The sequence below is a fragment of the Arabidopsis lyrata genome (genome assembly GCF_000004255.2).
Source record: "Arabidopsis lyrata subsp. lyrata unplaced genomic scaffold ARALYscaffold_2, whole genome shotgun sequence".
Lineage (NCBI taxonomy): Eukaryota > Viridiplantae > Streptophyta > Magnoliopsida > Brassicales > Brassicaceae > Arabidopsis > Arabidopsis lyrata.
The window spans coordinates 7,810,364-7,871,850 of NW_003302554.1; the positions used below are offsets into that span (position 1 = coordinate 7,810,364).

A 61,487-nucleotide genomic window follows, 5' to 3' on the forward strand; every position below is an offset into this window, starting at 1 on the left:
GACTGGAGGGTACCCATCAAAAATTTCATTCGTAATGGAGAACTACCATCTAACAAATGGCAAGCTCGCAAATTAAAAATCATCAGCGCTAAGTATTGTATAATTAAAGAGTCATTGTACAAGCGAGGCGTCAGTGATCCTTATCTTTTATGTATTTTCGGACCCGAAGTTGAAATAGTGACAAGCGAGGTCCACGAAGGGCTTTGTGGTAGTCATTCTTCAGGACGAGCAATGGCTTTCAAAATCAAACGGTTAGGATATTTCTGGCCAACTATGATTTCAGACTGCATTGATTACGACAAACGGTGTAAAAAGTGTCAGATGCACGCTCCTCTTATTCACCAGCCATCTGAAATGCTATCACATATATCCGCTCCATACCCTTTCATGAGGTGGTCAATCGATATAATCGGTCCGATGCATCGTTCAACACGAGACGTCCAATACTTATTAGTTCTAACAGACTATTTTTCCAAATAGATTGAAGCTGAAGCTTATATAAGCATACAAGATTCCGTAGTAAAGACATTCTTGTGGAAACACATTATTTGTCGCTATGGAACTCCTTACGAAATAGTAACGGACAATGGTCCTCAATTCATTTCAAATGATTTTGAAGATTTTTGTGCCGCTTGGGGAATAAAACTTAGCTACTCAACGCCGAGGTATCCTCAAGGGAATGGACAAGCGGAAGCCTCCAATAAAACCATTCTCAGCAATCTTAAAAAACGCCTGAGTGCTCGAAAAGGTGGATGGTATGACGAGCTGCAACCTGTGTTGTGGGCTTATCGAACAACCCCAAGACGAGCAACGGGTGAAACTCCATTCTCATTAGTTTATGGGATGGAAGCGGTCACTACAGGAAATGTGGGTATTAATAGCGGCCGAAAAACGCAATTATTCATCTACCATAGCGTTTCCTTAAGCGCTCTAACATCGCCCGTTATAGAAAGTCGGACACTTTTGATAGCGGTTTTTCGTTGTGCTATAGTTAATTGAACTACGATAGCGATTATGACACTACTATTATTAATATTTATAATAACGTGTAATAATTGTTAAGATTGGGTTGTACCTATTTTCATGATTTGATTTTTCTACAATATTTATTTGATTAATTATTTCAATAATTTATATTTTTTATAATATTTATATTTTTGTTAATTATTTTAATTGTATTTAAATCATCTTTACTGTGATTTTTGGATTAAAATTACATATCAAAAATAAAAAATACAATATTTTATTATCATTATTACATGAAATAATATACAAAAACTTTTATAAAAATACTACATCAATTAAAAATACAAGACCAATACATCTCCTCTACATAGAATGCCTATTCATCTGCCCTTGTCTCCTATCTTCATCTTCCTCCTCTGGCACTAGATAGCTCAATCAGAAGAAGAGTCACTTGTGTAGGTGCAATATCTTGCACATCGGCTGGTGGATAGGCTTCATAAACATGGTGGAAAACGACTCGGGCGATTCCATCCCAATCTCTTGATAATCTGAATACACAGAGTCCAACTCTCTAACAGCAATATAAAGCAACAAACCACACAACAACAATCCCCAAAGAGATAGCTCAGGAAAATAAAAGAGTTCCAACACAATAGTGCATAGAAACGTAACTAGAAACTCCCTCTCTGAGTCCATCTTCACCACTACCAGAGAACAAGAAACTCCAAATAGCAAGTGGGAACAACAAGACAAAACACACAAAAAAACGTGATAAGTTGTACAAGCTTCAATGGCAACAATCCAAAAACTCCAAGCTGATCAAGTTAAATTTGGGTTAAAGAGATTCAGGAATTACCTCATGCTTTCAAGAGCAGCCTTCTGCAACTCGGGATTGGGATCCTGAACCCTCTCGACATAGAGCTCAAGGTTCTGCTTTAGTTCCAAGTCCTCTTCAGACTACAATAACAGCCAATGGAAGCCGAGTCATTAAGTGACCATATACTTATCTACAAGTTAACATGCTAATCGAATGACGGACATGACATTCACTTTAACAAACGAATAGCATAAAAAAACCCTAATTCTATAACATACGAATTCAATTCGATCGATTTCAATTCAAAATCTGACTGCAAATCTGACGGAACCTTGAGGGAAGCTTCATCCTGCTTCGTCTTCTTCTTATTATAAGTACCTTCATCTTGGGATTGGGATTCTAATTGCTCAAGATTCGCAGAGCACCCACCACCATCTCTCTGACCAATAGAAGATTTGAGACGCTTATAGCAGTCATGCACTCTTCGAATCTCTTCTCTGTTCCTTCTTCTGGTTTGAATTTCCTCCTGAGATGGAGGCGATGGCGTCACCGGAGCTAGGAACGAGCTAACCACCGTAGAAGGGGATTGGGATTCTAATTGCGGTGGCGGAGGCTGAGATTCAGGAAGAAAAGGGCTAAGAGTGCGAGATAAACCTCTGGAAGCGGAGATGAGGGAGCGATACGCTTGCTCAAGATTCGCAGAGTTTGATTTTGGGACCTTTGATTTTCTCATACGAAGAGAAGAGGCAAAAGGAAAAGAAGTTTTAACCAAAAAAAAAAGAAAAGAAGGAGAAAATCTTAACCGTTGGATTTAATTCATCAATGGTGGAGGTTAATGCTCATTGGCTAAGAAAAAGAACGGCTCAGATCAAAGTTATCAAGACAGATCAATGGTGTACATTAATCACATTAACAATAAGAATGGACGGCTGAGATCAAAGTCGGTGTGGAAGTCAAAACTAACACAATCAAGATTTGTCTAGGGTTTTATTTTAGGGATACGATAATCGTGAATTCTCAAAGAACAACAGAACGATTGTAACCAAAGATGGTGTTCTTGATATTATTAAGAAAAAGATGACTTTGATCGTACAAGAGTTTGATCGTAAAAGGAAAAAGATGTTTGTGCTGTGAGAGCTTTGCGTAGTGTAAATTCTAGAGCGATATTGCCTCCCCTTTGCTTGAGCCTTGAGTCTCTTTATATATAGGTGATAAACCGCCTCCCCAGCGATATTCTCGGAAGATTTCCATTTATCTTGAAGTCGGCTCAGAATATCGCGGATTAGGATAGTTTCCTTATTTTTCGGAGTCTTTGGGAGATTTCCTGATTTGAGTCGATCCTTCTAGATTCTCTCTAATCATTTCCGGGTATATCGGAAATGATCCTTTTTGTTCGGAAATGATACCTTGCTTGGAAATGGTACTTTGAAAGCGAATATTTACCAAGTCTTTACCTCGGGCGATGATGAAGACTTCACCTCGGAGAAACTTGTGCAATCGGCTCGGGTACACAGGAAGGACTGGCTCGGGCACTCTAGGATGGCTTGTTCGGGTGCCCCCGAGGCGGTGGGCTCAGAAACTCCCGAGGCAATTGGGCTCGGGTGCTTGAGACGTCTTGTTCAAGTATCCCCGAGGCAATTGGTCTCGGGTGCTTGAGACGTCTTGTTCAAGTATCCCCGAGGCGATGGGTCTCGGGTGCTTGAGACGTCTTGTTCAAGTATCCCCGAGGCGATGGGCTCGGGTGCTTGAAACTACTTGTTAAAGGTATCCCCGAGGCGATGGGCTCGGGTGCTTGAAACGTCTTGTTAAAGTATCCTCGAGGCGATGGGCTCGGGTATACTAAATCGATTAGATGGATATCCCGAGGTGAATGATGCGATGCCCCGAGGTGATCACTAAAAGACTCCCAAAGTGTTCTAAGTCTGGCTCGGCGCCAAAGGATGGAATCCGACCCCAACAGTTAGCCCCCCAGCTCGTTAGTTTGGAGAATCAAGCGTGACGAGCTTTATGACAATTAGGCCGAGCCGTTTACTTTGAACAGTTCGGTCCCTTTAAAGTTTTTGGCGATTTGAATTCCTCTGTCGTTTCATCTTCTCTTGGCGTGTGACGGTTGGGATTCCTTTTCGAGAAGTGGAAAGGTCCTTTCGCTGATTCCCGAGATTCGTGCGTGCCCGACGCGCCTTAGACACGGACGCGATGTTTTTTATTTGGCTTGTTCGTACCCGACGCGCCTTAAGTCCCTATAAATGTTAAGTCTCCGACTCATTCTCTCATTTTGCAACTGCAAAGGAAAATTTTCAAGGTTCGTTCTCTTCTTTCTCTGATCTTGAGTTCTTGCATATTCTCTACTTTTTCCGTTATACTTCCGTCGTAGCGCCACCGTCATTAGATCTAGGTCGATTTCTCCGATCTGTCGAGCTTTGTTCCTCCGATCAACTTCTTCAATCTCCTGAGCCAGAAAATGTCTCTATCTGACTCCAGTGATTCGCCCCGAGGCGACACTCATCTCCCTGTCTACAAAAGAAAGATGGTCTGGAGTTCTTCGAGCGACCCCGAGGCGGATACCACGGACCGTCAGATCGAGTTGTACCGTGGAAGTGACGTAGAGTCGGCCTCATGGGAGGAAGACCCGAGCCGTTTTGTTGCTCGGGAAGACACGATTGCGAATGTGGCTCGGGATCAGGATTTGCCTGATGACCCCGAGGCGATTTTGAGTAGAAGGAGGATCCATCCACCGGCGACTGGTGAAGCTGGAGTCTCGTGCTGGAGAAATGCCCCCGAGGCGCCTCTACTTATTAAGGCCGAGGAGGTTTACTACGATTCTGACGAGGCGGCTAGGTTGCTCCAAGCTAAAGTCCAAGCAGCCAAGGGTCAACAGAAGAGAAAACGAGCCAAGAAAGCTAGGAAACCCGATCCCCCGGGTTCCACCTTATGCACGGAGGACTCCCTTCGGGATCTCAAGGCCCGGTTCGGTTTTAGCGAGGGAATTGAGCTAAGACTTCCAACTCCGAACGAGCAAGCAGATGATCCGCCCGAGGGGTTTTTCACCCTTTACGAGGGGTTCTTCTACCATTGCTACCTTTGGCTTCCGATCCCGAGGCCGATTTTAGCGTTCCTATGGTCGTACAAGATCGCTTTGTCTCAGATTACAACCCGAGGCTTGCGCCATCTTATAGGGATTCTAGTCCGGAGTATTGAGACGGTTAACCTTGTCGACCTTAGCCACTTAAGGAATCTCCTAGAGATCCAGCGCATACCAGGCCCTGTTGAGAGATTTTACATATCCCCGAGGCCAAATAGGAGGGTTATCGGTGGTTTTCCGAGCAAGGATGAGAAATACACCGACCATTTCTTCTTCGTAGCCTTGAATGAGTATAGTGTCCACGAGGACTACTTAGGGAGAGTTGTTGGAAAATGGAGAAAAATTGGTACTACGCCCGAAGCCGTATTTGCCGTTTTGTTTTGCTTTAAACTTTTCACTGAGTGTTTTCTTGTCTATGCAGATCGGAACCCGTCATTTCTCGAAGACGTTCCCGAAGGCTTTCTAGACCTGCACGACGAACTAATAGCTCGGAAGTGCGATTGGACGAAACACTTCTCCCAGGAAAGAATTGAGAGAGCCTTGCGTTTGTTGCACGGAGCTCCCTGCCAGTCTTCTTCAGAATCATCCGACCACCGTCTAGATCACCTCATTGAAATGCAAGGGGCTGCGCAATCTTTGAGGGCGAAGAAAGCTGCCGAAAGAAAGGCGGCCGAGGAAAAAAGGGTTTTAGAGGCGACTTTCGGACCGTCAACTCCGCCTGAGGTTAACATTGATCCGGAGGTTGCCGATGGTGCCGAGGCGACTGAAGAGGTTCGGGTCGCTGCAGATTTGTCCAGACCCGAGGCCTCTGGTGATGTTCGGCCGGATGTGGAAGTTCCCGACGCAGTAGGGGCTGTGGCGATTGTAGCTCTGGGTGCCGAGGCGAAGGCTAAGGCGAAAGGGAAGAGGCCCCGAGGTGATAGCTCGGGAGGACGCAGAAAGGAGAAGAGGAGCCGTAGTGAGGTTCCCATCTACAAGGATAAGATAGATTCGGCTAATCTTATCGCTTCTTGTTCGGGTCCACAGCTTTCCGCTCTCGAGGCCTTGCTGGAGGCACAAAACTACCGTGAAACCGCTGCTGGATTTCTGAAGGTATAGATTCATTCCTTGCGTGTTTTTCTGTCGTTTCCATACGTGTTTGCTAACGATTCTCGTTCCATTGCAGGCCTTCAAATTGATGAATTCCATGGTTCGAGCCTACGATTCTGGAGCTCGGAAATCCGAGCTTGCTCGTGAAAAGTCGGAGATCTCCCGAGCCGAAGTAGAGGCTAGGATTTCTGAGGCGATTGCGGCTAAACAGGAGGCCGAGGCATCGGCCAAGGCCGAGAAGGTGGAGCGGTTGAAGGCTTCGGAGGATAGCCTGCGAACTCAGAGAAAGCTCGAGGCCGAGATTGCACGCCTTCATCGGTTATTTACCGAAGAGAAGGCTCTCCGGGAGAAGGAGATTATCAGAGAGCGGAGGGCAGCCAAAAGGGAGTTTGCCGAGAAGGTCAAGGCTATCGAGGCGAAGATGGACCAGTACGGGAAGGTGTCTACGCGCTATATGTACTTGGTGCAAGCGCGGGCCAATGCCGAGCTGATAGCCGAGCTGGAGGACGGGAAAAAGGTAGAGGATGAGAAGGCCGAGGTCCTTCAATGGACGACTGAATATGGAGACGCCGAGGATGAGTACGTCCGTCTCGGGACCGAGCTGCGAGAGGACTTGAAGCTTCCTCCGGTTTCCCCGGACTCTGTCGACGATAGCTTTGGGAATCGTTCGATCGAGGGTGTCGCGGCTGCGATAGGCGTTGCCGACCAGTCGGGTTCGAACCGAGGTACCGAGGTAGCTCAAGTTTCGCCGGTTAACCAAGATTCGATCTGATCCCGAGATGTCTTTTTATTTTCTTTTTTGTAAGACGTGCCTGGACGGCTTTATCCCTTGAATATTACGTCAAGTATTTTTCTTAAAAAATTTTCCGAACTGAATCCAAAACTAATGTCAAATAGCTGGATTTATCTTTCGAGCCGAGAGCGAAAAGAATCATGCACCGATGTTATGTTAACCGGGTTTAAGATTTGCTCGTTGAGAAGTTAAATCCAAACGTCTTAACTTTCGAGCCGAGAGTGAAATGAATCGTGCACCAGTGTTAGGATAACTGGGTTTTGGTTAAGTAGGACTAATCTTTATCGGTTGCGACCCGAGCTGATATAGTCGAAGCCAGTGCTTAGAAGCGAACTGGGGTACCAGTGTCGAAGTCAACTGGGTTTTCTGAAGACAATTTCTTTATGGCAAGATATCTCCGACCGAATCGTCTCGACTGTTTATATAGCGCGCTGTAACCGAGGCGGTGAAAAGAGCTTTTTCTATCCGAGGACGTGGCCATCGTCCGAACGAACTTTTAGCTTTATAGGTCGATAAGATGACCGTTAAAATATCCGAGGTAGATAAGATTGATAATCCGAAGGGTAAAAACTTAGAGAATTTGAGAAATTTAGTGGGAGTATATATGTATACGGACCCACTCCCCCCCTTTTTTAATTAGGGGGGGTAGCTGAACTCGTCCGAGGACGAGCTGCCTACGTACCATTTTCAGGGATCAAGCCACCCCGTAGTTCAAGTACATGCGTACCTTAGGTTTTTAGCGGTAATATTTCCTTAGATGCATTGCGTTCCAGGATCTAGGTACCGCTTTGCCGTTCATGTTGATGAGTTCGTAGACGCCGGGACAGATTACCTTTGCGATCGTGTAAGGTCCCTCCCAATTCGTACCGAGCTTACCTGCGTTCTGCTCGGCGGTATTCTAGAAAACTTTGCGCAGTACGAGCTCTCCTTCGTGGAAGCGGCGACGCTTCACGTGAGAATTGTAGTACCGAGCCGTTGCATTCTGATAGTTCTGCATACGGATCAAAGCTGAATCTCTTCTCTCGTCAATTAAGTCCAGCTCGTCCAGCATCATCTGAGTGTTGGAATTTTCCTGCTCGGGGAGAAAACGTCTTCTCAGTCCCGGGATCTCGGCTTCGGTGGGAATCACACACTCCGTGTCGTAGACAAGGGCGAAAGGTGTTTCTCCCGTGGCCCGCCGCGGCGTGGTTCTGTGCGACCATAATACTCCTTCCAATTCGTCGGCCCAGCGGCCTTTCTTCGCGTCGAGGCGCTTTTTTATTCCGTCGAGAATCGTCTTGTTTGCCGCCTCGGCCTGTCCATTTCCCTGAGGGTACCGAGGCGTAGACTTGCTGAGGCGAATTCCCCATTTCTCGCAGAATCCTTCGAACCGAGCCGAAATAAACTGCGATCCGTTGTCTGTGACGATCTCGTAAGGTATCCCATGGCGGCATATGATGTTCTTCCAGACGAAGTTCTCGACCTGCGCGTCTTTGATGCTGGCGTAGGAGTCCGCCTCGATCCATTTGGAGAAGTAGTCTGTCAGTACGAGGATAAGTTTCTTCTGCTTGGAGTTGTGTAGAGGTCCGATGATGTCCATGGACCATCGCATGAATGGATAAGGCGAAGTGATGGAAGAGAGGAGCTCGGCGGGTTGATGAATGGTTGGTGCGTGCCTCTGGCATTTATCACATCGTTGAGAAAACTTCTCGCAGTCTTTGACCATCGTCGGCCAAAAATATGGGCGGTTTATCACCATTTAAAGAGCTCTCCGTCGATCAGAGTATACCGAGCCGCTTTGGCCTTAAGCTTCCGAGCTGCCCACTTTTCAGTAGGAACTTCTCCATCGGCGATGTAGCTTCGGATGGCTCCGATCCATTTGGCGTCGCTTCCGTATTCGGGCTCGGTTGTGTCCGTAGTTTGCTGGTCTAGCTGTTCGATGTCCATTTCTTCTGGTTCTTCTGTCTCCCGAGCTGTTAGAACTTGATCCTTGCTATTATCTTCAATGCTCGGCTTTTCGATGAACTCAACCGGTATGATCCTCTTCAGATTTGGGTCGGAGGTTGAAGCTAGAGCCGCTAAGGCATCGGCCGATGTGTTCTCACCTCGTGGGATTCTGGTTAACTCAAACTCTCCGAACTGTTTCGCCAAGTCTTGCGTGAGAGCAAGATACGCTTCCATTCGTTCGTCGCGAGCCGCGTATTCTCCATTGAATTGATTAGCCACGAGCTGGGAGTCGCAAAAGGCTCGCAGCTTGTTGATCTTAAGTCCCCGAGCCAGCTTAAGTCCTGCTATCAGCGCTTCGTACTCAGCCACGTTGTTAGTCGCGTCGAAATTTAGCCGAAAGGATTGTTCAAGGATTTCACCCTCTGGTGATGCGAGGCGGATTCCGACGCCAGAACCTTGTTTTGAGGATGAGCCGTCGACGTGGAGGATCCAAACAGCGTTGGGTGACTCTTCTCGGACGTTCTCTGTTGGCAGCTCGATGATGAAATCGGCCAGGACTTGAGATTTCGCGCATGTTTTGTTTCTGTATTCGATGTCATACTCGCTGAGTTCTACTGCCCACTTGGCCAAGCGTCCCGATTGGCTCAGACTGTGCAGGATGGTTCGGAGTGATACGGGCGCCATGACGACAATTGAGTGAGATTGGAAATATGGCCGTAGCTTCCGAGCTGACATTACTACGGCGAGAGCGAGCTTTTCAGTTTGCGGGTAGCGTGTTTCCGCGTCGGTGAGAGTTTGCGAGACATAAAATATCGGCTTCTGCTCCCCTCTGTCTTCCCTGACTATGACTCCACTTATAGCCGTATCAAAGACTGCGATGTACAGGAATAATGGCTCGCCCGGGACTGGTTTCGCTAACACTGGTGGATTAGCCAAATACTTCTTCAGTTCCTGGAAAGCTTCTTCGCAGCGATCGGTCCATTCGAATTTCTTGTTCCCGCGCAGAGTATCGTAGAAAGCAAGGCATTTGTCAGTGGACCGCGAGATGAATCGATTCAAGGCTGCGACTCTCCCGGTGAGACGTTGGACTTCGCGCTTGTTCTGTGGTGAGGGCATGTTCAGTAGAGCATCGATTTGCTTTGGGTTTACCTCGATGCCTCGGTGAGTTACGAGATATCCGAAGAACTCACCCGACTTTACCGCGAAACGACATTTTGCCGAGTTGAGCTTCATGTTGTGCTTGTTGAGCTGGCGAAAACAGTCGCGTAGATGGGCTATGTGATCGTTTTCTTCAAGGGATTTGACTAGCATGTCGTCAATGTAAACTTCCATCGTTTTCCCGAGCTGCTCGGAGAACATCCTGTTGACGAGCCGTTGATATGTTGCGCCAGCGTTCTTGAGTCCGAAGGGCATGACCTTGTAACAGTAGATACCTCGGTCTGTGATGAATGCTGTCTTCTCACGATCGTCGGGGTGCATGAGAATCTGATTGTATCCTGCGAAAGCATCCATGAATGATAGCAACTTATTTCCCGCGGTTGCTTCTACTAAACGATCGATATGTGGGAGCGGAAAACTGTCTTTAGGGCAAGCTTTGTTCAGATCGGTGAAATCGACGCAGACTCTCCACTTGCCGTTTTTCTTTTTAACCACGACAGGATTTGCTAACCAGTCCGGATATCTTGCTTCGGAGATTGAGCCGATCTTCAGGAGCTTTTCTACTTCGGCGTTCACTGCATCTGCGCGATCCCGACCCAATTTTCTTCGCTTCTGCTTGATGGGCTTGAAGGATGGGTCAACATTCAGCTCGTGGCAGATTACGTCGATGCTTACCCCAGGTAGATCTTCAGCCGACCAGGCGAAGGTGTCGATGTTCTCTTTGAGGAATGAGATGAGCTCGGTCTTGATTTCTTCGGTTAAGTTGCTGCCAATTTCCACGCATCGTTCAGGCCGTTCGTCGCCGAGGTAGGCTTCTTCTCCTCGCGCGCCTCCTCGATCTGTAATTGCTATAACTGTTTAGATATAGCCTTCTCTTCACTCCGGCCAAGTTTTGATTTCTTGTGATCCGTTTCAGCCTTCGCTTCAGTGACAGGGTTTCGGAGTTTGTGTGCTGCCATGAAACACATCCGAGAATTTTTCTGACTGCCCCAGATCGTTTTCATGCCATTGGGGGTCAGGAATTTGACACACAGATGATATGTTGATGCGACAGCTCGCATTAGGTTTAACCACGGAGTTCCCATTATGACGTTGTAGATGGTAGGTCGATCGGTGACTAAGAAGTTGACTATCTTTGTTACCCCGCCGGCTCGGACCAGTAGTTGGATGGTTCCAAGCGTCATCAAAGTTTCCCCTGAAAATCCGAGGACAGGCCTCGGGGTCAAAATCACCTGTGACATGTCGATGTTCATTTGTCGGAGCGTTTCGCGAAAGATTACGTCGATGGTGCTACCGGTGTCAATTAATACTCGGTAAATATCATGGTCTCCTATCGCTAAAGTGACGACGATCGGATCGTTATGAGGCATGTCGAGCCCGTTCGTCTCGCTTTCTTCGAATGTGATCACGTCGTTAGGTCGATCGAAGCGTCTTGTCCAGTTGCTAGGCGTCTCGGCTCGGCGTTGATAAGCTTTAATTGCCGCTACGGTGTCAGGACAGTATGGCGATCCACCCATTATGGTAAGAACCTTCTGCCGCGTACCATCTCGGTCTTCGTCTTCCGACCCCCGGGTTCTTTTCTGAGACTCCTGGTTCCTTGGTTCGGGATCTCTTCCCGGGTTGGTCTGCTCGGGCTCTGGTTCTGGCTCGAGGTCCTTAAGAGTAACATTCGTCCCGAGCTCTCCAGCTAGGAATTTGGTTGCTAACTTGGCTCCGAGGCTTCGGCATCTCGAGGTATGATGGCAAAAAATTTTGTGGTGTTCGCAGTATTCTTGATCATTGCTCTGTGGCTGATCCCTTGTCCAAGTGAAGGACTCTCTTCCTCGCCCACGACCTCGGCCTCTGCCGCGGCCGCGGCCTCGGGGCGTATCAATCTGGTAGCTATGGTATCCTGAGAAATTACGCCCCTCGTGATGCGTACACGTACCGCTCTCGCGTGTTTTTTTCTGGACCGGAGGCGTCGCTTGGGCTTTTTCGGCTTTCTCGGCTCGGGGCGCCTGTTTCGTTGGCTCGTGCCTCTTCGCTAGTAGCGCCATCTCTTCTTCGTGGGCGACGAAATCCGAGGCTCGGTGCAGCGCGTCGCGAATTGTTGTCGGTTTAGACAGATTCAACTCTTTCCTGAACTCTGACTTATACCAGAGGGCTTTCTTTAAAGCCGAAAGAGCGGCTACATCTGTAATTCCTTCTACCTTGGCTAGCGTCGATTTGAAGGTTTTGAGGAAATCTCTTAACGGCTCGGTGGGCTGTTGAGACATGGACCACAGATCCGCGTCGGAGGTTCCGGGGTCGATGAGCACGGAGTATTGCTTGAGGAACAGTGTCGCCAGCTCGTCAAAACTGTCAATCGAGTTTCGTTCCAATCTTGAAAACCACTCTAATGCGGGTCCTTTGAGGTGTTCCACGAACAATATGCACAGACCTGCGTCCTTTTCCCCGGGTTTGAACCTGGCTCGGGCCACAGATATCACGAACGATTTAATGTGGCACTTTGGATCGGTTGATCCGTTGTAAGAGTCGATTTTGAACTTTCCCAGATTGGACATCGTCGTTTCGGAAATTCTTTTGGTGAAAGGCGTATTCCGAGATTCTTCCAAAATTCGGTCGATGTTCGGTGCGGAGGATGAAACGCTATGTATCTGGGTTTTGACGAGCTTCATATCAGCTTCCGCCTTGGCTAGGGAGGCTCGGATCTTGCTTAGCTCGTCTTCTCTTTCAGACTCTTCGGCCCACCTTATGTTTTCCTCAGTTTCTTCGTCGTCAGTGAGATCTGTTCGCTCGGCGGAGTTAGCTCCGGCTCGGGTACGCTCATCTTGCAGATCGTCTGGCTTGTCCGTTAAATCCACTGCGTCTGGCTCGGTGGGATCATCTTGGTTCTCGCATCTGGCAGGGTCGGCTCGGGTTGCGACTCTGCTGTTGCCGGTTGGTGTCGCGAACGTGAGTCTTGTTGGGTTGATGCCAGGTAAATCCCTCCGAGCTCGTGGCGGCCGAGTCTGGAAACGCGTTGTTTTTGGTTGCCCACGTGTTGCGATTTCGTCGACTCGCTGCGCCAAAGTTTTGTTAGCTTTCTCTTGGTCGTCAGCTTTCTTCTGGAATTTAACCATCAGGTCTTTCAGTTCGGCTAGAGTCGCTATGATCGTCGGATCGGCTTGAGGATTCTGAGGGTTCGGAGGGTTCGGGATCCCTCCTCCAGCTGGTGGTGTCTGACGACCGTCTTCGTTCATCGTCCTATTCGGTAATCGAGTTCTGCGTCTTAGGGTAAGAGAATTCTAAAGTATCCCCACAGACGGCGCCAAACTGTGGAAGTCGAAACTAACACAATCAAGATTTGTCTAGGGTTTTATTTTAGGGATACGATAATCGTGAATTCTCAAAGAACAACAGAACGATTGTAACCAAAGATGGTGTTCTTGATATTATTAAGAAAAAGATGACTTTGATCGTACAAGAGTTTGATCGTAAAAGGAAAAAGATGTTTGTGCTGTGAGAGCTTTGCGTAGTGTAAATTCTAGAGCGATATTGCCTCCCCTTTGCTTGAGCCTTGAGTCTCTTTATATATAGGTGATAAACCGCCTCCCCAGCGATATTCTCGGAAGATTTCCATTTATCTTGAAGTCGGCTCAGAATATCGCGGATTAGGATAGTTTCCTTATTTTTCGGAGTCTTTGGGAGATTTCCTGATTTGAGTCGATCCTTCTAGATTCTCTCTTATCATTTCCGTGTATATAGGAAATGATCCTTTTTGTTCAGAAATGATACCTTGCTTGGAAATGGTACTTTGAAAGCGAATATTTACCAAGTCTTTACCTCGGGCGATGATGAAGACTTCACCTCGGAGAAACTTGTGCAATCGGCTCGGGTACACAGGAAGGACTGGCTCGGGCACTCTAGGATGGCTTGTTCGGGTGCCCCCGAGGTGGTGGGCTCAGAAACTCCCGAGGCAATTGGGCTCGGGTGCTTGAGACGTCTTGTTCAAGTATCCCCGAGGCAATTGGTCTCGGGTGCTTGAGACGTCTTGTTCAAGTATCCCCGAGGCGATGGGTCTCGGGTGCTTGAGACGTCTTGTTCAAGTATCCCCGAGGCGATGGGCTCGGGTGCTTGAAACTACTTGTTAAAGGTATCCCCGAGGCGATGGGCTCGGGTGCTTGAAACGTCTTGTTAAAGTATCCTCGAGGCGATGGGCTCGGGTATACTAAATCGATTAGATGGATATCCCGAGGTGAATGATGCGATGCCCCGAGGTGATCACTGAAAGACTCCCGAAGTGTTCTAAGTCTGGCTCGGCGCCAAAGGATGGAATCCGACCCCAACAGTCGGCGCTATCTAACGGTGTAGGATTAGTCCCACAATCTGGGAGGTTACTTCCCATTGGCTATTAATGAAAAAATCAGAAAATTATCATATAAAATAGTTTATTAATGAAAAAAATATAAATTATTTCTTTAAAAATTTAATATAAGTATTTCAATTTTTAGAATATTTTTTCTTATAAGTATAAAATTTTAAAATTAAGAACAATTAATATAAGTTAGTATTCCAACTATCTAACTTATATGTTCATAAACACTAGGGCATAGTTTAGGGTTTAGGGTTTAAACTTTGGGGTTTAGATTTTTTTACTCAAGTATTATTACTTTAAAATAATTTCATTGCATTTTATTTTGTTAATTTATAAAAAGTGAAATATGTTTCAAGATTGAACTTCCAACCCTAAACCCTATACCCTAAAACTAAACCCTAAACCCTAAACTATTTTTAAAAATGAATTTTATTTATGTTATTATTTGTTATAATTAATATTATTACTATTTCAAACAAATATAATCCAAAACCCTATACCCTAAACTCTTTAAAATTATAACTTTGTTATTATTTATATAATTATTAATATTATAATTAAATATTTGTGTCTTTTTTAGATATTTGGTTATATTTTTTTTCTTTCTTTTTCCTTTATTTTTTTTTTACAAAATTCGAAAATCATAACCAAAATCTTAAAATCCTAAAAATCATTTAACTTGAAACCTAAAGTACATGCCATAAAATAATTAATTCAATTTTTTTCCAGTTAAGATGTTTTAAGTTTGTTTATTTGTGTTTGCATTCTCAGATATATTTTTACCAAGAGAAAACATATGCCATTAGTAACATAAGAAAACAAAGTCAAGTGCATGTAATAAAAGAAAACACAAAGTGTTCGACACTTAAACTAATTGTAATAGCCATCGTTGATCTCTGAGAGACCTCGCAGTTCCTGCAGACTTTCTTTTTGATATCAGAGAAGATCATTCCCCATTTGGGTTTCCATGTGATATGAGACAATACTTCAACCTCTTGAAAACCAGTCCTGTAAGTAGCTTTAATGGCTTCTATAGCTCCTAATGGAAGTCCATCAAAGGACATTGCTTCAGGTGGTGGATTTGGTAACGAAACCACAAGCAACAAGAGGTTTGCATTATTCACTGCCACCTATCAAACAAACTCATAAAATCAGAAAACTGAACAAGAGCATATGGATCTTATACAAATCTTAAGAGTGAAAAATTTCACCTGAACATGGTAACAAACATCATCAAATGCAATCCACTGATAATTTAGCTCCACAGCTTTATCAAGACTGAACAAAAATAATAATGAAGACCTAAAACTCTACAAAAAAGATTGAACTTTTCTTCCATTCTACAAAATCTACAGGATGTGGTCGGAGTTAGCCTCAGGTGTGTCTTTTTCACTCGGCAGTACAACTTGCCAAAACTTGGCTAAATACTAATCCCATTCCTGTACAATCATTGTTCCTTTGCTGCTTCCCGTAAAAACATGAAAGTCTATGTTAATCGCACTAATAAAAAAACAGTCCAAAACAAAAAATGCAGACTTTGCCAAAGAGAAGAACCTAAGAACATACTTAAAGTGCATCTACGATATAAAGCTTCCTATGAGATCAAAACAAAGTATCAATATTTAACCACCTTGCACATATGAAACAAGCGAGTATCTTTTTCTCCTACCCAAATAAGAAACTAAATTATCATGAAAAATCTGGTCATAAAATAACTTTGATATACCTCCTCATGTTCATCATCAAACCAAATAAAGGTTGTGATGAGCGGGCAATCACATCTCCACTTCCTGCAATAAAGATAAAAAAAAACAGCAACATGTAAATGTGGAAGCTATACAAACGAAGTACAAATGGAAGTACCACAACCGGTGTATTTTTACCTGGATGACACCACAAGATCACAGGCAAGCGACATCTTGCCAAAACATGTAACTCAGTTATTCTCATGAGCGTAACTCAGTTGCAAGAAGTCAAGAACAGTCACATAGAGATCAATTAGATATCAATTATTTACCAAAACATTAAAATTGATATATCAAAATGAAACTCATAAACCTTCAACAGAAGTTTCACCAAGCTCTTCCTGCAAAAGAAAAAAATTCATCGATGTAAATTAAAACTTTACATGAGACAAATACCCAAAACCCAAACACAATGTCACCATAAATGTCAAATTCGACTTACATGGATGAAGATCGATGTAAAGTGACAATGAAGGATTGAGACAGAGATCGAAGTACTAGACTGAGATTAAGAAAAAACAATAGAGACTGAATCGAACGAGATGCTGAATTGAACGAGAGATTGAGACTACACATAAGAGGATCGAGATTGACATTCAGAGAACGAGAAGAAGATAGATTTGCTACGATTGAATATGAACATACCTGTTGGAGATCGAGAGAAATCGAGAGATATCGACTGAGATTGAGTTGCAGATTGTGAGAATTCGAGTGAAATCAAGTGAGATGTGTTGTTGACTGTGAGAAATCGAGAGAAATCGAGAGAGAAGAAGTTTATTTTGCCTTAAGAAAAAAATGAAAAAGTGATGTTTCTTGTTTTAATTTATTTTGCCTTAGCCAAAATTTCACATTTTTCCCTCTTAACAGATTCAATAGCGGGAATTAAACTTTAGTAACCCGAAAATTGGCCGCGTCAATTTCAGCATGTCCCGCTTAAATCATCTATAGCGTTTACAATTCAAAAAACGCTATCTTTAAATCACGATCAAGTCAAATATAGCAGAGACATAAAAACCGCTATCTTTTAGTGCTATCAATACCCACATTTCCTGTAGTGCGTAGTCCTAGCCGAGCTGACAGGTTTGCGCTGAAGCGAAGCTCCACTTAACGAAGAATCGAATTCTAAATTATTAGAAGATGTTCTTGACACAATCGATGAAAGGCGAGACCAATCCCTTATTCGACTTCATAATTATCAACAGTTGACCGCTCGCTACTATAACTCAAAGTTGAAAAACAGACCTTTAAATGTAGGAGACTTTGTTTTAAGGCGAGTGTTCGATAACACAAAAGAAGAAGGAGCTGGAAAACTCGGTATTAACTGGGAAGGCCCTTATCAAATCACTGAAAAAATCCGAAACGGTGTATACCGTTTACAAGACCTTGGTGGAAATCCCGTTCAAAGGCCTTGGAACATAATCAACTTGAAAAAGTTCTATTGCTAAAGCAAACACATTCGAACTACGATTTGTCTTGATCCTATTCTGGGTACGTAGGCAGCTCGCTAGTCACGAGTCCAGCTATAACATAAAAATAAAAATATTATTCCATCCATGGAATCCTGTTTTTATAAATTCGATATTCGAGCATGAATATAAAGATACGTTGCGAACAATGTATAAATAAATATTTCTTGCAAAGCTAAGACTGGATCTAGAAGGGTCTTGAATTACGGAACAACTCCGCTCCTTGACCAGCGAAGTCAACGATGCTCATAATGCAACCTGGCATGTTTCCGTACTCTTGAAGTCCCAGTTCGATCGAATCGGAAGGATGGGCTTCGAGGCGATGATGCTCGCGAGAAATATCGAGGCGACGTTTCTCTAGCTCCATTATCCGTTTCCTAATCTTTTTTTTTCTCATCTTCGAGCTCGTCATGCCGAGTGATAAGCTGAAGAAACGCTACGTTTAGCAATAATAAAAAGAAGTTAATCACTAGGATGGAAAATACCTTATTGATAAACTCCTCAGCCGTAACACGATCTTGAGGCGACAATCTCTCGATTAAAACGATCGGAACCTGAATGCTAGTTCCCTTCTTCAATATTTGTGAATCTTTTGGTTCGCCAGACTCTCCTGCTTTTATAAGCTCGATGTCCGAAGTCCTCGAAGGATCAACACTCATCACTTTGAACAAGTCTGAAGGATTCTCTGATGAATTACCTCCCTTGAACATTTTTGTAGAATCGTTGTTGAAATTCAATGACAGACTACACCCACTTTATACTCGAAAAATTATTCGATTGCATTTAAGAGGATTAATTGACGATTTCCCAAATCTGAAATTACGATTTTCATGGAAAATGTAATCGAGTTAATTGCTAATTATATTCCCTAGATTAAACGCATTAAATGAGATTTGAATAAGTCGGCGAATTTATAGCGAAAGGGAAAATGTAATTAATGTTGCTGGGTTTCAAGACCAGTGACATTTTACAAACATAAATAGGAAAGTGTTCGATCAAAAGTCTTCGCCCGATAATGACTCCAGCGAGGTGGAAGATCCCGAACAGCTTTCCGAGGATAGCCCCTCGTCAGAAGATATCAAAAGGGCCGGAGAAGTCATCAACAATTTTTGTCTCCGGTTCCTCTTTTTCTTCAGTTCTTAACATCGGAAGTCTCCGGAACTCTGAGGAACATGAAACAAAAGAGGACCCATCACCGGTTGCCAAGGATAAACGATGAAATTTATCCAGCATGCGGAGGAATCATCGGAGGCAAGTAAGCATTATGGCCACGATGTCTAGACCATTCCTCTCCCATTCGTGCGGTTCAGATTCCAAGCGAAGAATCTCTCTTTCCATCCTCTTTATGCGCTCATCAAGAGCACGGCACCTCCTTCCGATTCTTTGTCTCTTATCACATAAAGCTTTGTGTCTCCCGACGATCTGTTTGAACGAACATTTTGTCAAATGACCAAAAGAAAGGAAGTTATAGTTTTCTGAGAAGACTAAGAGTTAGAAAAGGAACCTTTTCCAGGAAGTCATAACATTTGACCCTTTTCTTCCCTGTTCGGAAATGAAAAAACGTTGGGTGAATAACTCCCTTTGGAGAGAATCCGTCTTCGGACTCAAACAATGGGTTCCCACTTGAAGTTGTTATTCTTGAGCTTGATCTGAAAGAAAACAGCGACATTTTTCAAGTTTTTTCTTATAATGAACTATGGTGATCTTTCGGAATTCCTTTTAAAAGAGAAAGAGGTTCAGATTTCTAAAAATAATTATATATTGTTGGCCTGTTGGAGCAGGCTTCAGATCCAATTAAAACACGGCCCAGCGATTCCGAAGCCATCATGGGCAACGATCGAAATCATTGCCTGGTCGTATTTATGAAAAAATTCTCATGAATTATAAATCTTATCCCTCGATATAAAAATAAAACTTAAGCCGAGCTCCATCCTCGCCTTCGAGAGACCGAGGAAAAATACTTATTAAGATTTTTTCTTTAAAAAAGGCAAGTGAGCCTGATCAGCTCATCTCTCACAATTCATAAAACCTCTTTGGCGGGCTAGGACTTGCAAACCTAGAATCGTGTCCAAACCTATTCTCCTCTAGCTCAGCCTCCAAGCGAAGAGCATTAGACCTCGCAGAATCGCTTTCAGGATTCGCAATTCTGATGCGTTGCTCGTTAGCTGCTAGAGTTTTCTTCATATTTTCAAAAGATGACTCGAGTGCTTTTTCCCGCTCAAGTCGCTCGGATTGGTTGGCTAATCTGAGATCATCAACCTCCTTCTTAGCCTTTGCGGTCTCTCTCTTCGCTTGATGAAGAAGGTTCTCATAATGGAAGATCATTCCATTAGTCTCCATAAACGCCTTCGGAGTAAAAAAAAAACGTGTCGTTTAGACAAGAAGCTTTTACCTAAGGAAGGGAGATTGTCATAATCTAAAAGATCCAAACCTGGGATAGGTAGCAAGCTCGATTGGCGAACATCTGACGGATTTTCGGCCTCCAAACCGAAGAAGGAGGAAGGGACGCCCCTTCCCTGGTTTGGAAACTTCGGAAGATGTCTCCATTCTCTTCTCCGCCTGCGAAGCAGAGGAGAATAGCAGATTAATAAAATAGATGCAATATGTGGCAAGTTTTGCTAATGCTCGCTTTCTAAGTAAAAATTTACCTGAAATCGAAGCGGGTAAAGGATTTTGAGTCCTAACACTCAGTCCTTGAGATAGGGGAGCCTCCAATCTTGGCTCATCTATTTCCTCTGAAATTACTCTGTCTCCCGGAAGAGGGAGCTCGGAGTTTAAAGGTTCTGAAGAGGGAGAAACAGAACGTAGAGGGCTAGAGACTCGTGGGGGAGAACTTAATCTCATGGTTTTAAGTCTCTCGTTTGATAGATTATCGGAATCTGGAGCATTCCTCTTTGTACAAGGAGAGGAGGTTATTTCTCCATCACACCCTGGTTCGGAAGGGCAAATTGCGGTGGCAACTGGAGGGTTGTTAAGGATCTCGCCTCCATGAGTATCCACCGCGGCTGACAGGGCTGCTTCTAATGAACCGTCATCAACCAAGAGGGTCTTCCTGTGGAAGTTCCCAACCCTGGAGATTGCAGCTATCCGTTTCTTTCTCCCGATTTCGGATAGCTGATCCTTAAGAGCCTTGATTTCAGCCTGCATCTTTCTTTTATCTCGAGCATTCAGGCTCGAGACGTCTTTCTCCTCGGGAGGAGGATCGAGGGGGTGAGTCTGACCGTCTTTAATGGTGAGCCCCGCTTTATGAATGCGTTGAAGGGTGAAGGAATTCCAATTTGTTTCACCCTCGGAAACGATTCGAAAGAAGGACAAGAAATCAACGGTTGGGCCGGGGATCGTTTGGTTCCCTGAAACAAAGTATTGGGTAAAGAATTCTATCTCTTTTACTTAATACAGTGGAAAGTAGTAAAGGTTGGATTTTTAACCAAGTTTAGCCGACCAATTGGCGAGAAGAAGACCGGAAAGACCTTGAACGGAATGGGGATTGACTCGAAAAAAGAACTAGTATTTCCTCCAAGGCCCATCATTCGAGGGCATTCCGTCGATCAGGCTACGGTCAAGGATAAGGTTTATAGAAAAAATACCCGCTGCTGCGGATTCACGGGCTCGAAATAGCCCTAAGAGTTTGCTGGTGGAGAGGGAAAACCCTGCTTCTACCGAAACAGTCAGGGTACTCAGAACGTATCGAAGAAAGTTGGGGGCCATTTGGGGAAAGGCAATCCCTAGGTGGAGGAGGTATAAAAGAAGAACTTCCGGTACGGGAAAAAACAAACCACAACCTTTGAAATAGACTTCGTACGCACAACAGTAACCCTCACGCACCACTTCCGGAGACTCGTTGGGTCTAGGAAGAGAGAATTCAATTTCCTGGGGGATGTTACAAAGGCGGCGAAGAGCGCCAAGGGAAGCGGAGGTCGACTGAGACTTGAAATGCGGACTAAATTTGTCTCCCCTTTGGATGAAGACTTCATCCCCTCTGGGAACAGGGATTCCTTGACTGTCATCTTCGTTTTCCGAAACATAGACGGTTGGGGAAGACATCTTTTACTAAGAGGTTTCTCTTTTTCTGGTTTGGTAAAAGCTTTAGGGGTAAATGTACGCTGCTGTAAAAGCCGTCGTTCCATTTAACCTTATTTAGCGGAAAACCGCCTCGAGAATATTGGGAAGTGGGACAGTTTTCCCCGTAGTATTAATATAAAATTAAAAAATTAATGATGACGGTTGTCAGGGATATCAAATCATTTGATTATCCGAGATCGGCATAATAGCGTAAAACATGGAATAATTCCAGAATGCTAGAGATCCTGAGTCATTAATTACTGTTTACTTAAGTCTTCCAAGCCGAGCATTCAGCTCGCAAGACTTGGGGGGCTAAATGTTGGGGTCGGATCCCACACATCTTCGGTAGGATCCACTTGGATCTGTCCACGTCATTATTACATAATAATCCTCTTAGATTTCTAGATGTTTCATTGCGAGAATCGAGCTCGACCTGTCGGAAGTTCGATTCAGTTTATTAAAGAGCTCGATCTTTACCAGTACGGAGTTCGCTCTTATTCAACATACAGTTCGCATAAAGGAAGGCCGAAGCGAGGGGAATATTGTTTGAGGTTCGCGGCAGCGTCAAGACGCAGGAGTTCGGAGTCAACAAGAAAGAGTTTGGAAGATCCACGCGAAGCCCAAGATAGTTCAAATTCAAGCCGTTTCAGTCAAATTGTAACCTACATGATTAATGCGGATCAATGCGATTATGAGCGGTAAATGACCGTATTGATCATGTTTTCTCTATAAAAACAACCTCAAACGCATGTGTTTGAGGAGGGGAACAACTTTTTACCTCTTACGATCAAGCAATACAACATACTCTTTCTTTTACAATTTCGCAAGGCTTTTTACTATTTTATTTTTGCCAAGCTCTTTCGATTTATTTAGTTTCTTGGTTACTTTCCTTTTCAAATCCTTATTTTCATTTGTTGATTTTAGAGTTTTTCTCCACAAAAATACTTAAAGACAATCGAGTGTGGATCCTACATCCACACTCGCCCCGACTCCGGAGACTCGAAGGGCTCCGGAACTACCATCTCTACCTCAGGGGGGGGATGAGACATAATCTACGAAGATCGTTGAGAGAATCAATAGTTGATTCACTCTGGGGGTGAAGATCAAACCCATCTCCGGTTTGAATTTGAGGTCCGGATCCTTCACCCATGAGAGCTTCGAGATCGTCAGCCTCGTATTCGCAAAATTCGGAAGAAAGGTTCGACATTTTACGAAAAGGATTTTTTACCAAAAAGAAAACAATGATTTCTGTAATAAGAATGAAAGTTCTCTAGGTAAAGAAGATAAGATGGAAAAGTAATATTACCTCTTAGAACCCTAAAGTATGATGAAAGACCGCCTCGAGAATATTGGGAAGTGGGACGGTTTTCCCCGCAGTATTAATATAAAATTAGAAAATTAATGATGACGGTTATCAGGGATATCAAATCATTTGATTATCCGAGATCAGCGTAATAGTGTAAAACATGGAATAATTCCGGAATGTTAAAGATCTCGAGTCATTAATTACTGTTTACTTAAGTCTTCCAAGCCGAGCACTCAGCTCGGAAGACTTGGGGGGCTAAATGTTGGGGTCGGATCCCACACATTTTTGGTAGGATCCACTTGGATCTGTCCAAGTCATTGTTACATAATAATCCTCTTGGAATTAAAGATATTTTATTGTGAGAATCGAGTTTAACCAGTCGGGAGTTCGGTTCGATTTATTAAAAGAGTTCGATCTTTACCAGTACGGAGTTCGCTCTTATTTCAATATACAGTTCGCATAGAGAAAGGCCGAAGCGAGGAGAATATTGTTCGAGGCTCGCGGCAGCGTCAAGACGCAGGAGTTCGGAGTCAACAAGAAAGAGTTTGGAAGATCCACGCGAAGCCCAAGATAGTTCAAATTCAAGCCGTTTCGGTCAAAATGTAACTTACGTGATTAATGCGGATCAATGCGATTATGAGCAGTAAATGACCGCATTGATCATGTTTTCTCTATAAAAACAACCTCAAACGCATGTGTTTGAGGGACGAATCTGATTATTCATTACTTCTAAGCAATACAATACATTTTTCTCTCTTTACTATTTTTTGCAAGGCATTTTGCACTTCATCTTTCGATAAATTTCTTTACTCCTTTTCTTGGTTGTTTTCCATTTCGAATTCTCGTATTCATTTCCTGATTTTACAAGAGTTTTTCTCCACAAAAATACTTGAAGATAATCGAGTGTGAATCCTACATCCACAACAACGACGCATATATCAAAGCAATAAGATCAAGTTCGATTCTAGTCCTTACAGCCCTATAACTAAGTGGTGTGTGCTTGTTATAACACGATACAAATTCGTAAGCTAGGTCTAGCGTATTAAACAACCTTGTGAGCAATTTAAACACTTGGGATCACGAGTTAGGACATGAATCTAACTACATGCATTAAGAAACAACTTATTTAGAAAGAGTACAGTGTAAACGATCAAACAGAACCCTAGATATTGCCACCTAAACGATCGGTCATATTCCCCCCTTTAAACCCAACTAGAAAACTACTCTAGCATGGTTAAAGAGATCATCAAAGTTAGGTTTGATAAACTCATAAGAAAGAGAAGACTAAGAACTGAATAGGGTTTAGAGATTACTTCTTTGAATATAGAATACAAGAGGTAAGACTTCACCTTAATAGATCTTAGAGTAAACAAGAGAAAAGAGAGAGATAGATTCGGTGATTCTTCAAAGCTTCAAGGTGCGATGGCTGCAGCTCACGGCGAGGGCAGAGAAGACTTGATTGGCACGGTGGAGGCACTTTGAAGGCACAATAGGGTTAGGGCTTCCATCATGTATTTATAGGGTTTGGAGACCAAGGATTAGGTCTAGGGGTAAAAGCGTCGTTACCGTGATTAGGTTTAAGTGCAAACTCGAGTTTCTTGCAAGGGAGAAGTCTTAGTGACCGGTCTGGAGAGTGAGACGCAGCACGGGCTAGGCCCATGTGGCCTATGTGTGGCCCAGAAGCTCCAGATCGGTTGCATAGCTTCTGGCCGGTCTGGACATGTCTTCACTCTTCTGGTCATAACTTCCTAACGACTTGTTGCAAAGCTCTGATTCCACTTTGAAGCGAATCTTGACTCTTCTAGCTTTCTATAGCCACCGAGATCTCTTGATTTAGTAACCGGGAAGACCTCGAACGGATTCCATACTTCTGACGTACAGAAACTGTCTTGAAACGGGTTTTGATCGCCTTTTGGTCTTTAAAGCTCAAAAACTCTTAAAACCTTCTTGGCTCCATAAATACTTGAATAACTCCTTCTTAGCTCTGAAATCACTCCAAATTATCCCTAAAACATAAAAAAAACAATAACAAATATGGGCGAAAATCCCATGTTATCAACAATGAACTAACCTTCCCGAAGACATGCTAGGTGTCATACATGGTAATTAAGGTTGGAGAATCTTCTTCTCTCGACTTCATATCTTTCCTCACTTCATGCAAAATATTTTGTCTTATTTCTAAATTCCCAGACGCGTGGAAGAATTTTAAGCTCACTGAAGTATTTCCACCACCATGGAATAAGATTCCTAAGAAAATCAAATTCTTAGTTGAATGTGTAAAAAATGGGAATGTTCACGTTATTTTCTTGTGTGGTCTTATAGATTACTATTTCAAAAAGAAATTTCTACAGGGATTGCTCAGCTCTCTTATGCAGCTAAAGCTACTCATTCAGAAGCACTGTATGTTGACGGAATGATTCTATTCAGTGAAAGGCAAAAAGATGAAGGATCCAACTATATTACCCAACTTTGAAAAAATCAAGGATTTGAACCTGTTGGATAATGCCTAGAGAACAGTCGTGAGGTTATTTCTGGAGTTAAGCGTAAGGCAATACCGAGACTATGATATGCTACTAACTCAAATTGAGGTTGATGACGAGTGCGTTGCTGGAGATTTTGATCACGATTGTCATGGTTGTTTCATCTACAAAGAAATTTTCCACTTCATATACTATATCCACTATGTTTAAGTGAAGTTTGTTTTCTTTTGGTTTAGACACATATTTCCTTTAGAACACATTATGTAGACACAACGTATTCACATTTGAAATTTTTATTGATAATTTTTAAATTTTAAATTCATGCCTTCTATTAAATTTAAAACAGTTTTTGATTGTCGATAAAGTATCGGAAGAAAAAAAACAAAAATACAGTATTATATATAGAAACTAACCTTCATCGTGGTAGAGAATTCATTGTTTCGGTATAAGATGATCTCCATAAACAATACACCAAACGCAAACACATCTGGCTTCTCATCTACAATCACGTGCATAAAGTACTTTGGAGCTGGAACCTGTAAGAAAAAACAAAGAACTAACCAGGTTTTGGACTAAAAAACATCGAGAAGAAAGGTTCACATAAAGATATTGTAGTTGTGGAATTCAACGTCTGACCCGAATGTGCCTTCGATAGGGAAAACAATGTGATGAGGCGAATTCTCTGGGAACCACTTAGGTAGTCCAAAATCTGAAATCTGCAAACCCAATTCATATCAAATTCTCAGTACATATACAAAAATTTGATTGCATTTTGTTGCATCAATCAATACCCGAGCTTCGTAATCTAGACATAGCAAAATGTTGGAAGCTTTGATGTGACGATTGAATAATCATAAGATCAACAAATATCAACTTTAAGGATCAAACTTTGTCAGGAACAAACTTCACCAAAGACCTTGATAACTACATCAACCTTCCTTTCGAGATATCAATTTCAGATTTTGATGAAATACCCAAAATCAGCAGATCCTTGATCTTGTAGCTGTCTCAACAAATGAAGAAAGTGAAGAAATCTAATAACCCACCCCACCAACTATCCAAAGCTTCTACAACTTTATTAATCACCAAATCAAGCTCCCAAACACAACTTTGTTATAGAACCAGCTCTACTAAAGAGTTTTTTTTTCTTACTTTTTCCTAGGTCAGATCAAACACTCGATTATCAAGAAATATAACCAAAACCCATAAGCCTATTTAAAAAACTAGCACATTTGGGGTTATAACCCAGATTTAAAAAGACCAAGATGGACCATATATAAATTTAAAAAGCCCAAGATGATGATGTTATAAAATGATGTGGAATAGGGGAGGATTTCTCCTAGAAGAAAATAATGATGATCAAATTCTCAGGGGCTCCTCAAGCTCCGAAAATTTTCTCAAATACTCTTGTTATAACATTTAATTTAATTTTGATATTTTTTTAAAATCGAAAAAGGAGACAAAGACATACGGGACCTTGATATTTTGATTTTATTACGTACCTAACCAAGCTAAACAGATTAAAATAACCCAACTTCTCTTCAATCCAAGTCAAAACTCAAAAACCCTAGATTCCTCTTTTCCTTTGTCGACATATTCAGACCCGACAAAATAAAACTCACATCCTTCATCCTCTTTTATCCTCTCCACCGCAAAACCAAAGATCTCGACCAACATCTGGGATTCTTCTTCCTCCTTTCATTCCGACATCTTCGTCATCCTCTGTAAGTGAAATTAGTCTTTTGATTCGAATTTCTTTGGAATTCAAAAGAAATTTTGGATTAGAATCCGATAATCCAAGAAACCCAATTTCTTCTCTACAATTTTGTTTTTTCACAATCTAGAATCTGAGATGTTGTACGTGATTAGTTATGTCTGAATGTTGGGGTTTTGTTTTTAGAATCGTAAGATGTCCAATTCTAAACTGCCTTGGACCAAGAACGCTACGGTTCCAACCGAGCGTGAAGCAGAACCAGTACTAGGCGAAGAAGAAGAGTTGTCTAGAGAAGATCCCAATAAGGATCCAGAAGATTATGAAGAAGCGGAGCAAAATTCAATGGTATATGTTTGTGTAAAAATTCAGAAAAAAATTGATAAATTTGTTGCTTTTGTAAGTTTTGTAAGATGAGTATGTAACTTTATTTGGATTATAGGATTTAGGAGATGAAACTGAACCATTACGACCATTAAAGATGTACTTTAGCCCCTCCGATTATGTGAATCAATTCAAGCTATGATCAAAGTGTTATATTCATCAAGCGGTGAAGCTTTGATAAGTCTGTATTTTACTTGTTTTGAGCATTCATTTGTCATCGCTTTAGCATCGTTTCATCACTATTTCATACCATTCACCATCATTTATCTTCACTTTGCATATTTAGGATATTTTTGCATACATTTTGCATTTCTGAGTTTGTTGGGGTCGGATTTCATCCCTAGCACCGAGCCGGATTCGGACGCCTCGGGGAACTTCTGAGGATCACCTCGGGGAAGCGTACCAACCACTTCGGAGGAAACGAGCCATCACCTCTGTGCAAGGTGCCATTCACCTCGGGCCAGTACAACGATCGCCTCGGGAAGCGCCCGTAGCCTGCTCGGAATCTGCTAGCCAGCTTGTGAACCCGAGCCGGCTCTCTTAAAGTACCCGAGCTGGTTCATGCCAGGATGCCCGAGCTGGCTCCTTCTGTGCGCCCGAGCCGCTTTCCCTCGGAAGCCCGAGCTGCGCATCTCTTATCTCCGAGCCGATTAAACAAGTTACCCGAGGCTAAGTCCTCATCGTCACCCGAGGCAAAGACTTAGTAAATATTCGTCTTCAAAGTACCATTTCCAGGTAAGGCGTCATTTCCGAAAAAGAAGGATCATTTCCGATAAAACCGGAAATGATAAGGAAGAATCTCGAAGGATCAACTCAAATCAGGAAATCTCCCAAGAAACTCCGAAGAATAAGGAAACTATCCTAAATCCGCGATATTCTAAGCCGACTTTGAGATAAATGGAAATCTTCCGAGAATATCGCTGGAGAGGCGGTTTATTACCCCTATATAAAGAGACTCAAGGCTCAAGCAGAAGGGGAGGCAATATCGCTCCAGAATTTACTCTACGCAAAGCTCTCACAGCACAAACATTCTTTTTCTTTTACGATCAAACTCTTGTACGATCAAAGTCATCTTTTTCTTAATAATATCAAGAACACCATCTTTGGTATCAATTGATTATGTCGTTCTTTGAGAATTCTCGCGAATCGTATCCCTAAATTAAAACCCTAGACAAATCTCGATTGTGTTAGTTTCGACTTCCACAGTTTGGCGCCGTCTGTGGGGATTACTAGGGAATTCTCTTACCCTAAGACGCAGAACTCGATTACCGAAAAGGACGATGAACGAAGATGGTCGTCAGACACCACCAGCCGTAGGAGGGAACCCTAACCCTCCGAACCCTCAAAATCCTCAAGCCGATCCGACGATTATAGCGACCCTAGCCGAACTGAAAGACCTGATGGTTAAATTCCAGAAGAAAGCTGACGACCAAGAGAAAGCTAACAAAACCTTGGCGCAGCGAGTCGACGAAATCGCAACACGTGGGCAACCAAAAACCACGCATTTCCAGACTCGGCCGCCACGAGCTCGGAGGGACTTGCCTGGCATCAACCCAACAAGACTCACGTTCGCGACACCAACCGACAACACCAGAGTCGCAACCCGAGCCGACCCTACCAGACGCGAGAACCAAGATGATCCCACCGAGCCAGACGCAGTGGACTTGACGGACGAGCCAGATGATTTGCAAGACGAGCGCACCCGAGCCGGAGCTAACTCCGCCGAGCGAATGGATCTCACCGACGATGAAGAAACTGAGGAAAACATAAGATGGGCTGAAAAATCCGAAAGAGAGGACGAGCTTAGCAAGATCCGAGCCTCCCTAGCCAAGGCGGAAGCCGATATGAAGCTTGTCAAAACCCAGATACATAGCGTTTCATCCTCTGCACCTAACATCAACCGAATTTTGGAAGAATCTCGGAATACGCCTTTCACCAAAAGAATTTCCGAAACGACGATGTCCAATCTGGGGAAGTTCAAAATTGACTCTTACAACGGATCAACCGACCCGAAGTGTCACATTAAATCGTTCGTGATATCCGTGGCCCGAGCCAGGTTCAAGCCCGGGGAGAAGGATGCAGGTCTATGCTTACTATTCGTGGACACCTCAAAGGACCAGCATTAGAGTGGTTTTCAAGATTGGAACAAAACTCGATTGACAGTTTCGACGAGCTGTCGACACTGTTCCTCAAGCAATACTCCGTGCTCATCGACCCCGGAACTTCCGACGCGGACCTGTGGTCCCTATCTCAACAGCCCACCGAGCCATTAAGAGATTTCCTCACAACTTTCAAATCTACGCTAGCCAAGGTCGAAGGAATTATGGATGTAGCCGCTCTTTCGGCTTTGAAGAAAGTTCTTTGGTACAAGTCAGAATTCAGGAAAGAGTTGAACCTGTCTAAACCGACAACAATTCGCGACGCGCTGCATCGAGCCTCGGATTTCGTCGCCCACGAAGAAGAGATGGCACTGCTAGCAAAGAGGCATGAGCCAACAAAGCAGGTGCCCCGAGCCGAGAAAACCGAGAAAGCCCAAGCGACACCTCCGGTCTAGAAGAAGACGCGTGAGAGCGGTACGTATACGCATCACGAAGGGCGCAATTTCTCAGGATACCATAACTACCAGATTGACACGCGCCGAGGCCGAGGCTGAGGCCGTGGGCGAGGAAGAGAGTCTTTCACCTGGACAAGGGATCAGCCACCGAGCAATTATCAAGAATATTGCGAACACCACAAAATTTTCGGCCACCATACCTCGAGATGTCGAAGCCTCAGCGCTAAGTTAGCAACCAAATTCCTAGCTGGAGAGCTCGGGATGAACGTCACTCTTAAGGACCTCGAGCCAGAGCCAGAGCCTGAGCACACCAACCCGGGAAGAGACCCCGAACCAAGGAACCAGGAGTCTCAGAAAAGAACCCGGGGAACGGAAGACGTAGACCGAGATGGTACGCGGCAGAAGGTTCTCACCATAATGGGTGGATCGCCATACTGTCCTGACACCGTAGCGGCAATCAAAGCTTATCAACGCCGAGCCGAGATGCCTAACAAATGGACAAGATGCTTTGATCGACCTAACGACGTGATCACATTCGAAGAAAGCGAGACAAACGGGCTCGACATGCCTCATAACGATCCAATTGTCGTCACATTAGCGATAGGAGACCATGATATTTACCGAGTATTAATTGACACCGGCAGCACCATCAACGTGATCTTTCGCGAGACGCTCCGACAAATGAACATCGACATGTCACAGGTAACTCCGACCCCGAGGCCAGTCCTTGGGTTTTCAGGAGAAACTTTAATGACGCTTGGAACCATTCAATTACCAGTCCGAGCCGGCGGGGTGACAAAGATAGTCAACTTCTCGGTCACCGATCAACCTACCATCTACAACGTCATAATGGGAACGCCGTGGCTAAATCTAATGCGAGCTGTCGCCTCAACATATCATCTCTGTGTCAAATTCCCGATCCCCAATGGCGTGAAAACGATCTGGGGCAGTCAGAAGAATTCTTGGATGTGTTTCATGGCAGCACACAAACTCCAAAACCCTGTCACTGAAGCAAAGGCTGAGACCGACCACAAGAAATCGAAACTTGGCCGGAGTGAAGAAAAGGCTATATCTAAACAGTTATAGCAATTACAAATTGAGGAGGCGCGCGAGGAGAAGAAGCCTACCTCGGATCCTGTAATCTCCATTAGCCTCGACGAAGAACGGCCTGAACGGTGCGTGGAAATCGGTAGCGACTTAACCGAAGAGATAAAAACCGAGCTCATCTCATTCCTCAAAAAGAACATCAACACCTTCGCCTGGTTGGCTGAAGATCTACCCGGAGTAAGCATCGACGTAATCTGCCACGAGCTGAATGATGACCCATCTTTCAAGCCCATCAAGCAGAAGCGAAGAAAATTGGGTCGGGATCGTGCAGATGCCGTGAATACAGAAGTAGAAAAGCTCCTAAAGATCGGTTCAATCTCCGAAGCAAGATATCCAGACTGGTTAGCGAATCCCGTCGTGGTTAAAAAGAAGAACGACAAGTGGAGAGTTTGTGTCGACTTCACCGACCTGAACCAGGCTTGTCCTAAAGATAGTTTTCCCCTCCCACACATCGATCGCTTAGTGGAAGCAACTGCGGGGAACAAGTTGCTATCGTTCATGGATGCTTTCGCAGGATACAACTAGATTCTCATGCATCCCGACGATCGCGAGAAGACAGCTTGATCGCAAAGTCTCGTTGTGAAGACCACTATCCCGAACTTTCCTTATTTAACTTTTTTTTCGCTTATATAAGCAGCCTCTAAGGGTTTTCCCTAGGGCATCCAGTCTTTATTTTCAGTTTTTACCTAGACTCGTTTTGGTAGCCGCAAGGTGTTCTTCCTGCGACTTTGTATTTGCTTTCAAGTATTTTATAATTCAGTTTTTGTTTCAGTCTTTATCATTTCTTGTTATCATGTTTTCAATCGTTTCATTGCTATTGTTTTTTATTATGTCTGAGTAGTGAATTGTATTTCTGAGGATGGGATAGAGTAGTCGTGGTTGTTTTAGTCGATTTAGATGGTTGAGTTTAGATTGTTTGAATCCCTTCTGGATTAGTTGCGCTTATTGCTTGTTCCTTTCTGATTAACTGGAAAATGAATCCAGACATTCCCGCACCCAAAAGGTGTTTGATGGAATGTCTGATCCACTAATTCCAGAGATACTCGTCTCTATCCCAAGGTATTGGCCGTTTAGAGCGGGTATTGGCTTTAACAAGTTGATTCGATATTGGCTGCTTAGTTAGAGATCGCTAATGGTGATTAGGTCTGTGTCTAGCTCTTCTTGAGAATTTCTATCACGGTGGTGAATTGATTTGCTTTTGAACTTGTTGTCAAGGGATAGCTTCTGTGAAGTTTTGTCAACCGTCTAAATAGATTAAGGAGACCACGCTATTCGATTACCCTGTCCTTAGGAATCTCTCATCCATTTGATTGCCTGCTATCTTACCTGCTTTGTTATTCAACTGCCTGCTATTGCTAGTTTGCATTTCGGTTTCATTTCATTTCTGTTATTTCGCATTAGGATTGTTAGAAAACAACAACTCTCTGCTTGGCTTGACTTAGCAAATTCTGATCATATCTCATCTGTTTGCATCACACTAGATTGGATTGACACCCTAAAATACTACAACGACACGATAGTGTTTTAGGTTTAATTGAGTGAAAAATCTATTATCAGTTTTCGTTTTCCATTGATGTGGTGCTTGTTGAATGAATTATGAAGTTTCTTGAGAAAAGATTAAAGGCAAACAATCTCCTATTTATAATAGGAATAGGGTTTGTCTTGGAAACGAAAAATCATTAATGATGTCGTGCCCAAGTAACTTAAACCATTTTTGGAAATCGAGAAAAGGCAGTTATTGCATTGAAGACGAGCCGCTTTTCCTACTTTCAAGAAATAAGAAGGGAAAGAGCAACCGTCGCTTTTCCTACTTTCTAAGGCCCAAGCCCAATAAATTTACCGAGTTGACTAAACCCGAAATGGGGAACTCGCTTTAAGCCGAGCTCAGTTCTCGCATTCTAAAGAGAAAGGTCTGATCAGCCTAAAAATCTCGAAAGCATAACCACAAGGCCACAAAAGGTTAAAAGCGGACTTTGCAAACCCGCACATAATTTTAACCAAACCCTCTTGGGATCATAACCTAGAAAGGTTTAAAAGCCTCCTCAGGCGAATATTTTGTTTAAGAAAAAAGGTAATTATAAAGCCTCCTTAGGCAAAAACAAGTTCGAAATTAAGTTTTAAATTAAATGGGACAATCCCGAGTTTAAAGCGGACACAGCCACTACGGATTGACAGCCACCTCGGACTCCGGCTCGGCTGTCAAAATTTCATTCGGCTCCTTGAATGGTGCTTGATCAGATGAAGTTCCATGTCCGCCCTCCACGGTACAACCATCCTCCGGGGTGACCTCCGGCTCGCAGGAACTTCGGGTGGGACGACATCTTCCGTACCACTTGATCCTAGGAAGGACAGTTCCAGTCGATTAAAAAATATAAGGCAAGAAAAAGGTGGTAAGTGTCAGAAGCCAAAGATTACCTGCCCAGTCTAGACCCGATTCACTTATAGGAGGTGATTCTGTGAAGAATTCCTCGAAATTGTGAGGGTCGAAGGTCGAAGTAGGAATAGCTGCCAAGCGACTCCGCTTTTCAGATAGATTAGCCGACAGTTCGGTCCTTTCTTGCACTTCGGAGAAATCTTCATCATGGATTTGATCCAACAGAATCAGGTTGCTCTCGTGCTCCTTGATATCTGATTCCAGATCTGACCTAGCCTTCTCGGTTTAAATGAAGCATATAGCCCCTTGAATCAACTCCATTCCGCGTCCCTTGACCTCTTTTCTGGCCTTCGAAGCCGACCATACCAACTCGGAATCTCGCAGCTTGGTTATTGCCTTGTACTTCGCATCAAGTTCGGCAAGTTGTTTATGCAAGGTGTAAGCAGTTGATTCGGATTCACAGAGCCTACCTTGAACGCCGGTAAATTCATCCTGAAGTTGATTATTCCGGTCATATTGGTCTTGCAACTCGCCTTTCACTTTTGCGAGTTCGGATGTGAGATTGTCAACTCGGTCTTCCAGTTCTTGTCTAGAGCTGGAAGAGGAGTGAAGAACGGCCTCAAGAGCAGAAAGTATTTTCTTCCACGTAACAATCTCCTTTTCCCGGTCAATGACCAGCCCCTCGTAGTGTTCAATCATGTCGTTAAGCTCGCCGTTAGCCTGGCATGATGCATAAAACCGGGATGGCCAGTCAGTTCGAAGAATGGTAGCACAGTCATAAAAATAAAGCGGAACTAACCCGAGATGAATGATGAGCATGAAGCAAGTAGCGTTCATGAATCGCAGGGCGCCACTTGTCGAAATCTGGCAAGATCGCACCCGATCGGGTCTTGAAGCATCAGAAAACGCTGCCTTCTTTCTCCATAGCTGCGAAGGAAGAAGAGTTGTAGAAATTGGAATCTGAACAAAGACAAAAACTTTTAAGTGAATATAAACCACCAAACCTGAAAGCGATTTGACTTGGGGGACAAGAACAGGCTTCAACAACTTCGAGGAAGCATCTCGAAACTCAGAATCTCCCTTTTTAGGAGATGCGCTCTGGGCAGTCTTCTCGCTATCAGGCTGGGGAAAGGAAGACATATCAACAGGTCGGGGAGGACCCATTGGTTCAGTAGGAGGGGACGATCGAGGTGAACGGTCAGTCCGGGCCCTTGATTTCTCCCTTCGCGGAGAAGAGTCACCACGGGATGACTTGTCTCTCTTCCTGCGAACCAAGTTCTTAAGTGGTTCGTTGCTAAAATCATCTCGGGGAGGACGAGGAGAATCACGACGAGGAGATCGGTCTCTCCGAGGAGAACGTTCGTCACGACGTTCGCGACGAGGCGTTAACCTATAAGCAGCAACGGATCTGGCTCCCTCGGTGCTGTTGTCATCAACCAGCAGGGTCCTGCTGTAGTCTTTTTTGTCAATGGCGGCCGCAAGGAACGCCTTGTTTTCATCACAAGCCTCTGCTATCGGCTTGGAGAGTTTCTTACGCTGGGCAGTAAGGGCCCGAGCTGACATTCCCTGAGTTGAGGGAGGAGGCGGAAGACGATGAAGTAGATTGGGGGGACTCATCCTGAGTTTTCGGTTGGCTTCGACGAACCGATCGAGGGTGAAAGAATTCCAAAGGGTTTCCCCTTCAAGAATTGTTTTGAAGAACTTGACAAATTCTTCAGTCGGAAGAGTCGAAGCGATAAAAGCTGCGAAGTGAAACAACGAGTTTGATCAGTAAAAAATAAAACAACCAGGAAAGGAATATACGACCTAATTTCTATCAGGCTTCGCAGACCACTTCCATGGGAGTACATCGGAAAGATTTCCAATTGAAGCAGGAGTTTTCGTAATCCGGAACCAAGGATGGTGCCAGTTTTCATCTTTGTTCGGGAGGTGCGAAATGACGTTCCTGTTGGCGTTTGGATACGCCGAGAAGTACCCTGTTTTCTTTGATGAACTCCTTACGCTTAGGAGTTCATTCAGCTCGGGGACTCCAATAACGTAGCCAGCCTCTGCCGCAACGGTTATGATCCCGAGGATGGTTCGGAGGAGATTGGGGGTTAGTTGAGGTAAAGCAATCTCAAGAGCCGCCAAGAATCGAACTAGGGCTTTGGGAAAGGGGAAGGTCAATCCGCAGCCCTTGAAGTAGATTTCGTAAACACAAAAGTAGCCATCGCGGTGGTTCTCCGGGGATTCCGTAGGATCGGCTATCTGTGCTTCCGCTATGATTCCAGGAGGAATTTGACAAAGCCCCTTTAATCGCTCGAGGGATTGAAGAATACAGGTGGATTTGTAATGAGGACCGGCAATGTTGTTAGGACGAGTGCATTCGTCGTTGCTAGAACGTCTCTCATCGTAAGACGGAGATTCAGGTCTCTCAGAATCGGAAGTCATCGGAGAAAAATGAAAAATTCAAGATCCGGCGAAGAGGGGTTCGGCGAAGAAAAGTAGAGAGAAGTTTTGATTAAAGCGCAAAAGTAAAAGTAGAAAATAATGGTGAAAAGAAGTTACCTTACACAAGCTAAATGATGGAACCGCCTCGGAAGTTGTGTGGGAAGTGGGAAGGTTTTTCCCATTTTAATAGTAATTAATTAATATACGGTCATAATGATGATAGATGTCACTCGGTTAAAAATGGCTAGTGCCGAAATTAAAGGAGTGATGAGATTTTCGGCGGGAAATCAGAAAGATTCTCGAGCGCAATCTTTGGTCATTTAAGCATTTAAAGTCCTCCGAATTGGAATGGCATTTCGAAGAACTTGGGGGGCTAATTGTTAGTGTCGGATCCCGCACCAGAGGTCCAGGACCAACCAAAAATTACCATGTAGTCAGGGTAACGGCCCATAAAGGATAAAGCCCATTGGACCCACAAGTCAAAAGAACAGTCGAAGTGGTTATCACCATAAGGAGAATCCGAAGTGACTGCACTTCGACACCAGTCCAGAGACGAAGTCATGGTCAAATCGGTCCAAGGACATTTGGGCCAAAAGCCGAGGCCCATGAAGATCAGGATCAATTCAAATTCGAACGTTAAGCATTAAAATCAAAACGGACGCATTTAAGAGAATAATTGTACTTAATTAGCCATTTAAATGTCGTTTTTCTATGTATAAATATAAAGGCCAATGACCATGTAAAGGGGATCTTCCTCTCGAGTAAGAAATACTATAGCAATTTTTGTAGCAATTCATAAGTTTTTGCATATTTATTTTTGTCCCTCAAGAGTAATCTTTCCTACTTAATAAAAATACTTGAGTGTGTGAATCCGACATCCACACTGACCAGTTATGAGAAGAAGAAGTTCTTCAGAGATATCAACCACTACTACTGGGATGAACCTTATCTGTACAAGAAAGGATCGGATGGTCTCTTTAGAAGGTGCATTGCTGAGGAGGAAGTACAAGGAGTGCTGGAACATTGTCATTGTTCTGCATATGGAGGGCATTTTGCAACTTTCAAAACAGTTCAGAAGGTATTATATGCTGGACTTTGGTGGCCTTCCATGTCCAAAGACGCCCACGGATTCATAACCAAATGTGATCCCTGCGAGAGGATGGGGAATATATCTAGGAGGAATGAAAAGCCACAAAACCCGATCTTGGAGGTTGAAGTTTTCGACGTTGAGAGAATCGATTTCATGGGTCCTTTCAACCGTTATTCTCATGGGAATAATTATATCCTAGTTGTTGTGGATTACGTCTACAAATGGGTTGAAGCCATTACGTCACCAACTAATTATCATAAGGTAGTCTTGAACCTGTTCAAAAGCATAATTTCCCCCAGATTTGGTGTACCTAGAGTTGTGATCAGTGACGGTGGTTCTCACTTCATCAACAAAGTCTTTGAGAGATTGTTAAAGAAGCATGGTGTCAAGCACAAGGTTGCTACTCCTTATCATCCTTAGACTAGTGGCCAAGTAGAAGTATCTAACCGTCAGATCAAAGCTATACTTACTAGAGTTGTTGGTGTTTCAAAGAGAGATTGGTCTACCAAGTTGGATGATACAGTTTGGGCCTACCGGACTGCCTACAAGACGCCTATAGGAAGAACTCCATTCTAGATGTTGTATGGAAAGTCATGTCACCTTCCAGTCGAGGTTAAATACAAAGCAATCTGGGCAACCAAGTTATTAAATCCGGATATAAAGGAGGCTCAAGAGAAGAGATCAGTTGACTTACACGAACTTGAAGAGATAAGGCTGGAAGCTTATGAGAGTTCAAAAGTGTATAAGGAGAGGACAAAAGCTTTCCATGACAAGAAGATTATCACCAAAGACTTCAAGGTTGGTGAGTGCTGCTATTCAATTCTTGTCTGAAGCTGTTTCCGGGTAAATTGAAGTCAAGATGGTCAGGACCCTTCTGCATCAAGGAGATCCATCCTTATAGAGCAATCACTCTAGCTGGTAAGAGTGGAGATTTCACAGTGAATGGCCAAAGGTTCAAGAAGTACTAGGCAGATCAAATCCTTTCAGAGATGACCTCAGTTCATCTCCAGGAACCTCTTGATGTTTAAGGGAGTAAGGAAGTCAAGCTAATGACTTAAAACAAGTTCACTTGGGAGGAAGTCCCATGTCTATCTCTGTACATATTTTTGTTTTCCTTGTTATTTTTAATGCATTTTGGTAGTGCTTTCAGGAGATAAGTGTTAAGAGCTGAGTGAAGTCGATTCTAGCTCTAAGTGTGCAATAGAATACTCGACCACATCCTGCAAGGAGCAAGTGTAGCTGTGCAATCGAGTATGAGGCGGTTTTCAGTCTCAAGATTTTTGAAGTTTTAACATGTCACTCTATCACGCGAGGCCATGTTCTGATGAAGAGTGTGGTCGAGTATATGTGATGATTTTGGCCCAAAATTTTTAAAAATCATCACTATACTCGATCAGCAAAAGCCACTTGGTGTTTAGAGGAAGATGTCGAGTATGACGTTGTTTTTGATCCAAAACTTCACAAACTCATCATCATACTCGATCAACAAAAGCTACAGAAACCTATAGTAAATTGGTAGAGTATACAAAAGGTAGCGGTTCGATATGAGATTTTTTTGGGTCAACTAAGAACAGTGTTTTCCCACTAAGAGACAGAAGTGTGACCTACCATGTCTCCTTGTTCCCCAACTCAACGATTTCAACGAATCAACTAAGGGAAGAGGCGTTTCTTTCTCATGAAGGGTCAAGCATTATCACCCACACACTTATTTCGCAAGAGATAAGCATTATCACCCACACACTTATTTCACAAGAGATAAGGTACATTTCCTCCATCTCTCTCATTTCCGTCTTCTACCTCACTCTCTCTTCTCTCACTCTCGACCGACACTTTACTTTCCTTATCCTATCGCAATCTCTCATCTCTCTCCATCTTTTTCCAACGACACTCTCATTCAACTCTCACCTTATCTCTTATCTCAAATCGCAAAAATCATCTCTCTCACTTCGCTTTCCACCATCAAAGCTTCAAAACACCCCAAGAACAACCATTCTTCACTCATCCATCTCCCTAATCGCTTACCCTTCCATTTCTCTTTGAATTCGTTTTCATTCTCACTCTTCACTACCGTTATCAAGTTCATCTTTTTCATCTCCTCAACCTCCATCATCCTTAATCTTCATCACTTTACCACCATCTCGAGCCGATTTCTCTTTTGTTTCTCCGATTTGGGAACCAATACTCTTCAAGCTGTTGGGTTGTTACTCTTGTCAATTCATCACCCTTGAAGCTTGACCGTACTCGACCACATCGAAGAAGAAGACGACTCACCTGAAAAGAAGCTACTCGACCGTTGTCATCAACACTCGACCGCCGTTTCACCAAAGTACTCGACCGTGAGAAAGGAGACTCACTCAACCGATCACCACAACTTATTTTAGAAAGAGAAGAAAAGGGTTGAGATACTCGATGCTATACTCGACCGCACTCTACCTCAATTCGTCGTCTCAAAGTACTCACCGCTGCCTCCAACACACAACCACTAAAGTCACTCAACCACAAACCAAGAAGAAAATCATATTCTCGACCTCGCAACTCAACACATACTCGACCTCCTCTCGACCGTATCACCTCGTTAACCACTCGACCGCAAAAATCAGAAACCACTCAAACCGGTTTACTCGACGCTATACTTGACCAACACCGGTTTATCTCTCAAAACATTTCCTATTTTGTATTCATAACTATCTCTTGAAACTAACCTATTAACGTTTTGCATTAAGTTCTAATTCTTTTCAGGATCATCATAAGCAATTAAAGTGGCGATTAATCAATGGATGCTGATAACAACGTCGATGAAGCTGAATCCTAATCTACAAGAGCAGAAAGAGAAAAACAGGCATACGAGGGTTTCAGAACAAAAATGGAACGCTCTGCAGGTCGTCGTAGTCAGAGACGAGCTGAGATAGGACGAGGGAAGAGGGCACTCACGGAGAGATACAAACTGGTAGATGAGGACTTGGAAGTCGAGTATGTGCCTGAGCAATCTGGCAGAGCCACAAAGCTTCTACACAAGCCCGACGAACTAACAGTTGAAGAGTACATCAAACTCTTCAAGCTAAATGATTTATGGGGAACAAGATATTTGTCCTCTCAAACACTGGCACAGTTGGGGTTACTCGAAGACATTCAGCATTTGTTCTAGAGTTATCACTTGGATACTCTAATGTCCTACCCATATGTTGCCTACAAGGAGGAAACCATTCAGCTCCTCTCCACACTGCAAGTGGAGCTCTACCAGGGGTTGACAGAAGACGAGTTGGAGAGTGAAGGATTGGGATTCTTGACATTCTCCGTGTATGGCTAGAGGTACATGTTGACGATCAAGCGCTTAGAAGGATTGTTTGGTTTTCCTAGTAGAACGGGAACCAAACCAAAGTTTGACAGAGGTGAGTTGAAGGACTTGTGGCTCACCATTGGAAGCTCCGCACCGCTGAACTCTGCGAGGTCTAAGAGCAACCAAATGTGCAGCCCTGTTATCAGATACTTTCAGCGTTCAGTGGCTAATGCCCTCTACTCTAGAGAGATAACAGGCACTGTGACCAACTCTGATATGGAGATGATCGATTCAGCTCTCAGGGTACTCTCCACCAAACTAAGAATGGTTTAACTCTGCAAGGTGATATCAGTGACACACCTCCAGCAATACTTCTTTTGATCCACCTATGTGGATACAAGAAGTGGGCGATCACTAACAACAACAAGAGAGCACGAGGAGCTTTATGCATAGGAGGTGTTGTGACACCAATTCTGATCGCCTACAAGGTTTCAATCACATCTGAAGGAACTAATCCAAGAGCAATGAACTTCGAGCATTTGCATCACTGTGAGTTCCTCGAGTATGGAATGGTTGGCGACAGGCATCGTTACCGGTTTGAGCATCCAACGAACAAGAAAGCTAACATCTTTCTCCCCTGCCTTGCAGCTACACGCATCATAGAGGGAAACAACATTGACTTTGAGCCTGCAATTGATGACCTATATGTCGAGAGCGCTCAGTCAATGGATGAGGATGTTCCTGTAGAAGAAGCTGTAGAAGAAAAAGATGATGAGATGGATGAGGATAGCAAAGAGGAGTATGATACAAGAATGTATCACTTTGGCGAGCAAGTAGCACCAGCGAGGGAGAGTAAGAGCTTGAGTGAAGCTCACAAAAATGCAAGCCTGCTGAAGAAGTGGAACAAGAAGCAGGATAAGATCATCGCTAAGTCCCTGAAGACTATCAAGTCTCTGAAGGTTATGATAAGTTGCTCCTCTTCCAGCACGGCTATGCCACAGGGACAGCCACCTCAGGACATGCCCTCAAGGAGATATGATGAGCCTAAGCCAAGGCAATACGGGCCTGAGCCAAGTGAGCATGGAGTCTCACATGTCCCTGCGAGGCATTCCTCACACGAGCCTCGGGAGCACAAGAGAAGGAAGAGAGCTGAATTTGCTCGCTCTAGCAGCAAGGCACGACTTCTCCATGTTAGAAGTTCACTCGACCGCGGTGCTGGCCGCAACAGAGGAGAAGAGGTCAAGTATCACGAGGGAGATGGAGCTGAGACACAACAGGGAGACTCTTCAATGGCCTGGCAGGAATCGCAGGCAGGCATTGATGATCACCTCCGCTCCTTCTTCGATTGAGGTACGCACTACTCTCCACCATTGTTAAATACCATCCTTTGTTTGTTTTTGTTTCTGTGATGTTTTTGTCCTGAGTACTCTCTTCCAAATTTGGTCACACAGAGGACTGTGTGATTTAAGTTTAGGGAGGGCTCAAGAAGTGTTTGTTATCTAATAAAGTTTCTTTTGTTCTTATTTTCAAAAAAATATTTCATTGTACATACTCTTGAGTCTGCATGCATCTATGTTTTTGAAAAAAGCCTAAAAATTTGAAAAATTTCTGAAAATGATTTCACAAAAACAGAGTGTTCATGTAGTTGCATTTTCATCTTAAGATAGAGTCTAGAATGTTTCATATAGGAGTGTTGCATATGCATAGGGGATGATGATGAGAGAACCTTGTCATCATGCTCATTTACTGGATGAATTCAATGCCCTTGTTGTTAGCTGTTTAATGCTTGTGATAGAACTTGAAGTAAGACAGAACCATATTTGGAATTCACAACTTGACTCTCTTGTTCTGATTAAAGCATGCTTGATGTGATTCTTTTCTCTGTCAATATGAACATGAACTTGACTTATAATTATCATGTCTTTGCATTGTTGTTGAAGTTGTGGCTACCAATACACATACTTGGATTTTCTTTCACCTTCCACCACTCTTGCTAATCCAAGTAGCTGATTCCCATTATTGGAACAGTTTCCCCTACCCTGAACCTAGCCTTTCTTTCAAGACCTAAATAAATTTGTGTGTGTCTGAGGCCTATTTCCATATTGAGCTTGGTAGAAAGTGTTAGGTAAGAACCAACAAAAATGGTATCCCATGTAGTTCTAGTCCACGCTTTTTGGGCTAGATAGGACTAGGTGGGATTTTTACTTTGGGTTTGGGAATGTGTTTGGAAAGAAAAAGAGAAAGAAAGACAAGTGTTAAATGTTCTTAGGAGATAGAAGTGAAATAGAAAAGAATATCTTGTTAGTCTAGTAAAGGATTTGGGAAGCTGGAAAATAAAAGAAGTTAGGCTTTGTACAAAGTAAAAAGGAAGGCAAAAGCCTAGAAATGTCTTAAGTCATGAGATGAAAAGAAGAGCCTTAGATGTTAAAGAGAGTCCCAATCCGCTAGAAAGTCTAAAAGAAAACCTCTCCTTGGAACAGAACCAAAAAGAAAAAACGGGTTGATCCAAAAGTAAATGGAAACATGCCTTGAGTGCAAAGGGTAGAACTAGGATCATTTATGGGGTTTAGAGATAGGACCATCTATTGGATTTAATATGCTCATTGTTGTTTGGGTAGATGAGATCTGTTCTTGTATGCATAGGTTGGTTCTAACCTTTAGCATTATGCTAAAGCTCGGTCCATTCGTGAGAGTTCCCTGTTACTATGAAAAAATCTGAAACCATTTACAGAGGAACCATCTTTGTTTCTCAGCCTTGTCCTTTAAACCAAATGAGTTCTTCAACAATGTCTTGCTTGATTCACGATTTGAACTTAATGAATGGTAAAGGGAATTGATGATCTGAAGGTGTGTGTAGATTGGAACAAATGTTAAGTTGTCTTGTGATGAATATGGCTAAAGTTTTTGAGTAGAGTTTGGTCTCTATGCATTCCACAACTACTAACTTAGACATTGAGTTCATTTGCTTTGTTTGCATGCTTTGGTTCTGAGTCCCCGCTTTCAAACTTTTCCTCCAGCTTGTTCTTAATTGTTTGCTTAAGGGAAATCAAAGAATAAGTTTGGGGGAGTTGATAAGTCTGTATTTTACTTGTTTTGAGCATTCATTTGTCATCGCTTTAGCATCGTTTCATCACTGTTTCATACCATTCTCCATCATTTATCTTCACTTTGCATATTTAGGATAGTTTTGCATACATTTTGCACTTCTGAGTTGTTTTCAGGTGATTTGGAGCTGTTGGTGAGCTGATTGGAAGAAGCAAAGCAGAATAAAGCACATATTCGACAACCACTCGACTGTGTGGTCGAGTATCTCTAGCACCAATCCTACTCAGTTACTCGACCGCGACTCTAGCACCACCACTCGACGGTATGGTCGAGTACTTCAACAAATTCTTCCTCAAACTACTCGATCTCAACTCACCTATGCAAGCTATCAACAAATACTCGACCAAGTACTCGACCTTGTTGGTCGAGTATCCGCATCACCTCATACTCGGCAACATGGTCGAGTAACCGCAGCACGCACCACATGACATCACACTCGACCTAGCAGCTTCAGAGTCTTCTTAAATCTGCACTCAACCAGACATTTGAGCATAAAGAAGAGAAGAGGATGAAGCAGACACTCGACCTACCACTCTACCTAAACACTCAACCACGTTGTGACCAGAGCAAGAATCCGCAAAGACTTCAGCTTTACTCGACCGAGCATACTCGATCGCATGGGTCGAGTGTCCCCATAAACCGCTTTAGTATTTTGTCGTTTTGTATTTTAGAGCTTCCTAGTATTTGCTATAAATAGGTTGTTTCCCTTAATTTTCGACTTAAGTTTTATTCTGCAGAACAATTAGTGTTTTCTTCACATTTGTAATCCAAATTACTCTTAATCTATTCAGTATTTGCTTTTGATTTCTTCTACAAAGTTGTTCATCTTGTTAAGATCTTGTTGTTATGAAGTTTTAATGCATTTCTGGGTTTATGTTCTTGGTTATGAAGTTTGAGTAGTGATTAGGGTTCTTGAGGATGGGCTAGGGTAGTTTAGAATCCTTAATCTGCTAGGTAGTTGAGTTTGAATGGTAGATCTCTTCTGGATTAGTTGTTCTTAATGCTAATGATCAACTGGAATTTGAGCCCAGACATTTCCGCACCCAGAAGGTGTTCGATGAAATGTTTGAACCACTATTTCCAAAGATTTGTGTCTCTGTACCAAGGTGTTGGTTACAGAGAGCGTTTTGGCTTTAACTTGTTGATTTGTAATGCCTGTTAAGTTAGCTTTCGTCAATGGTGATTGAGTCTGGAACTAGCTTAGCTTGAGGATCTCTGATGCGATAGCACTTTGATTTAGTGTTGAACTTGTTGTCTAGGGATAGTTTGTTGAGCATGTCAACTACTCGATTACCCCATCCTCGGGAATTTCTCTTCCAATTGATTTCTCTGTTTGCATTGCTATTGGTTGCTTGTTCTTGTTTCATGTTGTTTAGTTTTTGCATTTCTTATCTGTTTTCACTCTTATACTCGACCACACCCAGTGTCTGGCAACAAACTGTGCGGTAGAGTATATCTGTCGTATTTCCTGTCTATTACCCGACCTGTTACTCGACCACCCCCAGCTCATGGTATCAGCCAGTTGTGGTCGAGTGTTTTTCGTAATTCTGCTAGAATTTTTGTTTTCTACAAGTTCACTTAGGACTGTTAGAAACCCGCAAACCTGTTTTTGTTTGGATTGACACCTTAAAATACTATAATGACATGATAGTGATTTAAGGAATTGAGAACTAGTTAAAATCCTACTATCAAGCTTTTGCGGAGGCATCTTTCAGCTGATGAGTTGAAATGGTTTTTGGAGCATCCACAGTGAGTGCAATGGTGGTGGTGATAAGAATTATCACGTTGAAGAGAGTGCAATGGTGGTGGTGTAAATGACATGGCAATTATGTGGCAAGTTTAGTGTTGAAAATTATCAACAGAGTTGATTAATTTTGAGTGGCCACATGGAACACTCTCATTGGTTGCTTAGGTTGTTGTTCTTTTTCTTTTCACCTCTATTATTTAACATAAATTATTTTTTAATAATAATATATTATATATAATTTATACCAAAATTCATCATTTTTTTATACTCTATGCATAGAGACTCGTTTCATTTGATTTGGACACAAAAACTTTTTGTACTATATTTTTTTTTCCAATTACCTTTCAATAATTTAGTTTCAAACAGCGTTTTAATAAATGGATTCAATTAATATTTTTCCAGATTGGTAGTAACGTTTTAGCAGAAGGGAGAGGAAATTACTGTAACTTTTTACATTATGTTTCTGCCAACACGTATAACCAATCACACCCCTTGTTCTAAAACGCGGCCACCTAGGCCGTTAAATCGGCGATTAGACGCTCGGCGGTTGGCAGCCGCAGCGATTACACCAAAATCGGTTATGTAATCGGAAATCTAAAAAAAAGTTTCATTTTTATGGATTATAAGGTTGATAACGTAAGATGGATTATAGATCTGTTGTAATTAGGTAAGAATCCAGAGAAAAACAAAGGAAAAATGACATAATTGTGAAAAAAAAACTGAAACGGCAGAAATTAGGGTTCTGTGGTCGCAGAGGCAATGAAGAAGACGAGGGCAAATTTGTAATTTCACGTTTCAATAAAGTCAAAAATGAAGAAAATAGCAAAATCGCATTATATAGGTATCGAACCTTGGATAGGTGCATTCGAAAGGGCGGACGTGGACCACTAGACTAAACAACATTCTTAATTTTATCATCCGTATTTTAGTATATATACATATATATAATAAAATTATATAAAAAAATCCCCGATTAATTCCCGTTTAATCTCCGATTTTCTCTCTAGGCGCTAGGCCCAATCCGAACGCCCGACTAGCGCCTAGCGATTTTTTGAACAAGGATCACACCCTATAATCCTCAAAAAAAAAAGTATTGATGATTTTGTGGACCTCGATGTGATGAGGTTTAGCGGGCTCTCTAAGGGGCCTTGATGTAATTGTTCCCAAAAAGAAAAAAATCCTCAAAACAGTAATATTTACCACAAAAAAGAATATTCTTTGAGGGCTGTAAACCTAGAAACTTGTACTATATATGCGTCGTTTTTATAAGTCCCAAAGTTGTACAATTGTCATATCCCATCTTGCTCTTATTCTCGCAGCGCAGTGACGGAGACGACTCTAGACATGGACAAGGTAAAGCCGAGAACTCCTCCACTCTCTTTAGTTAATCGTTTCTGATGTTGAATCTTTCCCTTATCTGTTTAATCATTTTCTTTGCTTGATTTTCTCGATTATGATTAAACATGGACTCTAGCTTTTCTTTGTTTAATCGTTTCTTTGCCATCTTGTTTACTTTAATAATAAATAGTTATTAAAAATAGTCGTGAGATACTCAAAGATCGAAATAGAATCTGGAGATCCCGAGATCTCTAGCAGAGATCTGAAGAATACGGCGGATGAGGACCTTAATGAGGGATTTGTTCTCCCTATTGAAAAAAACGCTAAAGTATTATTTTTCTTCTGAGGAGAAGCCTTAACTTATTCGTTATGTTCTTTTTCCTTTACATGCCTGATAAAGAGCTTAGATTAGTCCAGTTTTGATGATTTTGTACATTCTAATATGTCTCCTTAACTGTTTTGTGAAGCATTGCATCATTGAGTTTGATGGAGCTTCGAAAGGAAACCCAGGAAGAGCTGGTTCAGGAGCTGTTCTGCGTAATTCAGATGGAACTGTCATCGCCTCCTACCGTGAAGGATTAGGCACTGCAACAAGCAACCAGGCGGAATATCGAGGTCTGAACCGTGGCTTGGAGGCTGCTCGCGAAAAAGGGTATACACACGTGAAGGCCTATGGGGACTCTGAGCTTGTCGTTAAGCAGGTCAGTTGACTTACAAGTATCTATCTTCTGTTTACTCTCTCGAAGACCTTCTGATAGCTATCTTGAAACAGACTCGGGGTGAATGGCAAGTCAGACACCCGAGAATGGCAGAGCAGTGGAAGCAGACGAACGAGCTTAAGAGCCAATTCAAGTCATTCGATATCACGCATGTTCCCAGGGTATTATTGCACAGATCCTTTCATGTTTTGAACAATCGACAACCGCTTGTCTAATTTCCAAACTATCTATGGTCTGCAGGAATACAACTCTGAAGCTGATAGCCATGCAAACAGCGGGACCTATCTCCAAGGTGACTGATTTTTCGCTTGCAATCTGAATTCAATTATATTTCCCAGGGGAATTTAGTTAAGTTTGATCTTGTTTCTGCTCCTCTTTGATGCCCTCTTAGATGGCCAGGTCCAAGAGATTCCAGGCAAGAAGAGCTACTACTGAAGTAGAGAGAGATCTTCATCTTCCACATGCTTTGAATAACATGCTTTTCCTTTTCTTCTTCACTTCAGATAAACATGTTTTCAATCTCCCTTTAGAATTACAAAACAATGTTTTTTTTTTTTTGAAATTATTAGCTAAAATTTACTGCTTTTCTTGGTGGTCACTGGTCAAGAATTATATGATTCACACACACTACAAATTCAAGGAACAAAAGAAAGTAGTCAGAAAGAATTTAGATTCTTGAATCCAAACCCACAAGTGAAATTAGAATATTATGAACAGTGCTTTCACCTTTCTCCTGGTTAAGCAATTTCCCGAGAACTCGAGCTACCATGGACCATGGTTTTACCTGTTATTTGGATATACTTAAATCGTCATGTATTGGTTTGATTGAAAGACAGAGAACCATAAATACAAATCTTTTCTTCTCACCTGTTCCAGGATTTCAAAGAAATGCCATATGTGGAGTTCTTCGAGTTCCAATGTTTAGCCCAAGAGCCCTTCGCCTCTCATCTAAAAGCATTCCTTCAGTTGTGTCTTCAGCTCGCTTAAACCAACAATATTTGATAACTCGTCCATCTTGGCTTTTGTCTTACCACATTGCTCAAACGCACTTCTTTTCCTCTGCTCTTGGAGAAACCAGCGCAACAATTCCCACAAAGATGGATTAGGAAACGAGTAGGAAGGAATTTGACCAAAGAAAATCAGCAATTTTGACAAGTCCAAGATCAGAGAAAATCACCTGATTCTTGATCGTATCGAAGAATTGAGCTATTGATCTTCAAAACAAGTGAGAAGTGAGAGAGAGAGAGAGACGTGTACGTCTTTGGTAAAGGCTTCTTTCGTATTATAATTAAATCAAAAATATATGAATAAGATATGAATTCGAAAAACTACATAACATCAACTTGGGTAGATAGAAACACATGGGTTTAGCTGGGTAATTACTAATCGGAAAAATAAATGAGACAGAAACTCCACCTAATTATCATTTCATCATATTTTTTTATAATATCTTTCTAAGTAAAGTTAAATATTTTTCTTTTTTGTTATATTTTTTTTAATAATGTATATAATAATTTCTTAATTATTTAAATATTTTTGAAGTTAAAATTTAATTTACTTTTATAAAAAATAACAAAACTTAAGTCCGTACATGGCATGGACCATAATGCTAGTATATATATATATATTTGTGAGGGTAAATATGGGTCTTACTAAACAAAGCCCAGATTATCTGTATTTTTTTTTAAAAAATTTATTATTATTATTATTTTTTTTTTATAACTCGGGTGTCCGACCCCACCGAGGTGGAACCGACTAGCGTGGAACCCACATGCGTCATCTGCCCTAGGGTACCCCACATCCCAGAGAGCTGGCGATTCCCTCATGTAAATCCGCCAGTGGCCGTGTCTCGAACCCTGGTGGCAGAAGTCACAGCCGTGACCCCTTTACCACTAGGCCACAAGGCCCGGTTAAAAATTATTTTTTTATGTGATAAGATTTTTTGTTTCCTTGTTTGTTTAAGTTTATATATATTTTGATAAATTAGAATTGAAAATTGAAAACAAATAATATTATTATTGTTTGAAATGAATATGTTTTACTGATTTAATATTTTAAAATTTACCGTTAAATTAATATCTTGAAATATCAAAAGTTATATTTTTACAAAATTATACAAGTTTACGTTTATAAAAGAATATCATGTTAACTCTATTTTATTAGACTGTCTTTCAATAGTCATAGCTATGGTTCTCAGTACTCCAAGAATTAACCACCAGAATAATTTCTCCTTTTTCATCGAATGTATATTCTTATGTCGTATTTTTCATAATTTATATCATTATTATCATATTATTTTATCAGATCTATCTATAGTAACTTTAGTTTAACTTTTATTTTTCATATTCATTACGTATAATTTAATAACTAATTTTTTTGTTTTATCTGCATATTGTTATACTAGAATAGACGGAAAAATAGCGCCAAGAATTGGTAATAGTAAAACTATAAGTGATCAAAAATTATAACAAGATATGTTGAACAACAATGGTAAAACAAAATGTGTGATCTTACTTGCGACAAAATAAAATAATGACGAAATAATCAATCACAAAATAAATTGTATGGCTTCGATCCTGCTCGGTGTTTGATGGGTGTTCCGATTGAGCCTATCATTCTTTTGCTTCTAAAGTGGAAGAGAAACTGCTCAAACTTATTTTTGCCAAGAGGAAACGACAACATAGAGAGGACCTTGTACAGCACTAATGTAACTGATTAGAGGTCCATATTAAAAGGAGTCCAAGATTTAATTCAAAAACTGGCCATTTCCAGGCAAAATTCGAAACTAGTTAGAAGCTGAAGCAGTCTCTCTAACTAACATTTGAGTGAGTGGAAAATCATACAAAAGGTATGAGTACTGGGACTGCGGGATAATAACTAGACAAGTGGAGCGTCACATGGGAGAATTATGATCATCATGCACATGATTAGGAGCATGACATTCGCTGGTCTCATCTTCTAATATTCTCTTATTTTCTAGTGTTTTTCTTTATAACTAAAGCTGTCAACAGACTCAACACCGGAAAAAAATACACACACAAGCCAAGACAAATCCAAACTCGACCTTGGACCCTTCCCCATTTTCCTATCGTCTGGTCAAGTCAAATATGGCTTTTGCCAATTTGATTTTTATTATATACTAAAGTGCTATTTGCCACACACAAAAAAAAAAAAAAAAAAAAAAAAAAAAAAAAAAAAAAAACCAACCGTAGGGGTTTTTTTTTTTTTTAAGCCATATTTGACTTTTATTATATAAACAATTTGAGGTGATATTTTATCGTCAACCACATTATCTTTTCGGCTTTTTGAGATTCGTGACTAATTGCTGATGAGCATAATTATAAACGAAAAAGAACAAGTAACGCTTGCAGTTACGGTGGTTAGCATTATGCTGTTTAGAACACTAGACATTAGCTTTTTCTTTCTAGACATTGCATTGTTTTGTATTGTAACAAAAATTTTTTTTTTAAAAAGTCTCTCTTGATGAGCCATAATTTGGCAAATGACAAGCAATTTATCTTCTGATACTTGTTATTAGTTTACAGAAGAAATGGTACATTATGTTACTTCTCTTTCTTCAACTGATAGTAGGTTTTTAACTAAGATCAATTATCCTTAAATCACTATCATGTCATTGCAGTATTTAAGGTGTCAATCCAAATGGGTGTGATGCTAGCAATCAAGATGCAATCAGATTTCACAGAGTCAAGCTAAGCAATAACAAGTTTTGAGGTTGTTAACAGTTCCAGTGATCATGCAGAAAACAGTAATTCTAACAGAAACAGATAACACACTCGATCACACAGCTTGATGCCAAGCACTGGATGTGGTCGAGTGCCAGGTCGAGTACCAAACAGAAACTGCAACAAATGTACTCGACTGCACAGTCCGTTTCCAAACCGCTAAATGTGGTCGAGTACTTCAAGTGAAATAAGTAAAAATGCAAAAACTAAACAACAAGTAACGAGATCAAGCAATCAATAACGATGTGAACAAAGAAATCAATTGGAAGAGAAATTCCCGAGGATGGGGTAATCGAGTAGTGAAGTCTCCTTAATCTAACAGGTGGTTAACATGCTCAACAAACTATCCCTAGACAACAAGTTCAATAACCAAACCAAAATGCTACCGCAACAGAGATCCTCAAGCAAAGCTAGTCCCAGACTCAATCACCATTGACGAGAGCTAACCTAACAGGCATTACAAATCAACAAGTTAAAGTCAAAACGCTCCCTGTAACCAATACCTTGGTACAGAGCCACGAATCTCTGGAATTAGTGGTTCAGACATTTCATCGAACACCTTTTGGGTGCGGAAATGTCTGGGCTCAGATTCCAGTTGATCAGAAAGCAATCAGCATTAAGAACAACTAATCCAGAAGGGATCTACCAATCAAACTCAACCACCTAGCAGATCAAGGATTCTAAACTACTCTAACCCATCCTCAAGAACCCTAATCACTACTCAAAATTCATAACCAAGAACACAAACCCAGAAATACATAAAAACTTCATATTAGCAAGATCTCAACAAGATGAACAACTTTGTAGAAGAAATCAAAAGCAAATACTCAATAGATTAAGAGAAATCTGGATTACAAATATGAAGAAAGCACTAATTGTTCTGCAGAATAAAACTTAGACAGAATAAAACTTAGTCTGAAAATTATGAAAAACAACCTATTTATAGCAAATACTAGGAAACCCTAAATCACAAGACGACAAAGTATTAAGGCGGTTTACGGAGACATTCGGCTTCGTGCAATCGAGTGTAGAGGTCGAGCAAAGCTGGCTTCTTTGCGGTTTCTTGATCTGGTCATGATGCGATCGAGTGACTAGGTCGAGTATGCACTCGAGTCCCGCTTCATCTTCTTCTCTTCCTTATGCTCAGTGTCTGGTTGAGTTGGGATCTGAGAAACCTCTGAAGCGTGCAGTCGAGTGCTTGGTCGAGTAAGTTGGTGGAGGATACTCGACTGCGTGCTCGAGTCGTGATCTGGAGTCGTGGTCTACTTGGTGAAGGAGCTGGTACTCGACCACGAGGTCGAGTGGTAGGTCGAGTTGGTGAAGGAGAGGGTACTCGACCACGAGGTCGAGTTAGTGAAGGAGAGGGTACTCGACTTGGTCATGGACTTGGTGATCGACTTGGTGCTCGACTTGGTGCTCGACTTGGTCGTGGTCGAGTGCATTTGGAAGGTCATGATGATGGTGCTCGACCTCGTGGTCGAGCATACTGATGGGTTCTGGTCCACTTCTTTCAATTTGCTCACCAACAGCTCCAAATCACCTGAAAACAACTCAAATATGCAACATGCATACAAAACTATCCTAATCATGCAAAGTGATGACAAATGATGAAGAATGGTATGAAACAATGACGAAATGATGATAAAGTGATGCTAAATGGATGCTCAAAACAAGTAAAATATAGACATATCAACTCCCCCAAACTTAGTCTTTGCTTGCCCTCAAGCAAACAATTAAGAACAAGCTGGAGGAGAGGTTTGAAAGCGGGGACTCAGAACCAAAGCATGCAGACAAAGCAAATGAACTCAATGTCCAAGTTAGTAATTGTGGAATGCTTAGAGACCAAAACTCAACTTAAAAACTTTAGCCATATTCATCACAAGACAACCTAACATTTGTTCCAATCTACACACACCTTCAGATCATCAATTCCCTTTAACATTGATTAAGCTCAAACCATGAATCAAGCAAAACATTGTTGAAGAACTCATTTGGTTTAAAGGACAAGGCTGAGAAACAAAGATGGTTCCTCTGTAAATGGTTTCTGACTTTTCCACAGTAACAGGGAACTCTCATGAATGGACAGAGCTTTAGTAGAATGCTAAAGGTTAGAACCAACCTACGCATACAAGAACAGACCCCATCTACCCAAATAACCATAAGTATATCAAACTCCATAGATGGTCATATCTCTAAACCCCAGAAATGATCCTAATTCTACCCTTTTGCACTCAAGGCATGTTTCAATAATCTCTTGGATCAACCCATTCTTTGTTTTTGGTTTTTGTTCTAAGGAGAGGTTTTCTTTTAGACTTTCTAGCGGATTGGGACTTTCTTTAACAACTAAGGCTCTTCTTCTCATCTCATGACTTAAGACAACTCTAGGCTTTTGCCTTTCTTTTTACTTTGCACAGAGCCTAACTTCTTTTATTTTCAAGCTTCCCAATTCCTTTACTAGACTAACATGATATTCTTTTATGTTTCACTTCCATCTCCTAAGAACAATAACACTTGTCTTTCTTTCTCATTTTTATTCCAAACACATTCCCAAACCCAAAGTAAAACTCCCACCTAGTCCTATCTAGCCCAAAAAGCGTGGACTAGAACTACATGGGATACCATTCTTGTCGGTTCATACCTAACACTTTCTACCAAGCTCAATCCGGAAATAGGCCTCACACACACACAAATTTATTCAGGGCTTGAAAGAAAGGTTAGGTTCAGGGTGGGGGAAACTGTTCCAATGATGGGAATCAGCTACTTGGATTAGCAAGAGTGGTAGAAGGTGAAAGAAAATCCAAGTATGTGTATTGGTAGCCACAAGTTCAACAACAATGCAAAGACATGATAATTACAAGTCAAGTTCAGGTTCTAATAGATAGGGAAAAGAATCACATCAAGCATGCTTCAATTAAAACAAGAGAGTCAAGTTGTGAATTCCAAATATGGTGCTGTCTTACTTCAAGTTCTATCACAAGCATTAAACAACTAGTAACGAGGGCATTGAATTCATTCAGTAAATGAGCATGCTTACAAGGTTATCTCATCATCATCCCCTATGCAAATGCAACAATCCTATATGAAACCTTCTAGACTCAATCTTAAAATGAAAATGCAACTACATGAACACTCTATTTTTGTGAAATCATTTTCAGAAATTTTTCAAATTTTTAGGGTTTTTTTTTTTTTTTTTTCAATGACATAAATGAATGCAGAGAATATGTACAATGCAAGAAAAATTTGAAAACAAGAACAAAGCAAACACATCAGATACTTCCTGAGCCCTCCCCCAAACTTAAATCACACAGTCCGCTGTGTGACCAAATTTGGAAGAGAGTACTCAGGACAAATAAATAAAGAAAGAAAACATGAGATGGTATAAACAATGGGGAAGTGGAGTTGTTACCTTAACTGAAGAAGGAGTTGATGTTCTCATCAATGCTTGCTTGTGTAAACATCATACTCGACCATGTTTCTTCATCAGCATGTGGCCTCGCATGATAGAGTGACATGTTGAAACTTCAAAAATCTTGAGACTAAAACCCCATTGATACTCGATCACACAGCTTCACTTGCTCTTTGCCCTTGTGGTCAAGTATTCTATTGCACTCTGAGCTAGAATCCACTTCACTTTGCACTTGACACACATTTCCTGAAAACCAAAACACTACCAAAACGCATTAAAATAACAAGGAAATAAAAATATGTACATGGATAGACATGGGACTTCCTCCCAAGTGAGCTTGTTTTAAGTCTCTAAGCTTGACTCCTCACACTCATTAGGCTTAGGGTGGTTTGCAGAGAGGAAATGAGGTCTCCTCTTCTCCTTGAGTGGAGTGATCATCATACTCAGCAAGCTTTTTTGACGGGTTTGCGATTGGATACTCAGTGGTCCTTTTCTCGAAGTAAGTTTCTTTTTGATCAGGAGGATAATCTTCTTCTCTAGACAAGTCCAATGTGAATTCACATCCTTCTTTGCTAAGCTGAGTAGTTGCTCCATCATTTTGGACGTCTTTGATGTTGAGTGGCACTTGGTTGGCTTTTCCATGGAGCTCTTTGATTTGATCCTTCAGCTCTTTCACAATGTCTGCTAACTCCCTTATGGCTTTGTCCTGCCATTTGGACCTCTCCTTGAGTTCCAACCAATCATTTGATGCTAGAGTGCTTGCTTTAAGCTGTTGCTCGAGCTGTTCAGTCGAGCATGAGCTCTCAGGGCCAGTTGGAGGCTTCTTCGAGTTGTTGGTGGAATCAGTTGGTAGAGCATGTGTTGAACGTACTTCATTAGCTCTCATAACCTTTGTTTCAGACCCCATCAATCCCTTGTGTAAGTCTAAGGACTTCTCAGAACTCAAAGTCTCACTAGGGAGATACCTAGCTTTACCACTCTTGGTCAAAACAGTTTTTAAGTAATCTTCTTCAGCAAGTTCCTCTAGCAGTTCATCAGCTAGCCGATCCATTTCCTCAACTAAGAAGGTTTGTCCTTCTATTGTCGTCTTTTGCATATCATCATTGATGTCAAACTTCATTTTTAAATCCTTCCCCATATTAAGATCAATCTTCCCTTGCTTAACATCTATGATTGCTCCAGCTGTAGCCAAGAAGGGCCTTCCTAAGATCAAGGGATCTTTTGGTTCTTCATCCATGTCCAACACTACGAAGTCTGTATGCACCTCCAGATTTCCAATCTTGATAGGCAAATCTTCTAATAACCCATGAGGTAGTCTAACAGACCTATCAGCCAAGATCAAGGAGATGTTGCAGTATTTATACTTGTTAAAACCCAACCTCTTAGCTACTGAGAGTGGCATGAGACTTACTGATGCTCCTAGGTCACAAAGGCATTTATTGAAAGTCAATGGACCTAGGGAGCATGGTAGAGTAAATGAACCAGGGTCTCCTAGCTTTTCTGGGACAACCTTCTTCTGTATGATGGCACTGCACTCATGGCTCACAACTGTTGTTCTCTGAACCTCTTGAATTCTCTCCCTGATCAATTCTTTCAGAAACTTGTGGGAATCCGGAATAAGCGCGAGAGCATCAACAAGAGGTATCCTGGCTTCAACGTTTTTAATGTTCTCTGCAAACATAGCTCTGTACTTATCTGCCAACGTTTTCTTTTGTCTACCAGGAAATGGAAGTGGGGGCTTGTAAGGAGGAGGAACAAAAACCTTCTCCTTGTTCTTAGCAGCAACTGGTTTTTCAGCAGGTATAGCCGCTACTCGAGTTTTTGATCGAGTATGTCCATCGAGTACTTCAGCTGGTTTGTCAACTTGATCTTCATTGAGACTGAAATCCTGCCCATCTTGGTCTGCACTGTCCTCAGTGACTGGCTTGGGTCCCTCTCGGGTGGATAACTCTCTTCCACTCCTTAGGGTGATAGCATGAACATTAGCATACTCCTTTGGATTCTGAATTGCTTTCCCTGCGAGTTGCCCTGGAGGTTTGGGAGCAGAAGTGGATGCAGATTGTCCCTCTAAGTATCGGACCTTGGAGCTCAATGCTTCCACTTTTACATTCAGGTCATTGTAGCTACAATCCAACTTATGGTGTAATTCAGATATCTTCTTAGCAATCTCCATGGAGCCAGAGGCTTGTCCTTGGAGAAGCTGTTGTAGCATTTGCTTCATGTCAGAATCAGGAACAACAGGACCTTGGTGTTGCTGAGGTGCATACCCAGGTGGTGGTTGCTGCTAGTAGTTCCCCTGAAATTGTTGCTTGGGAGCAAAACCTTGGTTGTATGGAACAAAAGGTTTATGCTGACCCTGCTGTTGTTGTGGAGGATACACTTGATCCTGTGGATTAGCAACGTTGGTGCTGCGGTAAGAAAGGTTGGGGTTGTTAGTCTTGAAGTTATTATACCCTTTGTAGCCACCTTGATTGTTGATGTAGCTGACCTCTTCAAACTGGTTCCCCTCCCCATCTTGGACTTGATACTGGTCGTCATCAACTAGGAAGTGCACATGCTTCTGCTGGCCAAGGAGAATCCTATCCAGTTTTTCATTAAGAGCTTTCATCTCTTTCCTGTGTTTATCATCCGAGTCAGCTGTTCCTCTGATGGTCCTGTCGCAGTCCTCGTTGTAATTTCCATCTGACTGAGCTAAGTTCTCAACTAATTCCCAGCCTTCAGCAACATCCTTGTTCTGGAAATTCCCATTGCTCGCAGTAGCAAGGAGCATTCTGATCCGTGGAAGAGCACCTCTGTAGAGTGTGCTGAGCAGTGAGGCTGTACTGAAGCCATGATGAGGACATTGGTTGGTGTAACTTTTGAAGCGCTCCCAGGCCTCACAGAAGCTTTCTCCATTCTTTTGGGCAAAACCAGAGATCTCATTCCTGAGCCGTGCAGTCCTTGCGTTGGAGAAGAATTTTGTAAGAAAGGCCTTCTTGCAGTCATCCCAGGATGTGATGGATCCAGGTGGAAGATTCTTTTCCCAGATGTGTGCTTTGTCACCCAAGGAGAATGGGAACAACCGGAGCTTGAATCCATCTTCACTGACTCCGTTGATTTTTGTTAGGCTGCAGAGCCTATCAAATTCGTCAAAGTGGTCGAGTGGGTCTTCCATAGGCAGACCATGGAACTTGTTTCCCTGAATCATCGAGATGAGACCACTTTTAATCTCGAAGTTGTTGTTTTGGACAGCAGGAGGCACAATCCCTTACCTCTGATGGTGGTTTCTTGGTGCATCTCCAGCACCAATGTTTGCAGGCAGATTGTTGACATCTTGTTCATCAGCCATTCTGAAAGGATGGTTGTGTTCAAGGTCTGTAGTGTCTCTCCTTTCCCTTAGTTCTCTGTCAATACGGTCAATGTTATCGTTGAAAAGGAGGTTCTTGTTACCTTTTGATCGAGTTTGCATACAGCAGGGTTGTACCTGGATCAAGAAGACAACAAGAAAAACACAAAGTTAGTAACCTAAGTGAAAATTGAAATAGAACTTGATCTAAGCAAGTCTGAAATCTCAAATGTAACAAACAAACACCCAAACGGCAACGGCGCCAAATTGATAGTAGGTTTTTAACTAAGATCAATTATCCTTAAATCACTATCATGTCATTGCAGTATTTAAGGTGTCAATCCAAATGGGTGTGATGCTAGCAATCAAGATGCAATCAGATTTCACAGAGTCAAGCCAAGCAATAACAAGTTTTGAGGTTGTTAACAGTTCCAGTGATCATGCAGAAAACAGTAATTCTAACAGAAACTGATAACACACTCGATCACACAGCTTGATGCCAAGCACTGGATGTGGTCGAGTGCCAGGTCGAGTACCAAACAGAAACTGCAACAAATGTACTCGACTGCACAGTCCGTTTCTAAACCGTTGGGTGTGGTCGAGTACTTCAAGTGAAATAAGTAAAAATGCAAAAACTAAACAACAAGTAACGAGATCAAGCAATCAATAGCGATGTGAACAAAGAAATCAATTGGAAGAGAAATTCCCGAGGATGGGGTAATCGAGTAGTGAAGTCTCCTTAATCTAACAGGTGGTTAACATGCTCAACAAACTATCCCTAGACAACAAGTTCAATAACCAAACCAAAATGCTACCGCAACAGAGATCCTCAAGCAAAGCTAGTCCCAGACTCAATCACCATTGACGAGAGCTAACCTAACAGGCATTACAAATCAACAAGTTAAAGTCAAAACGCTCCCTGTAACCAATACCTTGGTACAGAGCCACGAATCTCTGGAATTAGTGGTTCAGACATTTCATCGAACACCTTTTGGGTGCGGAAATGTCTGGGCTCAGATTCCAGTTGATCAGAAAGCAATCAGCATTAAGAACAACTAATCCAGAAGGGATCTACCAATCAAACTCAACCACCTAGCAGATCAAGGATTCTAAACTACTCTAACCCATCCTCAAGAACCCTAATCACTACTCAAAATTCATAACCAAGAACACAAACCCAGAAATACATAAAAACTTCATATTAGCAAGATCTCAACAAGATGAACAACTTTGTAGAAGAAATCAAAAGCAAATACTCAATAGATTAAGAGAAATCTGGATTACAAATATGAAGAAAGCACTAATTGTTCTGCAGAATAAAACTTAGACAGAATAAAACTTAGTCTGAAAATTATGAGAAAAAACCTATTTATAGCAAATACTAGGAAACCCTAAATCACAAGACGACAAAGTATTAAGGCGGTTTACGGAGACATTCGGCTTCGTGCAATCGAGTGAAGAGGTCGAGCAAAGCTGGCTCCTTTGCGGTTTCTTGATCTGGTCGTGATGCGATCGAGTGACTAGGTCGAGTATGCACTCGAGTCCCGCTTCATCTTCTTCTCTTCCTTATGCTCAGTGTCTGGTTGAGTTGGGATCTGAGAAACCTCTGAAGCGTGCAGTCGAGTGCTTGGTCGAGTAAGTTGGTGGAGGATACTCGACTGCGTGCTCGAGTCGTGATCTGGAGTCGTGGTCTACTTGGTGAAGGAGCTGGTACTCGACCACGAGGTCGAGTGGTAGGTCGAGTTGGTGAAGGAGAGGGTACTCGACCACGAGGTCGAGTTAGTGAAGGAGAGGGTACTCGACTTGGTGATGGACTTGGTGATCGACTTGGTGCTCGACTTGGTGCTCGACTTGGTCGTGGTCGAGTGCATTTGGAAGGTCATGATGATGGTGCTCGACCTCGTGGTCGAGCATACTGATGGGTTCTGGTCCACTTCTTCCAATTTGCTCACCAACAGCTCCAAATCACCTGAAAACAACTCAAATATGCAACATGCATGCAAAACTATCCTAATCATGCAAAGTGATGACAAATGATGAAGAATGGTATGAAACAATGACGAAATGATGATAAAGTGATGCTAAATGGATGCTCAAAACAAGTAAAATATAGACATATCATCAACCTTGTGTTCTTTCTTATTTTTGCTTGATTTTGTATTTTCTTAAAAGATAAATCATCTCATCATCTATCCAACAAAAATGTCATCATTGGATATGGTAAAACTTGTAGATGTTGCATTGTGTGTATATAACTCGAATTATAAAGAGTGAACACAAAAGAATATAGGGAAAATGCCATAAAAAGCCTCAAGTTTCTAAAAGTATTAAAAAAAAAACCTCAACTTTGCTGATAATGAATTAAATCACCAACTTTTATGGACTTTCCAATTAAATCATTAACTTTGAGTTGGCCAAATAAGACACGTCGTTTAGTCAACTGACGGACAAACTTAACGGATCGGTCTATATGATGGACCGGTCGGTATATGGTGCATATCGGGAACGATTGCTGGCTGGGTTGGACCGAGCGATCGATGTGCTGGATCGGTCGATCGATGTGCTGGACTGGTTGGTCCTGAGCTCCTGCAGAGACTTGTACATCTTCAATCTCACTCTGGATCGTGATGGCATTGCAAAATTCCTTAGCCTTAGAGAAATATGCAATCTGAGATACCCGCATATAAAGATAATCAACACGAGAAGCCAAATTCTCAATCTTCCCGTTAAGCTCGATGTACATGTGTTCCATCTTCTCCTTTCTGTCGTGTGCCCTCTTGTTCTGGCTGTCTAATAGTTGCTGCATCATGAGCTCAAGCTTGTTCTCTTGGGGAGATGACATATCACAATGAGCTTGATATTCTCTACTCTGCTCATTCTTCAGAAGTTGATCAACCTTGGTATTCAGCTCCTCAAATGTCTGCGATGCTACACTCTTGACATGATGCGCTCTATCATACTCCGGATAATGATTGCTATTACTAGCCGCCAGATTGTTGATCAGAGTATTAGCTTCTGCTGCCGTGTTAGTCGAGAAATCACCTCTACTTGCCGTGCCAAGAGCCATCTGATACTGCCATTCAACTCCATTGTAGAAGATGTTCATGAGGTTGGTATCTGAGAACCCATGATGAGGACAATCTCTGAGATATTCCTTGAATCGTGTCCAACCTTCATGAAAACGCTCTCTTTCGCCTTGATGGAATGTGGTGATCTTGTTCCTGAGCAATGCCGTCTTGGATTTGGTGTAAAGATGGTTGAAAAAATTTGCACCACATTGACTCCACGAGGTAATGGAGCTTGGTTGCAATGATTTGAACCACTTTTTTGCCTTATCGCTCAATGAGAAAGGGAAGAGCTTGCACATCATGTAGTCAACAGGGACTCCACTCGATCTAAAAGTGTTGCACAACTCCTCAAAATTCTCAATATGATCCATCGGACTTTCCGAAGTAAATTCACAAAACAAGTTCTGCGCCACCAAGTGATACAGTTGGGGTTTGATCTTGTAGTCATGCCCCTCGTCTGGTAAGCGAATCGCAGCGCGATTGGAGTAGAACTTGTCTGGAGTATCGTGTTCGCCTAGAGTAACACGACGTGGAGGTTGTCCGTGGGTTCCAACACGAGCAGGGGATGGTGGAGGGATTAGCACATCAAGGGACTGATCGGTCTCAGATGAGGACAGATCGGTCTGATGGATTAGCTGATTACGAGATGCATAAGGATCCACAATTTCTCGATCTTCCATCTTTACTTATACCTGAGACTCACTAAAAAGAAGAAAATAAAAATAATTAGTAAAAATAAAAATAAAAAATCTTAGACTAAACCTTAATCCTAAACTCGCAGGCAACGTTATTGGTCCCCGGCAACGACGCCAATTTGATCTTAGGTCAAATAATAAACCTATAATGCACTATACCAGATCAAGTCAGTATGTCAGTTGTAGCA

At 42.3% G+C, this 61,487-nt stretch overlaps 5 protein-coding genes, 3 long non-coding RNA genes and 1 pseudogene across 16 annotated transcripts; 3 read left to right on the forward strand and 6 right to left on the reverse strand.

Annotated features, from left to right (window-relative positions):
• Positions 1 to 1,168: 1,168 nt before the first annotated feature.
• LOC9322852 lies at positions 1,169 to 2,641 on the reverse strand. 3 transcript variants are annotated; one of them, XM_002888252.2, is made up of 3 exons: positions 2,115 to 2,629; positions 1,823 to 1,923; positions 1,169 to 1,514 (listed from the first exon to the last, which is right to left on the reverse strand). In XM_002888252.2, the coding sequence occupies exons 1-3, from the start codon at positions 2,514 to 2,516 to the stop codon at positions 1,370 to 1,372; spliced, it is 648 nt and encodes a 215-aa protein (XP_002888298.1). In that variant the 5' UTR covers positions 2,517 to 2,629; the 3' UTR covers positions 1,169 to 1,369. The 3 variants fall into 3 exon arrangements, 2 of the variants coding, with proteins under 2 accessions (XP_002888298.1, XP_020890959.1); XM_021035300.1 differs by having other exon boundaries at positions 1,178 to 1,688; positions 2,115 to 2,626; XR_002333999.1 differs by having other exon boundaries at positions 1,188 to 1,688; positions 2,062 to 2,641.
• A 2,839-nt stretch (positions 2,642 to 5,480) lies between these two features.
• On the forward strand, positions 5,481 to 6,726 carry LOC110230909 (uncharacterized protein At3g60930, chloroplastic-like). The gene is made up of 2 exons (XM_021035155.1): positions 5,481 to 5,957; positions 6,031 to 6,726. The coding sequence occupies exons 1-2, from the start codon at positions 5,481 to 5,483 to the stop codon at positions 6,724 to 6,726; spliced, it is 1,173 nt and encodes a 390-aa protein (XP_020890814.1).
• Positions 6,727 to 15,300: 8,574 nt separating this feature from the next.
• LOC9324362 lies at positions 15,301 to 16,832 on the reverse strand. 2 transcript variants are annotated; one of them, XR_002334002.1, is made up of 4 exons: positions 16,558 to 16,832; positions 16,051 to 16,253; positions 15,894 to 15,957; positions 15,301 to 15,445 (listed from the first exon to the last, which is right to left on the reverse strand). It is a non-coding gene; the product is annotated as an uncharacterized LOC9324362 (long non-coding RNA). The 2 variants fall into 2 exon arrangements; XR_002334001.1 differs by lacking the exon at positions 15,301 to 15,445 and adding an exon at positions 15,618 to 15,628 and having other exon boundaries at positions 16,558 to 16,828.
• A 2,559-nt stretch (positions 16,833 to 19,391) lies between these two features.
• LOC110230910 lies at positions 19,392 to 21,422 on the reverse strand. Its single transcript, XM_021035156.1, has 4 exons — positions 20,966 to 21,422; positions 20,027 to 20,728; positions 19,810 to 19,937; positions 19,392 to 19,724 (listed from the first exon to the last, which is right to left on the reverse strand). The coding sequence occupies exons 1-4, from the start codon at positions 21,420 to 21,422 to the stop codon at positions 19,392 to 19,394; spliced, it is 1,620 nt and encodes a 539-aa protein (XP_020890815.1).
• Positions 21,423 to 24,035: 2,613 nt separating this feature from the next.
• On the reverse strand, positions 24,036 to 26,423 carry LOC110230956. 4 transcript variants are annotated; one of them, XR_002334049.1, is made up of 5 exons: positions 26,018 to 26,423; positions 25,863 to 25,942; positions 25,640 to 25,762; positions 24,818 to 24,993; positions 24,036 to 24,730 (listed from the first exon to the last, which is right to left on the reverse strand). It is a non-coding gene; the product is annotated as an uncharacterized LOC110230956 (long non-coding RNA). The 4 variants fall into 4 exon arrangements; XR_002334047.1 differs by having other exon boundaries at positions 24,036 to 24,752; positions 24,846 to 24,993; positions 25,640 to 25,942; XR_002334046.1 differs by having other exon boundaries at positions 25,640 to 25,942.
• A 6,758-nt stretch (positions 26,424 to 33,181) lies between these two features.
• Positions 33,182 to 34,496, reverse strand: LOC110230911 (annotated as a pseudogene).
• Positions 34,497 to 38,411: 3,915 nt separating this feature from the next.
• On the forward strand, positions 38,412 to 43,979 carry LOC110230939. Of its 3 annotated transcripts, none has more exons than XM_021035290.1 (2): positions 38,412 to 41,503; positions 43,375 to 43,979. In XM_021035290.1, exon 1 carries the CDS (start codon positions 40,678 to 40,680, stop codon positions 41,500 to 41,502), a length of 825 nt encoding a protein of 274 aa, XP_020890949.1. In that variant the 5' UTR covers positions 38,412 to 40,677; the 3' UTR covers position 41,503; positions 43,375 to 43,979. The 3 variants fall into 3 exon arrangements, with proteins under 3 accessions (XP_020890949.1, XP_020890950.1, XP_020890948.1); XM_021035291.1 differs by lacking the exon at positions 43,375 to 43,979 and having other exon boundaries at positions 38,412 to 40,702; positions 40,802 to 42,272; XM_021035289.1 differs by lacking the exon at positions 43,375 to 43,979 and having other exon boundaries at positions 38,413 to 39,522; positions 39,616 to 42,272.
• Positions 43,980 to 46,252: 2,273 nt separating this feature from the next.
• On the forward strand, positions 46,253 to 47,616 carry LOC110230946 (uncharacterized protein Mb2253c-like). The gene is made up of 5 exons (XM_021035307.1): positions 46,253 to 46,358; positions 46,811 to 47,044; positions 47,116 to 47,223; positions 47,303 to 47,354; positions 47,454 to 47,616. The coding sequence occupies exons 1-5, from the start codon at positions 46,350 to 46,352 to the stop codon at positions 47,495 to 47,497; spliced, it is 447 nt and encodes a 148-aa protein (XP_020890966.1). The 5' UTR covers positions 46,253 to 46,349; the 3' UTR covers positions 47,498 to 47,616.
• Positions 47,617 to 47,715: 99 nt separating this feature from the next.
• Positions 47,716 to 48,443, reverse strand: LOC110230954. Its single transcript, XR_002334043.1, has 2 exons — positions 47,930 to 48,443; positions 47,716 to 47,846 (listed from the first exon to the last, which is right to left on the reverse strand). It is a non-coding gene; the product is annotated as an uncharacterized LOC110230954 (long non-coding RNA).
• Between the last annotated feature and the right edge of the window lie 13,044 nt (positions 48,444 to 61,487).

Bases quoted from the DNA above. Each gene is read 5' to 3' on its own strand.
- LOC110230910 (XM_021035156.1), bottom strand. From the start codon at position 21,422: ATGTCTTCCCCAACCGTCTATGTTTCGGAAAACGAAGATGACAGTCAA. The intron at 20,729-20,965 runs GTATTTTTTCTA...ACTTTGTTTCAG, and splicing joins CCGTGAATCCGCAGCAGCGG to GGAACCAAACGATCCCCGGC. The intron at 19,938-20,026 runs GTAAATTTTTAC...TCTGCTTCGCAG, and splicing joins TTTACCCGCTTCGATTTCAG to GCGGAGAAGAGAATGGAGAC.
- LOC110230939 (XM_021035290.1), top strand. From the start codon at position 40,678: ATGAACTTCGAGCATTTGCATCACTGTGAGTTCCTCGAGTATGGAATG.
- LOC110230946 (XM_021035307.1), top strand. The intron at 47,224-47,302 runs GTATTATTGCAC...TATGGTCTGCAG, and splicing joins ATATCACGCATGTTCCCAGG to GAATACAACTCTGAAGCTGA. The intron at 47,355-47,453 runs GTGACTGATTTT...ATGCCCTCTTAG, and splicing joins CAGCGGGACCTATCTCCAAG to ATGGCCAGGTCCAAGAGATT.
- LOC9322852 (XM_002888252.2), bottom strand. From the start codon at position 2,516: ATGAGAAAATCAAAGGTCCCAAAATCAAACTCTGCGAATCTTGAGCAA. The intron at 1,924-2,114 runs GTTCCGTCAGAT...CTGTTATTGTAG, and splicing joins AGGATGAAGCTTCCCTCAAG to TCTGAAGAGGACTTGGAACT. The intron at 1,515-1,822 runs GTAATTCCTGAA...CTGTGTATTCAG, and splicing joins GCTGCTCTTGAAAGCATGAG to ATTATCAAGAGATTGGGATG.
- LOC110230909 (XM_021035155.1), top strand. From the start codon at position 5,481: ATGCAAGGGGCTGCGCAATCTTTGAGGGCGAAGAAAGCTGCCGAAAGA. The intron at 5,958-6,030 runs GTATAGATTCAT...GTTCCATTGCAG, and splicing joins CCGCTGCTGGATTTCTGAAG to GCCTTCAAATTGATGAATTC.